The 60,948-nt window shown below is 37.2% G+C and overlaps 4 protein-coding genes across 5 annotated transcripts; 2 read left to right on the top strand and 2 right to left on the bottom strand.

The window, feature by feature from the left end:
- Window positions 1-380: 380 nt before the first annotated feature.
- LOC116265147 (receptor protein-tyrosine kinase CEPR2) lies at window positions 381-4,943 on the bottom strand. The gene is made up of 2 exons (XM_031645675.2): window positions 1,326-4,943; window positions 381-933 (listed from the first exon to the last, which is right to left on the bottom strand). Exons 1-2 carry the CDS (start codon window positions 3,880-3,882, stop codon window positions 626-628), a joined length of 2,865 nt encoding a protein of 954 aa, XP_031501535.1. The 5' UTR covers window positions 3,883-4,943; the 3' UTR covers window positions 381-625.
- A 19,112-nt stretch (window positions 4,944-24,055) lies between these two features.
- Window positions 24,056-28,903, top strand: LOC116259198 (leucine-rich repeat receptor-like serine/threonine-protein kinase BAM1). Its single transcript, XM_031636888.2, has 2 exons — window positions 24,056-27,090; window positions 28,353-28,903. The coding sequence occupies exons 1-2, from the start codon at window positions 24,510-24,512 to the stop codon at window positions 28,679-28,681; spliced, it is 2,910 nt and encodes a 969-aa protein (XP_031492748.1). The 5' UTR covers window positions 24,056-24,509; the 3' UTR covers window positions 28,682-28,903.
- Window positions 28,904-31,558: 2,655 nt separating this feature from the next.
- LOC116259205 (60S ribosomal protein L3) lies at window positions 31,559-37,442 on the top strand. The gene is made up of 5 exons (XM_031636901.2): window positions 31,559-31,720; window positions 33,886-33,996; window positions 35,904-36,208; window positions 36,356-36,765; window positions 36,924-37,442. The coding sequence occupies exons 1-5, from the start codon at window positions 31,636-31,638 to the stop codon at window positions 37,180-37,182; spliced, it is 1,170 nt and encodes a 389-aa protein (XP_031492761.1). The 5' UTR covers window positions 31,559-31,635; the 3' UTR covers window positions 37,183-37,442.
- A 1,342-nt stretch (window positions 37,443-38,784) lies between these two features.
- LOC116263634 (kinase-interacting protein 1-like) lies at window positions 38,785-43,516 on the bottom strand. 2 transcript variants are annotated; one of them, XM_031643377.2, is made up of 3 exons: window positions 43,084-43,516; window positions 39,037-42,331; window positions 38,785-38,939 (listed from the first exon to the last, which is right to left on the bottom strand). In XM_031643377.2, exons 1-2 carry the CDS (start codon window positions 43,175-43,177, stop codon window positions 39,048-39,050), a joined length of 3,378 nt encoding a protein of 1,125 aa, XP_031499237.1. In that variant the 5' UTR covers window positions 43,178-43,516; the 3' UTR covers window positions 38,785-38,939; window positions 39,037-39,047. The 2 variants fall into 2 exon arrangements, with proteins under 2 accessions (XP_031499237.1, XP_031499230.1); XM_031643370.2 differs by having other exon boundaries at window positions 38,785-42,331; window positions 43,084-43,515.
- Window positions 43,517-60,948: the final 17,432 nt, after the last annotated feature.

The raw sequence follows: 60,948 nt of genomic DNA, 5'->3' as shown, positions 1-60,948 counted from the left end.
TAAAAAAACATACAAAATCAGATTCTATTTTTTATTTGGACTGGTCTATTTCGAGTAATATGTCTCCATTTACTCGAATCTCATACGCATTAGACATTCATAATTTAAAAAACCCAAACGTTTTAGCTGTTTTTCTTTAGGCCACTCTTTCGTTCCATGCTCGCCTTAGCTGACTTCAGTTTCTATAGTTGGGACCTCCAGACAGGCCGTCATCATGGTGTTTGCTTTGCCAACATACTACTCATGGGATTTCTAGTCCTGGACAAGGATGCGTGAATATAAAATACCGATGTGGGTAAAAGATTCCTATAGTGATATTCTGTTTGAGGGATCAAACATCCCATGATGGTGGAAACAGAAATTTCAAATCAAGATCGCCATACAAAAGGAAAGGTAATTCTCTATATACGTTAAAGCGTACTAATTTCCTCCATAAAAAGAGATATATACAACAGATACGATTTATGGATTAGCAAGCAAAAGAGATGGGCTGCAAACAGTATTCACTGAACAATATCAGGAAGACAATCTGGAGATAACCTAAATATGCTGCTAAGGTTAATTCTTACGGAAAAGACTGTGATAGGTGCCATTACCAGAATGCTTCGACTCGGTAACCAAAAGATTAAGGGTGAAGGAGCATTTTCATCACTTCCTTGATGGTTGGACGCAGAGAGGGAAGCGTGGTGGTGCATAGCAGAGCTATCCCGAGCATCTTCATCATGCTGTGTTCCGCAGATGCGGAAATCCTCGGGTCCAGAACCTTCAAAACTTCTTCTCTACAAGCAATGTGAGAAGAAACCCAGTAGACGATGTCATTACCTTCTCCAAATTCTGGCTCAACTGGATGCCGGCCAGTTACCAGCTCCAGCAAGACGACTCCAAAGCTGTAGATGTCAATCTTCTCTGTCGCTTTCGTGGTATAAGCTAATTCTGGATAATCAACGAAACAAATAAAATCGTGAGTTCCTCGCTAAATATTCAGTTGGCAACATCAAAACAAAATTTATGAATGATTTAGTAAAGGTTGTTCTAATTATGGGCATAAGCGGCAGCAAACGTTTGGTGCCGGTTGTACAGACAATGAATAAGACCGTTGGTTTGCACCACCCAAAGAATCATCTGTTTCTAGCAGATCAGTTATCACGCCCGCTGCATTATTATTCATGCAGTGCTAAGCACTAGCAGGGAGATGCAGGGCTGTCATCAAACACAGGCAATTTTATTGTTTATAATTGGCAGCCTGGATGGACCTAAGACAGAGGGTCGCATCCTTTAGATCGCGTTTTCAGTTAGTTGCAGGAAAGAATGTGAAGGAACAATACCAGGAGCCATGTAACCGTGTGTGCCGACAAAATCTGAACCTTTGGAATCATTCTCCTCGGCTAAACTTCCAATGGTTGTGGCGGTGCCGAAATCTGCAATCTTAGGTTCATAAGTGCCATCCAACAAAATGTTGGTCGATTTGATGTCCCCGTGAATAATGGCAGGCACACAATCGTTGTGCAAGTATGCAATTGCTCGAGCTACTCCAGTAGCCACTTTGTATCGCAGGCGCCAATCTAGTCCCTGCCTTCCCTTCTTTCTTTCATGGCTTAGTGCATCCCGTAGATTGCCGTTCTCCATGAACTCAAAAACAAGCAGGTTCAGTCCCCCTCCATAAACGCAAGCATAAAGCTGAATAATGTTCTTGTGTCTGATTCTCCCCAGCACCTCTAGTTCTGTTTCTGAAGCTTCCGCCGACACGGGGCTTCTCCAGAACTGCTTTACTGCAACGCTTCCCCTGTTCTTCAAATCCAGGCGGTAAACTTTGCCACTTGCACCACTGCCGATCAAATTCTTCTCCTGCAGATTGCAGACCTCTTTAGCAATGAAGTTGGTCTGCCGAAAACATTTCATCTCCCACATAAGCTCATTGGCCAGTTTGTCACCATCAAACTCTGATTCTGCCAGGGACATGAGGTAAAATTTCTTATAGCGCAATATTAACAACGCTACAGAGACAAGTAGAAATATAACTCCCACAACCCAGACAACAAGCAATTTTTTTTCAGCAAGGTGCTTGTGGTAAAAGCTTGGGCTACAAACGTGCAGATGGTACTCGTTTTGACCTTGACTATCAACGCAGAGACAAGGATTGTTGGCAAAGGCCTCGCCTGTAAGTGCGGTCAAGAGAAGCGTGGAAGGAATTTTCCCACATAAATAGTTATACGAGAAATCAAATGAGCTCAGTTTTAGCGACTGTAAGCTATCAGGAATAAACCCGGAGAGCATGTTTCTAGATAAATTCAGTGAGTTCAGAGACACCAACTCTGAGAAGCTAAGTGGAATTTGTCCTGTTAAGGAGTTATTTGCTAAGTTGAGGACGGAAAGCTTGCTACACTTCGAGAGTTGAGGGGGTATTGGTCCAGTCAAAGAATTCTGCTGCAAATGCAGTGAAGTCAAGTTCTGAAGGCCCCCAATCTGAGATGGCACTGCACCACTAAAGCCGTTGTTATTGGCGATGAGTTTTTGTAGTTGCAGCAGCTGGCCGATCTCAGGTGGCAATCTACCAGAAAATCCATTCTGGTCAATTAGAAGCTCTGTCAAACAGACTGACAGTCCTATCTCTGGACTCATTTCCCCCACAAAATTGTTCCGAGATAGATCGATAATGACGGCAGAAGGTAAGCCCCATAGTCCATCAGGAATTCTTCCACTCAGCAAATTGTCACTAACCCTGAACCTCGTCAAAGATTTGCAGTAAGCATACTCCTCCGGTAGTGTGCCAGTGAACTTATTTTTAAGGGCCGGTAGGAACTGCAACTTGGAATTCTGGCAGAGGTATCTCGGAAATTTGCCAGTGAAATCATTCTCCGAGATGTCAATGCTAGTTAATGGTGAATATCGCCCAAGATCTGGAGGAAACTCACCGGAAAATCCGTTCCGGTAAACAGAGAACCCGACCAGATGACGGAATTGGCCGAAGCGGACTGGGATCCCGCCAGTTAAGTAATTGTTATGTACCTGAAAGACGGTGATATTTGAAAGTTGGCCCATTGCTTCAGGTAGTTCTCCCGTGAGCATGTTGTTGGAGACATCAAATTCCTTGAGAAGAGTGAGGTTTCCCAGCTCCGGTGGTAGTCGCCCATTGATATGATTCATGTAGAGCTCGATCTTATACAGTTTCCGCAAGTTGGAGACGTCGCTTGATATTTGTCCACTGAGAGCATTGTTGGAGAGATCGAGGGACTCCAGATTCTTCAGCTGGTAGATAAATCTCGGCAAATCGCCGGTGAAATTGCACCAGGCCAAGTAGAGATCCGAAAGATTACCTAGTGACTTCAAGCTCTCCGGGATGGGTCCAGCACTGAAGCGGTTCTTTCCTAAACTCAGAGATGTCAAGCTAATCAAATTCCCGACCCACGCGGGGAACTCGCCGGAGAAAGAGTTGCCCTCGAGATGAAGAAAACGAAGGTCTCTGAGGGAAGACAAGTCCGGCAACGTCCCCTCGAGGGCATTGTTGGACAGGTTGAGAGTTTGGAGAGACGAGCAGTTGGCGGCATGTGCCGGGACCCGGCCAGAGATCGAGTTGGACCCCAAATTCAGGACGGTGAGGCTCGGAAGCCGGAAGATTGAAGGAGAGAGACTTCCGGAGAGAGACCTGTTCTCAAGCGAGATTCCGATGACGCGGCCGGAAATCCGGTCGCATGAAATTCCGGTGAAATTGCAGGGGGATCCGGAAGGGCCGTCGATCCAACTGGACATGGAACGGGTCGGGTCCACCAGCTGTTGCTTGAATTGGAGCAGAGCCAAAATCTCTGGGTTCCCGGCGGCGGCAAGAGTCAAAGAGAAGAGAAAAAACGGGACGAGAAGACGAAGAAAGCTGCGGTATCCAGCCATTGGAATTTGAAAAACAAAAGTCAAAGTATTTTCTGCACTTCGAAATTCTTCTATTTCTGGAAAATTCAATGTTCTGATCCTTTCTCCTCTTTCTAAAATTCAAAAGCACATGAACGACGTTCTCATTGAGGCGACGCGCTTTCTGAATTTGAAGGACAGCAGGAAAGGAAGAAACTGGAAATTTTTCAATCCTAAAACTCACCTCCAAAACTGCTGCAAAGTAGGTAATTAACTTGAAATCATCTCGAGAAAAGAACAAAAACAGAATCTCCAAAAAGAAGCAGAATTATTTTTGTTTTTTTTGTTTTTGTATCTAGTTCGAGTTCCAAAGGTTTATTATTATAGCGAAAGTAGGAAATTTCTGCCGGCCAAAGGAACTGCTTCTAAGAGAAAAATTGCGTAAGAACCTCTTCAAAACCCTAGCTTCCATATCAACCGAAAAATCCAGAACAAGAAGTTGCAAAAATTTCGTAATGCATGTCAAAAGTAGCATCTCTTTTGTTCTGAAATTCCTAGCGAAGAAAGACGTGTGGAAAGAGAAACTCCCTTCCTTTTTCGTCTCCAATTCACCAAAAATTGCTCAAAAGCCTGTTCTCAAAACCGTCTTTTCAACGAACAGCAGCTACCGCCTCCCAGATCTCCGGAGACGTCGGGATTTCCCCGATGAAGCTCGTACCTCAAATTCTTCCATTCCTTCCATGAAATACTCTTCAATTCCTCGCAGGGGAATGCAGGAAGCGAGTCCTGGATTCCATGGAATCAGCAAATCGCAAGCAATTCGCTCGCTTTCGTTTTTTCCGTCTTCTCCTGTCGGAGGGAACACGGAAGAGGATGCGCTTCCTCCGCTCGTTTCTTGATGCGCTAATAAAGCTAAGACGATCAAAGAAAACTGTTGCAGGAAAGGTCGTGGACCGCCTCATCATCATCATCACGCTGACGTGAAGACTGAAGTCTTCCGACAAATTCTTCACCATCACGATACAAACAGCCATTTGCTCTTGGAAAACGACGGCCATTTCCTCTCGCACTGTTCCTTCTCCTTTGTCCGCACTACAGTGGGAGAAATTCCCCGTGAAAGTGAGAGACCGAGAGAGAGAGAGAGAGGGGAAACTGAGGTAGAGAGAATCCGTTCCAACATGGAAAACAACAAAACTAGAAGCCAAGGAAGATGAAAGTAACGGCGATCCCAGGAGGGTCAAAATGACGAAAATATCCTTAAGTGATAAAAGAGAAATACCTTTTCATAAGGATAAAGTTGAAGAAATATCTTTTCAACTTCTCCCCATTTTCTTACAAACCCCTCAATTTCATTTTCAGGAATTCCATATCACGGTTTTGTTTGGCAGCACAAACACTGTTTTTCCTGTTTTTTTTTTTATTATCAAACTATAATTTTAAAATTTTAATAAAAAACTGAAATGTAATTTTTAAAATTTTTTTGAATGTATTTGAAACTAAAATTTTTAAATTTTACATGTAAAATTTTAAATTTTAAAAAATATAAAAGAAGGCAATGACAGGAGCTCCCTGCCTATAGAGGTGCACGAACGAGTCGAGCTACTCGAGCTCGACTCGTAAGTTTAAACTAGCTGCTTCATTAGTTAAACGAGTCGAGCTTGTGTAGAGCCGAGTTCGAGTTGACCGAGCTCGGGCTCGACTCGACTCGTGTTCAGCCCTACCTGCCTCCGCCCCTAACCCTAACGCGACCTATGAGTCATAGTCGTCAACCAGTGAAGTGAACTCGGTGTTGGACTATCTAACACACGCACAGCTAGACCACAACCTTCCTTTGATATTTTTTTTACAAAAACATTTTAAGTTGTTATTTGGTTCTTGTAAAAAAAAAAATTAAAAATATACTTTAATATCTAAAAAAAATCTGGCTCTGCCCCGATCTAACACCCATAAAATTGTTGGGCCACGTGATCCCTAACAGTCACATTAACACAATGAAAACCTTAAATTAAATTAGTTTTTGATTAGTTTTTAAATAAAAAATTTAAAAAAAGTTGGTATGGGCTTCCTAAGGGTTTATATCAATATGTATAATAATGTAGTGTCGGTATATGTAATCACCTTTTTTGGTTCGGTTGAACTCAAATAACTAATAGTGGATTGCACTTGCATGACGTAAACCATTTAGAAAGATAATTTTCGAGCTCTAGCTCGGCTCGACTAATGAAACCTCGAGGTCGATAATAGCTCGATAGAAGCAGTTCGATTTATGTGTTGTGCTTGAGCTCGACTGAACTCGAGATGCCTTGTTTGGAAGAAGTTACTTGAGCTCAACCGTCATTGCTTTTATACTTGCTTGAACTCATGAAGAGGTTCATGTCAATGAAAATCAAGCCATGTTTGAATATGTGGTATTCTACTGTAGAGGTGAAACTTTAATTCAAATTTTAGGAAAAGTTTGAACAAGAAACAATGTGTCGAGACCTTTTATCATGAGGTTATTAAATTTGAGTATTAGGAATAAAGTTCCACCTAAGCTCACGTAAAAATTTTTGACCATTGGCCGATTCGATCTAAAAAAAATCGGATGTGAAAAAAAATTAATATCCGAATAAGAAATCGGATCGGATTTTAGATTTAATAAGTGACATCTGATCAGATTAGGATTTAATAAATGGCATATGATCGGATTCAGATATACATAAATATCTGATATGATTTGGATACGGCTCGGTTCAGATTTATTTTTAGACAAATATCATGTATCTAATGCTATTAAATTTTGGAAATTGGCAAAACTTGGTTCAAAATTCGGATTTAGATATAAATATAAAAGTCGGATTCAGATTGTAAAATGAGATTTCAGATTCAGATTTGGATATGACTTTTCTTTATTTGAACTCGAATCCGAATATGCGAATATTCAAAAAGCAGATATGATTAAATATATATCCGATCCGTTGACATCCCTACCTAGAACTACAATTTCAAGTCCATCACACAATATGGTGTATATGAGACTTGAATTTTTTGTCGCACTTGAAAGCCACTCCGTATTAAATAACCAGCATTCTAATTGTTCTCTTGTGTTTGAGTCTTCTTTCCTTTTGTTTACGGAAAGGAATAAGCTTGTGACACTTAATACTCGAGTATTTAATACCATGTATTCGAATATTACCTTGCTTTTATAGGAAGAGAAAGATACTAGGCTTGTCTAGACCTTAGGCTGGAAGCTATGTGTAGAGACAATAACACATGTTATGCGATGGAATGTGGGAGTTGGCCATATCCACCAACACATCATATAATTGGTGCACAAAAAAGCAAAGGTTTCAAACGATGCTTCAAGTAGGGCGACTCAGCCTAGTGGGGACCTAATCATAGTCGTTGTTTTGTAGGGAGAAACCAGAACATAATCATGCATGATCATAATAAGTAATGAAATATAAGTAGGATTTGTAATCAACAAATTATTTAAATGATTCAAAGTTGCTTTACTTTTTTTTTTTATATATATAATCAACTAGATTTGAATCATTCAAATGAAACTCAAGCTAATTAAATCCGATCTTACTAACCTAACTGGGGTTGGACAAACTTATTAATAGGGATGTCAATATATCCGATTTGAATGGGACATCCGACCGAACGGATCTGAAAAAATCGGATATGGAAAAAAATTTACTATCCGATTAAAAGATCAGAAAAGATTCAAATTTAATAAATGACAACCGATTGGATTCAGATTTGGATATACATAAATATCCGATCGGATTAGTATTCGGATCAGATTCATTTTTAAACCAATATCCTGTATCTAATGCTCTTAAACTTTGAAAATGGGCAAAATCTGGTTCAAAATTCGGATTTAGATATAAATAACAAAAAACAGATTCATATTGTAAAATCGGATTTCGGATATGACTTTTCTTTATTCTAATTCAAATATGTGAATATCCAAAAAAGCCGATATGCTTTAGGATATATCTGATCTGAATCCGATCTGTTGACTACCCTACTTATTAAGAAGAACATCTTCGCGTCTTTTTGAGATAAAAAAAAAGAAAGCAAATACACAAGAATACAAAGATTTATGTGGTTCAAAGATACTCCGACATCCATGCATGCATCAAATCTCTATGATCTCGAACAAATATTGTTAACTCTAATAAAGTAGGAGAGTTTACGGCAACAATGCAAAAGTCGAAAACAAAAACAAGGAAAGCCTATTAAATTGGGATGAGGCTCCAAACTGCACCAAAATGCTTTCAGCATAATGCAATCTTATATCTTGAGTACTAAAAAATTTCATATTCCCACATTTCATGGCTATACAATCTATGAAACAGTCAATGATCATTCCCATTGTTCTTCCTTTTTTTATCATTCCCATTGTTCTTCCTTTTTTTTGAGGCTTTGATCTCTTTCTTAAGACCACTCCTAAATGCTTGATACGCGCCTAACTACACCGTTTTAGACAAAGTTTCCGGGATTAAAATGCCATTAAGCTTAGTGGTAGAGCTAGAAAATCCCGGTTAATGGACACTCTAAGTGTAAATTTCAAACTTTAAGGGGGCACCCATACGTAAAAAACTGAAAAAATTAATGAAGTTTGTATACATAATAAAATAAAGTAAATTTTGTGGGTTGGTGTGGGCAATTGCTTACACAAGCTATAACGTCCCTCGGCCACTAATTAAGCTTCAAATCCTGTTGGTGCCAAGTCAAGTCAAAAAGAGAAAGGGTTGGCATCAGTAGTGGATGATAAAAAAAAACCTTTAGTCACATCATATGAATAGTGATGAAATGCTCCACATAGTAGAATATGGTACAATTATTGTGGCGCCACCAAGATTAGTGCCCCATTGTGGCAGTTGCACCACAAAATCTTCACAAATTCCCTGTTGCTTTGCCAAGTGAAGATGAATTTAAGATTCCAATTTCCAAACATGGTCCCTTTGATGAAACAGCAGTAAACAGCCAAGATCTTCTTAGCTTTTCTTTGGGACATTGGTCCTAGAAGCATGGCTTTGTAGATTCTACCATTGATTTTGTTTGGAAATCGTCCCTTTCATGAGAAATTTGTAAGGATTGTAGAAGATTTGTATTCGGTGTTTCAAACTTAAACATGTTTGAATTCAGATACAGGTTCATAAGGAATATGAATTTGCATTTTAAAATCGAATTTGGATCTGACTAGCATAAGATCTGACGTTCATATGATCTCAACCAGATGTTTTACTTGAATTCATATTTTGTAAAGTTGGAAACCGACTGAATTATATATATATATATATATATATATATATATATATCATGAAAATAAAATAAACTTTTTTTCATAATTTGTGATTTCATGAGCCAAGTTGAGTCCGAGTTCAGTCAGCTTGAGCTCGCTCGACTAATATATATATATATATATATATCATGAAATTGAAATAAATTTTTTTCATAATTTGTAGTGAACACGAGCCAAGTTGAGCATGAGTTTAGTCAGCTCGAGCTCACTCGACTAATGAAACGTCGAGCTCAACTCGGCTCGAGCTCGAGAATAGCTCGACGGAAGCAGCTCGAGCTTGACTCGGCAATTACGTGTTGAGCTCGAGCTCGACTCGATTAATGCTCGACAAACTTGTTTGAATAGAATTGATATTTATCGTTTTGTGTTGAGTTCGAGCTCAACTTGATTAAGGCTCGAGAAACTTATAAACTTGTTTGAATATATTGACTTGATTAAGGCTCGACAAACTCGATTAAGGCTCAAGCTTGACTCGGTAGTTACGTGTTGAGCTCGAACTCAACTCAATTATTTGAACGAGTTGACTCATGAACTCGAGTTCGACTTGTTAAGCAAATGACTCGGCCCAAACTCATTCATGAGCTGAGCACGACTCGTTGTTCACCCCTAATAAAAATTATCGTAAATGGTGTAGTCATAGCTAAAAACTAAGGGTGGGCATCTGGTCGGTGAGCCTGACCCGGGTCTCGGCCCGGCCTCGGCCCAGCCTGTGAAATTAAAAATTAAAATTTTTAATTATAAAATAATTTTTTAAAATATAAAATGTATTTAATAATACTAAATATATATTTTTAAAACAAAAAAAATTAAAATAAATAAATTTTTAATATAAACGGGTTAGGCCGACCTATCGGGCCCGGCCCAAGCTTGGCTAATGGTTTACTTTTTGTTTGGTCTAAATAAATATCGGAGTTGAATTGTTTGGTCAACTTGGCTAATGGTTTACTTTTTCAACTTTATGCTTGATCACGTGATAATCATCAATGAAATGGAGAACATGACTTACGGGATAGGATCAATTCACATATCTTACGAACCTGATAGACATACAAAGGACAAGTGAATTATGAAAAGGTGTCTATCAAATGTCTCTTGACATTTATCATAGGTAGATTGTGATGAAAAGGTGTCTCTTTCCCTCTCTATCTCCAGGTGGCCGGACCACTTACCTCACTGAAGTGGTGCTGTTGCTTTTAATTTCCACATAATGCAGGCACTACGTTTGTCATGGTCTTAGAAAAATGATGCTTTTAAGTGTCGATTGGCGACAATAGCATGTTACTGTCTCATGAATCTACCTTAAAAGTAAGCCAAATTCATAGAACACTAAAAAAATGGAGCGAACTCAATTTGCCCTATTTTTGAGGTGCAGTTTTACGGGACAAAAACAAAGTGTTGTTGTTGCCAAAAGGCGTACACATTCAAAAGGAGAGTAGTTTCACAGCACAACCTTATTCTTTCAGCTCTCACATACCAGTCACGTATATAGCCATTTGAGCAATCTAATTTTTTGATAATTTTATGAGATGTATTTATATATATTTTTTCTTGAGCTTAACGGAGTTTAACCGAGCCTAGCCCACTTAACTTGAGCTTGACTCAATTAGGTTGTCGAATTCATTTCTTAACTCAAACCCGACTCGTTTAATAAACGAGTCGAATTCAAGTCAAGTTTGTCGAGCGAATTCGAGTCGAGCTCGACTTGTTGAACGGCCCTAGATATGCGGGGGAGTAACAATGTGTTGTTCTCATAAAAAGCCTCTTATTGTCCTCTTAAAAGGAATTACTTTCTACACATTCAAAAAGAGAGTAATTTCCCAACACAAGCTTATTATTTCAGCTCAAGACCCAGGAGGGGTACCATTTTCTCCCCATTTTCTAAGTTGGACTTTAATTTTCATAATGGCAGACAATTAGGGTTCATAATCTTGTTTTATGGCTTCATCATGAATAAATGGAGCTGCACATGAGGAGAGTTCGAACTCGAGCGCGGCTTGAACTTGAGTTCATGAGCTCGAGCTTTGCTAGCAGAACTCAACTAAGCCTGAACTTAATTAACTTGGCTGGTCAAGCTTGAGCCGAGCTAATCTCACCACATATACCACATATATGTAGTCTTTAGTGTTTTAAGAAGTAAATTGGCAACGATAACAATGAGCTTGGAACAGAGACCTCGTTGTATGATACTTATGAGCAGTGGCGTAGCCACATTGTGATTGGTGTGTGCAGTTGCCCACACCAGCCTCTTATATATATATATATATATATATATATATATATATATATATATATATATATATATATATATATATATATATATATATATATATATATATATATATAATTTAAGTATTTATATATATATATATATATATATATATATAATTTAAGTATTTTTAAACAAGTGTCCCTCCAGTGAATTTTTCTGGCTCCGCTAGGGATTATGTGTGTTCTTTACAAGTTTAGTTATTAGATTATAGAAATTGAACTTTCAAGACTCGAACCCGAGTTGCTTTATGCCATTGAGATCAACCATTTGCTCAAACTCAACTGAATGGACAAGTAGAGAATGTACCAGACGATCTTGAGATTTGAATGGGTCAGATCCAGTTTTTGAGATCCAATTTAACTGAAATCCAATTAATAGAACTGGTTAACTTTGCGTTTGATTCGTTATCCAGTTATCTCAGTCTAATCAAAGTAAATTTGGGTTTTAACTCCAAATCTGAATTGGAGATCCAAATTCGCTTAAAGTTACCCGACGATTTCATTTAAAAAATAAATATCGAATTTGTACACTAAAACACTGATTTTCACTTTCTTAGTTGGAACCTTGAAGGTTCTGATTTGTGCATGCTTTTAACTTCGCAACAAGAAAAAAAATGGAAATATTCTTCCAAAAAGGAATGGAAGGTTCCAGGATAATCAAGATTTAACTGAATCGTATGGAATTAGCAAAAAAAAATCAGGGAAAAGATAAATGAAAAAAATAAATAAAAATGAAGTGAAAAAAGGAAGTTCTTAAAGTATTTAGAAAAAATATAACAATCGGCGTACGGTACTCTTAATATGGCTGGATGTCGATATATCTGTTTTGCTTTGGATATCAGACCAACCCATTTTGAAAAAAATCAGATATGAAAAAAAAAAAAAAATTTCATATCGGAATTGGGTTCGGGTTTAAGAAATGAAATCCAGTCATATTTAGATTCAAATATACATAAATATCTGATTAGATTTAAATTCAAAGTCAGATAGGATCGACTTTTCAATAAATATCCTACATCCAATGCCTTTACATTTTGAAAATTAGCAACTTTAGTACAAATTTCGGATTCACGTCAGATGTGAATGTAAAAATCATATACAGATCAGGTTCGGGGATTGTATTCTATTTGGATTCCGATATGACTTTTCTTCATTCATACTCGAATCTAAACATGTGAGTATAAAAAAAAAACAGATATGGTTAATAGCATATGTGATTCGCATCTGATTCATTGAAATCCCTAAAAACAGTTGCCCCATTGAATTAGTTTGCTATAATTTTGACTCAAATCAACCGATTCCGCTAACAGCATATGTATATAATTTGAGTCAAATCATGCAATAACCAATTTGAGATTCTATATGAAAACAGCCAGGGAATCAAGCTTCGGAAAATGACAATTCGGGCATGCGGTTGAGACCAGAGTCCACCAGATAGGCGACATATCATTGGTCTTTTATTTGTAAGCATATATATATATATATATATATTAGTGGGCCGGTCTGCGTCATGAATCCTTCAAGATAAGTTCTATCAATTCAGGGAGGTCATAATCCAAATAGATCTGTGGATCCCAAGCATATATAGAGAATATTTCCAATATCAAGATATTATAAAGACCTGTTGGGTACGTGTTTGGATTTTACTAAGCTGGTAATTCGGATTGTCAAAATCCATGTAACTTTGAAGTCCGCAGATTTAAGATTAGAGGCTTTACTCTTGGATTTTAAATCAAATCCTTTGATGGTAAAAAACAACAATCTGTAAAACCCAATAACAACCATCTCTATCTTGGGGTGGAGCATCGACAAACGACGCCACTGTCTTCACCTCCCTCCAATTGCCTCCCCATTTTCAGCCGCTTTTTTCTTCCTGAGCATCAAACATGGTTAAATTTACCATGTTAAATTTCACCTGATAATCAAACAGAGCTTCAGATTGGAAGAGGGAGAAATTTCATCCTTAAATTTTTCTAAAAAAATTTATCATGGTAAATTTACCACATTAAATTTCAACCAACAATCAAACGGACCCTAAGCATATAGTTAACAAATTTTCAACTGGTCATAGGGTAGTGACCCAGGTCTCCTGAAGTTGTTCTATCTAACTGCACCCAGATCCACCTCTACCTACGTGCCTGCTAGATGGGGCGTAGCACAATTAGTTGAGCTTGTGGGCTTATGAAAGACCAATCGTGCTGCTTATCTGGATTACAAATAGTGGATGTGTGATACTCTAGTTGATTGGTATGTCACTTCCTACTTAGATCCTGAATTAACGCTGAACTTCGAGGGCAAAAAGGAAGCAGAGGGGATTCCCTTGCCTCCAAACCCGATGCATACCTCGGGAGAAAGATGTTCGCGGAGCAAGGGAGGCTGCCCAGAAGAAAATCATTCTTTCTTTCTTTATCAGACTATTAGATTGGTTTCCCACTGGAGGAGAATGACCACACATGCTGAAGAAAAATACAAACAAGTCACCTCTTTGTCTGGGATGAGTTTGTCAAAAAGAAACATGACTTGCCATGAAAGGCACCAACATCTTCATACAAGGCCTCTGCTTTCTTGATCACTAAGGCAAGAATTAATTCAGTTTCTGACCGATTCAATTGGCATAAGCCGATTCAGGCCAACTCTGACTGTTGCTAGAAGGTGAACCAAGGGCAATTTTTTACTGCGGGGTGCTGTAAAATATTGAATGACTGAATCATCAACAATCAAATTTTTTTTTTTTTCACCATAGAAAAGTGGGATAAAAATCCCAATCGCGATGACGTTAAGAATCGTGACCAATGAAAAGACATGCAAGATATGGGATAAAAATAGACTGGTGATGATAAATTTCTGGCTGGAAATGGTCAAGATTTAGTGTGCAAATTTTGTCCTTTTCTCCTGTATTTATTTTGATCCCAATCCGGCCTCTAATGTGTTGCTGCATCCAATCCAGGGAGGTCATAATCCAAGTTGATCTCTGGATCCCAAGCACATATCCGGAATATTTCCAATTTCAAGATATTATAAATCCAATTTCCAGATATTATAAAGATTTGCTGGGTACGTGCTTGGATTTTACTTAGCTATGCAGGATTTAAAACTTGTAAATTCACTCTCCAATTTTTTTTTAAACGTTATAATGGGCAGTTCAAAACTTTGAAGTTTCATAGTTTACAACTGATGAGAGTCCAATATTCAGTTCAATCAATATTTGTATGGACAGCAAGCGGTGAATGTGCGACACTCTAAATTATGAGTATTTTACTTTGACTTAAATCTCAAAGTAGCTTGAACCTATAAAATTTGAAATTTCAATATTAAGAAAGAATAAAAAAAAAAAAATTTTGAAAATGATAAAAATAATTCTTTAAAAAGAAGAAAAAATCATCTAAAAAAAGGTGTCAGCTTTTCTTTCCCTTATTGTATCATAAACCCCAATGGATCATGGATTACTTATCCACTAAAATTCTTTTGGTGCATTAAATGCATGGTTGGCAAATCCGTGACTCAAACTCAGATCAGCAAATGACCGGGTCACTGGGTCAGCGAGTTGACTCGTCGACTCGGTCGAGTATTCAAATAACTATAATGTAAATTACTGCAGATGAATCAGGCGAGTCAAGTGTGAGTCTGGCCGAGTTAGGGGCCAGTCTGCCCAAACCTTGACTAGTGGCAGGATTTGTTGGTGATCGGAGTTGGCTCAGGCGAAAGATGTTTGTGGAGGAAGCGAGCCTGCGGTGGACAAAGTGTCCTATAGGAGAAGAAAGTTATTCTTCCTTTTATCTGATTGGAGGAGAATGACCAACAATTCTGAAGAAAGATACAAAGATGTCACCTCTATGTCTGTGGTGAGTTTGTCAAAAGAAACATGACTGGCCATGAAAGTCCCCAACATCTTCATTCACTCAAGGCCTAGAGTCTCTAGCGGTGACCTTTAATTGGGCAACTTAAGAAAGTGAGGTAGCATAACCATTTGAGAAAATGATATAATGGCATGCGGGGGCGAAGGCAGGTGCGGGAAATTGCCTACACAAACCGACAAAAATATTTATTTATTTATATTGACATCTTATTTTTATATTGGCACATCAGGCAAATTTTTTGTTTACATGTTGATATCTTTTAAAATTTTAAATTTATTACTAATGCCCCTTAGTCGGAAATCTGTAGATTTAGTATTCAAAGTGGTCAGGTTTTTCTTGTGTATAATACAACGAGCTTAAAAAAAGAAAAAAATAAAAAAAAATATGATAAATTTTTAAAAATTTTAAAAAAATAAGAAAAAATAAAATAACTGAGAAACTAATAACACAAACATCAAAAGATAAATAGATTTACAACAAATAAAAAATAAAAAAAAACTGTTTGGCATTAAAAAAACTGAAAAAAATGAAAAATGTGAAAAAAAGTTGTAATATTTTTTGTAGTTTTGAACGGCCATTTAATTTATCTCGTTTTTTTCATATATATTAAAAAAACGAGTTTCTATGACCAAGATCTAAAATGACTTGGAAGTTTTTTTTTTTTTTTTCATTTTCCCCTGTTTCATGATTAGGTAAAACTTTTAAAAGTTTTGCCAAGTAGTGGGTCTCACTCATTTTACTATGTTCTCTGAAATGACTCGGTATTTTTTTTTTCCCTCAAAGGCTGCTCTGATAATTAGGGTTGCCAAAAGTAGTGGCCCCTTCTATTTTTTCAAAAATAAAGCAAATGTTTTGCCACTGTATATATCTTTTTACTAGTTTCTTTGGACAAAATAATCAGAGATGAGAAAAGTTTTTGCCTTTTTCTTTGTTAGCTGAACACCATTAAGCTTTTGCAGTGCAAAGGTTTTCCCCAGAAAAAATTTGCCACAGGAAAAACTTTTGCCTTAAATCAAACATGCACTTAATGAAACAATAAAAGGTTTTCCCCTTAGAGGATTGGGAGAAAAATAACGCTGTTAAGAACTTCTGATTATTTTATGCATTTTCACTTTTTTTTAGAAAATGATTTTTTTTTTTTTTTGGGGTTTGTGGGGTGGCGGGTTGTGTTCCAAGGATAAATAAGACCCATCAAACAGTGATGTATATATGAACTAATAATTTACACAAAACAGTCTCATGTTTGTATATTTTACATGTAGCTGGTTGAAATTTAAGTCCATTTTCCGTCTCATCATTTTGCTAAAAGTTATCCATTTCTATACAATGAGTTCAGGTCTTACACTAATTCGAAACAATGCACTCCTTTTTTTTTTTTTTCAATTGGACCCCGAGCACCTGTAAAGTAGACTGCATTGGGTGTTCGAGGACGAACTAACACACTGTTTATGTTTTGGACTCATCATAAGCCACCACGTCACGACGTGGGGTATTTTAGTCATTATAAAAACTTGTTCAAATAAGATACACTTTTTAACCATATTTGTTTTTCATATGTTCACATGCTCGGACTTGAATTTAGATTCAAATGTGAATGAAAAAACATACATCCAAATATGAATCCAAAATTTAATTTCATAATTTGGATCTGATCTGTATCTGAATTTTATATTCATATTCAAATCAGAATTTAAATTTGACCAAATCTGTATAATTTTTCAAATGTAAGGACATTGGATGGAAGATATTTGTTCAAAACTCAATTTCTATTTAAACATCAAATAGATCATTCTGAGTACACAAAAACACACACACACACACACACACACACACACACACACACACACATATATATATATATATATATATATATATATATATATATATATATATATATATATATATATATATATATATATATATATATGAATAATTGCCATTGATCGCTCAACAAAGTGATGTGTTATATATATATATATATATATATGGTTATATATATATATATACGGTAGGATGGTTATATTTTATTTAAAATAATTGTTTAACAAAAAATTAAAGGGTTTGGTTTTTTTATCCTTGACCTAAGTATCTAGTTTTACTAATCTTTCTCTCTCTCTCTCTCTTTATATATATCATGTCAAATGTTTAAAAGATTAAAAACCAATCTTTACAAAAGGCACTAGTGATGATCTAGATGTAGTGACAGTTGATGGTGCCTTCAACAACTATGTATGATGTTTTGAATTATAAATTTAAATCAGTTGCTATAAAGGCATTATTGATGATTAATAGTGTAGTGATAGTATATGGTGCTTTTAACATCTCAATAACAAAGTTTAAATTTTTAGTCATCTATTATTTGACAGTTTAGAATTATATACATGTATATGTCGTTTTTGTTGTCCGATCTTGAAACAAATGTTGAATGTAATATGAATGCAAAGAATAAAAACCTATATTGTAAAATTTGATGTATAATGAGACTTCAGTGTCTTTTTTATCTTGCAGGTTTGGATAATTCGAGCATATTCTACTGGTTCATTCTGAAGTCGGGCTCTAAAAGCAGGAGAATAAATTGTGTGTCACTAAAAGCATCATAAACTATTGGACACAATAAACAGTCACTAATACCTTGTTGCTAAAGACTTTTAGCGACGACATTAAATTTTCTAGTCATCCATCGACTGTCCAAAATTCTAAAAGGAAAATCATAAAATTTCCTCCCTCTCTCTCTCTCTCTCTCTCTTTATATATATATATATATATATATATATATGGTTGTGAGGATATTCTGCCCATTCATTGGCTATTTTCACAAATGTAACCACGAAATGGAGTGCAAAATGTCTAAGATCATATGTTCGAAAAAAAACTTGTGAAAAAGTGAATATTGGAGAACATATTGTACAAGTAGTAACATTACTGATCTTAGCTTGTCGATTCATAAAGTTTGAGATCACTAACACAAAATCTAACCAAGTTAATGTAGGTTTTCTACCAAATCCTCTTAAAATTGCATCTACGCGGTTAGTTGCATAAAAAAAATTCTTTTTAATGGGTTTTAGGCGGTCCGATTTTGGTGTCAAGGCATGCATAATTTAAGGTAACTTAATAATTGCATCTCATTAACTCTGATTGAGTTAATAAGAACCTAATGTTCAATAGGCATAAAAGACTTTTTTTAATTAAAAGTGCAAAATTTTGGTGTGCTTCAACAATATTGAAAATTCAAGCGTGCCTTTTATTAAATTCAAATTTATGGGTGTGTCTTTTACTGTTGCCTAAATAGTGGTCATCGAGCACTCCTTCTTAGAGCGGGAGGAAAATATTGTTGGGTTTGTGTTAATGCCATCCTTTATAACCAACCTTCTTATAGGGCTCTTGTGGCGCTGGGCCGGGTCTTGTGGCGCTGGGCCGGGTCAGGCTGCCGGCGGATACCTTATACCTGGCTCAGTACGGGCCCGAGCGATGAGCCGACATGGATAAGCCTGACGTGAGCTTGATCCAGCCCGATAACTTTTTAAAAATATTTATTATTATTATTATTACTATTATTATTATTATTATTATATTTTAAATATATTTTATATTTTAAAAATATTTTTTATTACAACCAGAGCCTGAGCCCAAGTTTTGAACATCGTGTCGGGCCAGACCTGGTTCATACTAGGCTGTGCTGGCCCGATGCCCGTAGGCTCTTGTGGTGTTTATTTTTTCTTGGGTGATAAATAAAGAAATAAACAAGCAATTCAAATTTTAAAATCATTAATTTCATGGAGCTTCAAAAACTTTCATTTTTTAAAGGACACTAGTATAGATAAATAAGTAAATATTTAATGAAAATAAAGAAAAATTATGGGGTTGATGTGGGAGTTTCCCACACCAGCCAATATGTGGCTTCACCACTGCTTTAGTTATAATGATGGAACATAAACAATCCCCTTATAGTGGATGCGAATTGATCAAACTAAGTAAGATTGTCAAAACTCTGCACTTTTGGGTTGTGTTTGTTTCACTAAGGATCTAGATTTGTGAGAATTTGAAATATTAGGATTTTAGATCCATGGATTTAAAATCAAACCACCTCCCATCCGACCATAAATCCACAGCTTTTAACATGTATCATAGATTTAAAATCCATATTGTTTAAACTGGGAATCTCCTAAAACACACTTTTTTCATGCAGCCTTGAATCTAAGATTCGAAGCTATCAAACGCAACCTAAGGTTAACAAGCAATATATTATAATACGGCAAAGAAAGTTGATGATAGGAGATGCTGAGCAGTCTTGCCATGAGGGCACTTGCATAATGGGGCTATAACATGGAGTCTCATGTCTTGGACATTGAATCATCTATGACTGTGTTCCAAAGATTGGGTCATATTTATAAACAAATGTGTTTTAATATACTATAAATTATTGTCACATAAAACTCGTATTATTCGAAAAAAAACTCGTATAATAATCGAGAAATAAACCAGTCATATAAAATGACAATTTAGAAACGTCTTTTTTTTTAAAATGTTATAAAATAAAAAATGTGAAAAAACACGTATTACACATGTTTTTTCATATTTTTATTAATTTTATTTTGTATAATTTTCAGGATCTATCAAATATTTTAATTTTTAAAAAATTTGTCGGGATTTTCCCTAGATGTTATCGAGATATACAACTTTATTGTATTATACTCAAAAAATTCATCACCATATAATACCCGTACACGATATATGTGATAATGCTATAAATATGCCCAGTTGTGGAGCCAGCGTGGGGCTGACGTGGGCGGCCCAAGATAGATATATATAGATTCATATATATGTTTGAATTTCACTAGTTTTATTTTATGTTTGTTCAATTGTTCTAATTATTTTTTGCTCTTTATATGATTTTCTTTATATTCGTTTACGCATTACTTAGTCTATTTTTTTTTTCAATATGCTTTTGTTGTTCTCATGTCAAGCTTTAGATGCCTTAATCGTGCCTAATTTAATTTTCAAGATCTATTTCAAATTTTAGATTTACAATACAGGTTAACTAAGAAAACGTGAACACCATTTATGACAGTGAAGGAGCCAAACATTTAGTCCATTTACATATTCGAACAGTCACTTGATTTAGTTTGTTACATATTGGTGCCTCTCGAATCTCGATTAGAAGATCTTTAATTTCCACGATCTAAAATTTGAATCAGTATATATTAGTGCCCTACAACAAAAAATTTTCTGAGTTCGCCACTTATTTATTTATGAATCTACGATTACTTTCATAAAAGAAAAAGAAAAAGATCTCGACTCTGCATCTAAAAAGGCATGTCATGTTAATCTCTGTCTTCTGATGTGTTCTCTATGCTGACAGCACATGCTTTGCTTCTACTCTTTCATGAGGACGAGTTCGATAGAACCCGATACCTTCCACTTGGGTCGCGCCCCACCACTTTCCTCTGCCTCCAGCCCGCTTTCACTAAATTAATCTCTCTGTTTCGGCGCAGCTCTTCGCTTTCGTTTCCTCTGCCTTTGCTGCTCCTGCTATGCTTCTTTGTTTCTTTTCTTAACTATTTGTAGTAACTTAAGAGAAAGCGGTGAATCTGATAGCACTTAACGTATATGATTTTTCTAGTAGTGAATCTCAGTTTTCAAATTTGTCCAATTTATGAAGGATTTTTGTTTGGCGATCTGAATCGCGCTTGACGAATGAGGAGATCAAAGCTTCGCCAAACATCCCTTAATGTTTGTTTATTTTTACATTAGTATCTGCAAATATTTGCTTTGTCCTATATATGAGTGCCCCTTCGTATGTGAAAATCTATGAATGGGTGCCCCCTTCAGAAAACTTTTCTGAATATGCCCCAATATATTTGTGAGATCCTTGAGGATCATAGAACCTTGAGGATCAAAAAGTTCCATATTCATAGAAAAACAAATGCCTCAAAAGATAGATTCATGAAAAACTAACATAATGATCTTGCTACCAAAATACACCTGAAGACTATTTAGGTTTTTTTCTTTTTTTATTTTATTTTTTTTAATTTTTTGGTTTGTGGGAGGGGTTCGTCCTTGTTACCATTATGAAAAGATGCAAGGTTAACAAATTAATAGTCTAATCTCCTGCATTTCAAACAAATGATTCAAAAACCTTTGCTAGGAATCAAGGTTATGAAACCTTAAGATCTCATAATCATCTCAGATTTAAAATCTAAGCTATTAACCAAGCGCTCCTCTAAGCGATTCCTTCCATTTAGCATGCAAAACCAAAACAAACAAGAGATGCTGTTTCCTAAGTTGATCATCAGCACTATTCAAAATTAAAATCAAACACGACATTAAATTTGATGAGTTGATCATCAGATGAAGATTCACTAATGATTATGATGAGGGTTGCAATCAGGAGCACACACCTTTTTCCGGCGAGGAAACAGCGCCGGGTTCTTTTCAAAGTTTTGCCTTTTGCTTTTTCAGCAGACTATTCCTTGCATAAACCTTCACTCTCTCCAAAGGAACCCAAAGAAAAAAGAAAAGGGAAAAAGGAAGCAGAGGGTGTGTCTTCTCCTGTCCGCTGCTTTTACTTGTGTTCCTTTTTCTTATGGTCATCGCCAATTTCCGCCATGAGATTCTGAGTTGAAGTTTTGTCACTGTCCTGTCTCATTCACCGCAGAAGTGCAGAAAACGTTACCAGCAGGATCCATGGAGGTCTCTATCCAGAAATCCTTCTGTCTCTCACATGTGATCGGACGGTGTGGTGTCTTTAATTACACTTCGTCTGCCTAATGCAATTAAGGCCGGTAAATATGCAGAAATCGCTTCCTTTTTGCTGTCTATCATGAATTAATAACAGCATTCATTCTTCAAGAGAGTACCACTTGTTTTGAACTTTTTAGTTTTTGGAATTATATATATATATATATATATATATAGAGAGAGAGAGAGAGAGAAAGAGAGAGAGAGAGAAATTGGTAAAAACCTAACACTCACGTCATCGATAAAAACCAGACCCATTGATTTTTGTTAAAACTATTTTAAATAAAATATAAACATTTTAATATGTTTACAAAGGCTTTTTTGATATTAAACATTCTTTGATTCATGTTGTTTTAATGAAAAATGTTGATTTTTTTTTATTATCATTCTCATGGGAGCCATCCATTTTTTCTTATTATAAAAACACCATTGAAGTCTAACAAATGATCAACTTAGTATATGTTTTGCAATAAGGTTAGATTGCCAAAAAAAAAAAAATTTAAAAATCAAAATCAAAGGGTCTGGCTTATTCCTAACCTAAGTGCTAAGTGTATGTTTTTTACCAATTATATATATATATATATATATATATATATATATATATATATATATATATATATATATATATATATTCCTCAAGATGTTTGACACTATCAGGGCCTAATATTAACAAACTATTGCATTACTGGTAAAGTAACAATGCAGGTGTACTTAAGAATTACCAGAGCTAGCTTTATGGAGCTCGCTTTATGACACTCTTGTTATCTAAGAAATAGTTGTGTATAATCTTATGTTAATAAAACCCTTAGCAACATCTTCCTTGTCTGTTTTATGGAGCATAGCATAGCTGGTCGGTCTTAGTGTTGTGTTCCATCAGTTCAATTCTTATGTGAGACACTCGAGTTGAAAGGTATATGGTAGAACCACATAGTCTCAAAGCAACCTTTGAACTTAAGAACAGGGGAAACCGTGGCTTTGCAAACCGCCAACCTCTACCTTACCTATTAGATTTTTTTTTTTTTTAAAGTTTTTCTTATGGTCAAGTATATAGAGTTTATGTGTCTCTCGATCATCATTCAAACCATACAGAGAAAAGAATTTCATGAGCTGTTTTGAAGTAGCTTTTCCTTTCTAAGCAGGCACGAGAAAGATGAGTAACCGAACCGAATCGAGAAGACTGTCGATTCTGTGAATCGGTCGATTCAACAAATGAATTCATTTGAATCAACTATGAATAGGCAAACATATTATTATATTTACCTTTGAAAGAACAAACGAGATAATTTATAAGAAATAATTAAAAAAATTAAAACTTTAAAATATCTAAAACTGAAAAATGCAGGTCCCCTTTTATGGACCAGTGAATTGAATTGATTCAAAAACAACTTCAGTTTTTTATGAAAACTAAGAAAAAAACCTAATCCATCTCATTTGAATGGAACTCTGCCTTGTTAATTTTGATGTTTATAAATCGATGGACTTAAATAAAACACATGGATCTAGTAGAGCCGGTCCAGATCCAGAACACTTTCATTCTCATAAGTGAAGAGTGCCAACTGAATCAAATCCTGTCATTGCTTGATCCACTTTGTGATTACTCTTAGAAACCACTAAAATTCAAGAGACCATTGATATATCAAAATTAATCTTTGCAATTGGAGCCTACTTTTAGCTGCATTCTGAAAAACAAGGCTCATATTTCTGATTGTTCCATATTTCAAAAAAGGGGTATTTCTAGCCATACCCATAATCCCTAACTTTATTAGATTATTCATTTAAGATGAAGGAGACGCAGCTGTGCTTTTTTTCTATTTGTGGAAATGAAAAGAATCTTCTCAATTTAAAGTGACAATATTGAAAAGATGAACATGATCTAACCTGAGGAACCAGTAAGTTCTGCAAGAAAAGATAAGGCCCATACCAGCAACATCAAAACTGGGAAACCTGTTCTCAAAATTATGGTGAAAAGGTTGGAGATTGAACGAAAATTTCTATCAATTTATGCTTTTCATGTTCAAGGAATTGAATATTCCCTTTGTTCTTTTGAATAAGTAAAGGAGCAATTTTGGCGCTGAAAAAAGCCAAGAGCTGCTTTAACTTTCCTACTTGCGCTTTAAATTTCTGTTACTCAACGGCCTCTTTTTCCTTTTTCCCCCTTCAAAGCCTCCTGCTTTTCTTTCTTCAAGGTTCATTTTTCTTCAGTCATTAACCCACCCACAGCTGAGAAACACCATTCTTGTATATCATTTCAGAAAAGCAGGGAAGGGAAAGAAAAGGTGAAAGGGAGAAAGAAAAAGAGTAAAGCCCTTCATGGTTGTCTTCCTCCCATTCTCCAAATACACCGGTCTGTTATAAAGGCCACACTCTACTGCAACTCTGCAAGTTTACTTTCTTTGCTTCCTTATGTTTTTGTAAGTCTTTTCTTGATTCCTATCTATCTAGACCTCATTGCTCTGGATAATTCCTCACCAGTTCACCTGTTCCCATCTTCAAAGAGGAGGAAGAAGAGAATGTCTTCACTTTTTGCTCTAGCATTCATTCCCTTTCTTGTTACCCATGCTGTTGCTTCATCTTCATCCTGTTCAAGCGATGCTTCTGCTCTCTTGGCTCTGAAACATGGCTTTGTCAAACCTGACCCAGCATTGAGCAGCTGGGATGAATCCACATGTAGTTCAGTTTGTTCATGGGTGGGAATCCAGTGTGAATTCGGCCGGGTGGTCAGTCTTGACATATCAAATTTCAACCTTTCAGGTTCTGTGTCACCAGCAATATCTGGCTTAGTTCGAGTGATCAACATCTCCCTTGCTGGAAATGGTTTCTCCGGCTTGCTTCCTGCTGAAATCGGCTTGCTTATGGAGCTGCGGTTGCTGAACTTATCCAACAATGTATTCAGCGGGATTGTTCAGTGGGATTTCTCTCAAATGAAGAATTTGGAGGTTTTAGATGCTTATGACAACAACCTTACTGGTTTACTTCCATCGGGTATTTCTAATGCTTCAAGTTTGCGGTACCTCGACCTTGGTGGGAATTATTTTCATGGAAATATTCCTCCAATTTATGGTGGCTTTAGCCAATTGGCGTACCTATCACTAGCAGGCAATGATCTTCATGGAAGAATACCAGGTGAGCTAGGAAACTTGACAGGTCTCAAGCAACTGTATTTAGGTTACTACAATGAATTCGAGGGAGGCATACCTGAGGAGCTTGGTAATTTAGTCAATCTTTTTCACCTTGATCTTTCCAGTTGTGGCTTGGAAGGAGAGATCCCAGCTCAATTAGGAAATTTGCAATTGCTTGACACAGTTTTTCTTCAGACCAATTTTCTGTCTGGTCCAATTCCGAGTCAGCTAGGAAACTTAACCAGGTTGGTATCTCTGGACCTCTCAAACAATGCACTTAGTGGTGAGATCCCGAAAGAGTTTCATAAGCTCACAGAACTTAGTCTTCTTAATCTATTCATCAATAGATTGGGCGGATCGATACCCGGTTTCCTTGCTGAATTGCCCAACTTGGAAACTTTGGCCCTGTGGGAGAACAACTTCACAGGAGTGATTCCACAGAAATTAGGGCAGAAAGGGAAGATCCAAAGACTTGACCTCTCTAGTAACAAGCTTACTGGGTTGATACCCGATGGTCTCTGTTCTGATAACCATTTAAGAGTATTGATTCTGCTGAAAAACTTCCTATTTGGCCCAATACCAGAAAGTCTAGGGAGGTGTCTAAGCCTTAGCAGAGTAAGGATGGAAGAGAATTACTTGAATGGAAGTATTCCTCCTGGTTTTCTTTACTTGCCTGAGCTAACTTTGGTGGAGTTGCAGAACAATTATCTCACTGGAGCTCTTTCTGAGAACCACGACACCTTGACAGGGACCATGCCCACCAAATTGAGTCAACTGAATCTCTCCAACAACTGTCTTTCTGGTGGCCTGCCATCCTCCATTGCAAATTTTTCGTCTCTGCAGATGCTCATACTAAGAAACAACAAATTTTCAGGGGAAATTCCAGCAGAAATTGGCGAACTAAGTCACGTGCTAAAGATTGATCTCAGCAAAAACTTCTTTACAGGAATGATCCCACCTGAGATCGGCAATTGCTCCATGCTTAACTATCTAGACCTCAGCCAGAATCAGCTCATAGGCCAAATTCCACCAGATATTTGCAGAGTCACAGTCCTTAACTATCTAAATGTGTCACACAACCATCTTAGTCAATCCATACCCAGATTAATTGGATCAATGAGAAGCCTCACAGTTGCTGATTTTTCCTTCAACAATTTCTCCGGAAACATACCGGAGACAGGCCAGTTTGCATACTTCAATGTCACTTCCTTCGCAGGGAACCCCTTGTTATGTGGATCAGTCCTCAACCCTTGTAATTTAACATCAGTCTCAGTAAGGCCTAGCCATGTCGTCAGGGATTTCAAGTTGATGGTTGCACTTGGCCTGCTGATCATCTCATTTGTCTTCGCCATTGGTGCCATCATTGGAGCCAGAGCTCTTCGAAGAAGAAAAACTCTTAAATGGAAGTTAACGGCATTCCAGAAACTTGAATTCACTGTGGAGAACATACTCGAATGCCTAAACGACTCCAACATAATTGGGAGAGGAGGGTCAGGAGTTGTTTACTATGGTACAATGCCCAACGGTGAAGAGATAGCAGTGAAAAGGCTAATGAATATTGGTAGTCAAAATGATCATGGATTTACTGCTGAGATTAAAACCTTGGGTAACATCAGGCACAGAAACATAGTCAGATTGCTAGCATTCTGCTCTAACAAGGAGACCAATCTTCTAATATATGAGTACATGTCCAAAGGGAGTCTGGGTGAAGCCTTACATGGGAAAGGGGGGGCCTTCCTGGGTTGGCAACTGAGATATAAAATTGCTATGGAATCAGCTCAAGGCCTAAGCTATCTGCATCATGATTGTTCGCCCCTCATAATCCACAGAGATGTGAAGTCCAACAATATACTGTTGGACTCAAACTTTGAAGCCCATGTTGCGGACTTTGGGCTAGCCAAGTTCCTGCGTGATGGTGGAACGCTGGAGAGCATGTCTGCAGTTGTTGGTTCATATGGCTACATTGCTCCAGGTACTCTCTTTCTCTCTGATGAAGGGATAGAATAATTTCAGTTGGTCGCTTTTGACGTTGCCTTTATCGTCAGAGTATCATTAACATTCATAACTATACTTTCTAGTAGTGGCCATGGTGTTTCCTCTACAATCTTCTAGCTCTATCAGTCATGAGAAACTTCTCCCATGCTAAAAGAAAGAACAACAGAGGCAAACAGTTTGTGACGTTGATCACAACTTCAGTGATTGCAAGGAGCTGCTCTCTGTGTGTACCAAAGAAAATCTAATTCCATTAGGGATCTCAGTAATTAATCAAGTAAAAAGAGAAGTTAATAATCAAATAGTTGGGAGAACAGGAACTGCTGAAATTTTCTTCTGGTTTCAGCATTCTCCTTCTATGGTTAGTAAGATCAACGTGGTTGTCCTTATTCAAATGGAGTTTCCCACCCCCCACCTAGTAAACTCATCAAAACGAGGCAAACTCATCAAAACGAGGCCCTTGTCTTTGACAATATTAGTAAGATTAACGAGATTATTCCTCTTCATTGGAGACCTAGGTGCCACACAGGATTCAGGTCAGCAGAATACTGTGCTGCTGACACCGGAACCCTGTCAAAAGCAGGTCTATAAGAGACCGCGCTCACACCTTCAAATGATTTGGAAATTAGAGCCTGTTTCTGGGTTTTGGTGAAAGATCACTTTATGTCTCAAACATCAGATATGCGCTTCCCTCTTTAGACATCACGGTTTCCCAGGCACCTCCATTCTTTCTTTTAGTCATTGAGATTACTTTTCTTAAAGACTCCTTAATCTCTTTTGTTTCAGAAATCGTATAAGATGTGCAGATTTTTTCGATTACTTTGCAATATAACCATGACTTTTCTTTGTTGATTTCCACATGAGAATTATATCTGCATTAAATGGGGTGCCACCAAGTTCATGAACTCATTCGACATCAACTGTTCAACTGTCAGTTGTCGAGAGGACAGAGTATGGTAACTTCATTACCAATTTCATGAACTTGACGGCAGTAGTACTCCGTTTATTGACTGCCCTACTTAGTGTAGAATAGACCAAATTTCATGAACTCCCAATCTGAAATCTATCCGTCTAGCATCAGAAGATGAGGGCTGGCTGGATTTTATGAATTTGGCCATGACAATAATTTCCACTAATTGCAAGTGCATAAAAGGGCCCGGAGTTCAGGAATTTGCAGAAAAAATGGACTTTCAAGACCTTGGTATGGTTCACTTCCTTGATTGGTTTCGTTTGTTGATGCAGAGTATGCTTACACACTGAAGATCGACGAAAAGAGCGACGTGTACAGCTTTGGCGTCGTCCTCCTGGAGCTCATCACAGGGCGTCGGCCGGTGGGAGAGTTTGGAGATGGCGTGGACATCGTTCAGTGGGCCAAGATGGCAACAGACTGCAGCAAGGAACAGGTTATGAACATTGTCGATCAGAGGCTTGGTCAAGTGCCCGAGGAAGAGGCCAAGCATGTGTTCTTCATCGCCATGCTCTGCCTCCAAGAGCACAGTGTGGAGAGACCAACAATGAGAGAGGTCGTGCAGATGATCTCTGAGCGTCCCCCGAAGAGGATCCACCCTTAGCCTTTTTTTTTTTCCTTTTTCTCACACTTCCAGACAAAAAAAAAATCCGAGATTTTCTCCGTTTCTTATGCATGCTCCTGGCTTTTGTGCCCAATCAAACAAAGCAATTGTTTAGCATCAGCCAAGATTACTCGGGTTTGATACTTGAGTATGCACCAGCAAGTTGCCTGCATTGCTGCAGAACAAACTAGAAGCATTATATATATAAGATCATCTTGATAAGTTTGTGATGTTAATTTTTCATAGATTTGTTGGTAGAAAAAAATCTTCTTCCTTATCATATTCAGAATGAAAAATACTCAATTGAAATATGAAATTTAGCCTAATTTCTCATATAACTGAGTGAAAAGAGAAAAAATCCTAAAAAAAAAAGAAACTATCAACATTCTTTGAAAAGCTGAACGATTTGTGTGTGTCCGAGCACTACTGAATAGATTTTTTGCATATAATAAATGTAAACTCTATGAGATTCTAAGTGAGTGAGAGGATTATCTCACCAATTGGTAGGGTTGCACAAAAAAAATTATGCTCATGCTCGACTTGCCTATAAATGAGTTGAGTTCGAGCTTATAAATATACTCAAATGAGTCGAGTTTCAAGAACTCGACTTGCACCGGTACTCTATATAATATTGTCAAAACCGGTTCACAAGTTACACAAGTTAAACGAGTTACACGAGTTAAACTAGTTAATGCGTGCACGAGTTAACACCTAAATGAGTTAACCGAGTCTATTTCGAGCTCGATTTTGTGTAGTCAGTCCAACTTGAGCTTGTTACAAGGAGTTCGGCTGGAGTTAGCTTGAGCTCGAGGTCGACTCGGCTCGTGTGCAACCCTACCAATTGGGAGAGAACTAAAGCACCTCTATTTTCCATTGCTCCCAAAATTCAAAGTTATATTAGTACCAAGTAGCCAGATTTTTGTGTACTTCAAGTTGCATGTAGGACATGCTCTCCTTACTATATAAGACCATAGTTTACAACAGATTCGAACTAGAGACATACCTTCAACTTGTTCCAAGCACACTTATTTGACCTATGCTCAAAGTTTAAAGTAATGGTGGTACCAGGTAGCGAGATTCGCAGCATAAATTCTATGAGATTGACTTCATTTATTTTTTATTGTTATTGTTATGGGGTTGTAGCTTTATATGTTTTTAATTAACCTAAACCCATATATTTGACTTTTTATTTAATTTAAATAAAAAAAAAAGGTCATGCTGAACCTGACTAGTTCATATTTAAATTAACTTAAAGCTGAACAAAAAAGAACGCTTCATCCCATGGCAAAAAAATGAAGCTAAAGTAATGTGTTGGTCCGTACAACACTTTGTGAATCCATTTTTGTTTGTAGGTTAAATAATGAGAAAGTATGTTATTTTGGGCTTCTAGGATTTTCTTAGAAACGAAATTGTCTAAGGCCTACCAGTTGCTCATACACATTTACAATACGGATATCAGGATCCCAATTCTTTGACTTGATCCAATAATTAAACATATTTAACCTACAAGTTCACTATTTGCTTTTCATTTTTATCATAAAAAAACACAGTCCTTGGTCTTAGAGAAAAATGGATTATGTGACATAAAAACCTTGATTTATGTCCAATTTCAGTAGTTGGAAATCTAGTCTACAGCAATCAATCACACAGGTAGGAATTAGAAAAAAGATTATTAGTTAATTAGGTGGGAAGTGGGTGGAGTTAGAACTTTTTTTTTTTTCCGCAAAGGGCTGAACTATAGTTTCAAACCTTTAAACTAATTTTTTCATAATTCATAAGTAAAAGTTTCATTTTTTTTTTAAATTAGAGGGAGGACCATGGCCTTTGCCGCCCCTGCCTTGGCCGTTGTTGATTATAAGTACATGAGTCATTTTGGAAAAAAAAAAAATCCAAACCATGAAATGTGCACCGAGATCTATTGTGATCTTAAATCACTTAAATCACTAGAAAATGGTCTACACTAAGTCAACATAGCTTTTCATGTGCTACATTGAGGCCACAGTTTGACTCTCAAACTCACAAAAGCTTGATTATAGCTCAACATGTACAGTGATAGTGATATGCAAGTTGAAGTATAACATAGATGTCATCTCGAGACACCTACGATAGGCTTGATACCCTGAGAAGATGAAAGAAAGAGTAGGGGTTCCAATGCGCGTCTCAATGATAGAATACTCATCCTCATGCTTATTCCAAAAGTTTTCAATACCACACAAAATATTTGATAAAATAACTATAAATGGATAAACAACAAATCACTGCTCAGATTTTAAAAGTCACAAAATTATGCAATGCCATATTGTTTTTTTATCTTTAACAAAAGTATTTTTATCATTCTATATAAAGAACTAGTGTTTTATTTTAGTAGGTTGTCCTCTGAGTTTGTTTTTTAACAAGTTTTTTTTAGATACCTTTTTATAATTTTTCCAGGCAAGATTACGGAAATAAAAATTTATTATCTGGATCAGATTTTAAAAAGACCCGAGCTTATGATACTTGAACACATCGAATCAAACCGTGTGCACGCTCTTATCCGAACTTCTAACTCATTAAACCTTCATTTTCGGTCAGATCAGTTCGGATCAGGCATAATCGGCATATCGAATCCAAATAAAAAACAGCCACACTCCTTACAGAGGACTCGCTCAAACTTTTTTTTTTTTTTTTTACCAGATCTAGCATCACCACATATATCCGAGATCCAGATAGAACCCTAGAATATCTTTCCGGATCGTCTCAGTCATGGATCCAAATCTTGCGTGGCCCGTATCTTAGTCCAGATGCAACCCGGAGAAAAATAGTTATGTCAAGGGCATTTACGTAAGCGAGCAAAACCCTAAAGCCCAGAGAAGCTTAGGGTTTCATCCATTTCAGCCCTTATATCTGATAGAAGAAGAGCGGTCGAGCCCTTTTCTTCGAGAGAGTGAGAGGGAGAGAGAGCGAGAGAGGGTGGGATGTCTCACCGGAAGTTCGAGCACCCGAGGCACGGGTCCCTGGGTTTCCTCCCGAGGAAGAGGTCGACTCGCCACCGCGGCAAAGGTGATGAATTGGAAGAATCCTGATCAGTTCGTGTGTTCTTCTTTTCTGTATTGTTGCTGCCGTTATTTTTTCTGTTTTATTCTTGCATTCGTGATCTGTATATGCTGAATCGACGATCTGGTCACTGCAAAGCGCAAAATATGCGGTTCTGAATTCAATGCTTCTTTTTTGCGAATTTGTGTTTACTTTCGTGCTGTTTCTCATGGCCATGTGAAATGATTGATGTCGTGGTCCTTTGGGCTTGTCCTTGCACTTTGATGATTCATGGTTCGAATTCTTAGAAGCTTCCGGCGCCATTTTAGGGAGGCGGTAGGTTTGGTCTGCCGCGTGGTGCTGGAATCGTAGCTTAGGCTTGCTTTGGTCGACTCCAGTGGAGGATTGGATTTTGAGTTTCGTTTGTTGTCATGCGTATGCAAAGTAGAATAGGGTCGGTGATTCTTATGTTGGATTGTTTCATGTCGAACATTATGCGTCGTGAGGTGTAGATCGAGAATGGTGGGTGATCTGAGATTTTGGGATGAAGGGACCTGCCGAAGTTGATTATCTCTTGTTATCTTATTCATCTCGGATATGCTCTTGGTTCGTTCGGCTTCCTGAAGTTCTAGTTTCTCTTCCCATGTGGGGTAATGCAGTATAATCCAGCCTATGTTTAGTCTACGAACCTATGTTCGGCTATGCCAATTGTTTTAATCTACTGAGATGTTCTGTTAGACGCCCTCTCTATCTTCTCGTCCAATCCTTCCTCCTGCAGTGTAGAATGAACTTCTGTAGGCTTTAACCATATGGACGACGGTCATCATCATGTTAACACTCCAGATGCTTCTGTCTATTTAAAGTGGGCAATGCAGATGACTGGGGAATAGAAGTGAATGGCAACGAACTTCCTTTGAGGACACTTGGAAGATTCGGTGTCTTGCTACTGATATGTTGTCTAAATAGATCATCTGATGGCTTCCTGAGGTAGGTTTTGAAACGAGAAAGTATCACCATTATATTTTCCAGCAGCGCTACGTGTGTGTGACTGAATCTTCTTTAACAAAAACAGTCACTTTTGCACTTTGCTAACTTACTATGTTTATCTTGGCTGCTAGCCTACTACCTAAACAGCTAAACTAGATAGTAGATATTACACTTATAGTCAATAGCTATTTTTTTTGCGTGTGTAAAACTGGGTGGGGAGGTGGTGGATTCATGTCTTTAGATATCTTTTTGTCAGCACAGTCTCTTTTGGTGTAAATTGTTGTTTGTTTTCAAGTTTCAACTTCTTTCCTATTGTTCGACATCTTTGACTTTGATTAATTGCTGTACCGTCCTGTTATGTATTCAATTTGACTTCTGGTTTTCATAATCTATGTTAAATATCAGCTCCTGAAAATGCTTTTATTTCTTCCTCTTTTTTATTTTTATGCATTTTCATGAATATCTAAATGGTCAAATATCGTGACAATATTGTTGAAAACAAGCTAACTGACAAATTAGGAATTACTGAAAAATTTGTCGAAATGAAATTTAGAAGATATTTTTTCCAGCCATGATTAAGGTCATTTAAACTTTTTTTGGTTCCTTTGACATTTTAATGACAAGTTCGAATTTCTGTCAATGTTTTTGTAGGGAACTTTGCAGAAGGTTCACATTTGCATAGGTTTTATATTTTTTTCTGCATTTTATATTTTTGGTCCTGGGATTTTCTTGAGAATAACAGATTTTCTGAATCTCTGATTAATATTTAAGGAAAGCCTTGCCGAAAGCAATTTGTGACAATAGTTTTCTGTTTTAATGCCTGCAGTTTGTTTCCTCAGTTTTGGCTCCTGGACTATGCGTTATAGTTGTCATTGCAACCAAACTGTTTCTTGCTCTTATTGGACTACCTCCTTCCCCTCTCCTTTCGTCCTCTTTCCTGTAATGTGCATAATATCTCTTTAGTTATGGAGCAATTTGTTGATTATTATTTTTTTGGTTTGTAAGCTATTTGTCCTTTCTTGTTTTCCTTGATGCTTGATGCCAAAGTAGCTATAGTTCTTTATTCTTTGTTTATCTTCAATCAAATCTAATACTGGCTTCAAGGTGGACGTAACAGATTTCCTTGTTTATGTTTGTCTATATGTATTTATTTTGTCTGCAAAATTGGTCATTGATATTAGTCTCTGTATCATAATGTGCCTCAGTGAAGTCTTTCCCGAGAGATGATCCAAGCAAACCATGCCGCCTCACAGCCTTCCTTGGATACAAGGCTGGAATGACCCACATTGTCAGGGATGTCGACAAGCCTGGATCAAGTAAGCTGATTAATCATCAAGCATCTCACCTTATTCTTTCTGTTTTTAGCCGTTGAAATTTTTCCTGATGATAAAGCTCAATTTCCATGCTTCTTTGTTGGTACCTATCATGGTTTTGTCACCTTATTTTTTATGGAATTAAATTTCTTCTATGTTTTTGGTTTAATTATTGAGCTTTTTGACATTATCAAGATGTTCATGCTCTCAAGCTGGCCGACTATAAGATTGGTGGTCCTTGAAGGTGGTGTTAGTATGACCAATGTTATCCGTATCGTACGATACGAACGCGTATCGTACGATACGTATCGTATAGGTCAAGAAAACCTATACGATACGCTGTTTAAAGACGATATGCGTCTGTATCGTACACGTATCGCACGATACGTGCGATACGGGGGCCGTATCGTACGATACGGGCGATACACCCCCGTATCGTACGATACGGGTTAAAACACAAAATTTTTTATTTTTTAAAGTTTAAATACTCCTCCCTCTCTCTCTTCTTGTATTTAAAGACTCCAAGAGACGTAGGAGGGAGAGATTTTGCACATTTTCATCAAAAATAACCAAGGATTCATCGATTTGGAAAATATTATCGTTAAATCATGAAAGATGATAAGTTGATAACTATATGTTTTGAACTTATAAAATTGTGATGTAATATAAGTCCTAAAACTCAAAGTCCTAAGACTCAAAGTCTTAAGATTCTATAAAATTTTCAAGTTTAAAATTGTGATGGATGCTTATTATGTTATTTTGAATATCTAATTTCTAATTTATGAATGCGTTGTTGACACACATGAATGTTCCTTATGTATGATGATCTTTTTTATATTTGAATATATTTTTCTTGATTTCTGATTTTTTGTTTATTTTTTCAGATTTTTAATAATTTTTCTCTATTTTTCTGATTTTTAAATATTTTTTAAAATTAAAAAATTAATTTTACGATACGTTACGTTTACGATACGTTACGATACAGCGTATAGGTCAGCCCGACCGATACGCGATACGCTACGCCTTTTATAACTTTGAGTATGACAATTGAGGGCAACTGGGTGCTTAGTTGTTGCAGGTGTAGCCTTGGTGCCTAGAGAGGCCATTTTTGACCCAGACCAACTAAACCTTCAATTATATCTTCAATTATGCATCAAATCAGAAAATCATGATTAAATGGTTAGATAAAGAACTTTTTGACTTGGAATAATAGAGCTAATGACTAAAATCTTTACTTGGTTTGCTAATAAAGTATAAACAGTACAATATTTATTTTTCAGATTGGTAGAATTAGTGTTCCAATTAGATCATCTTGTCTAAGCAGTATATGAACTGTAGCATGAACTAAAATATTTCTTCTAGAACTGCGTTCAGATTGAGGTTCAGGTACATGATCTCATCAGCCAATTTTTTTTTTACATATGCTAGATTCATCTGACACATCTGACAAGTTTGCAAATATCCTAGCCAGTCACTTGCATCCTATCGCACAAAATTTTTCTCCTTGCTTTGCAATGTATGGATTCTGTACTCATTTTCTTTGTTTTTTCCAATCTGCTTTGTTCTTTTTTGCTGTTTAATCTGAGTTAGGAACTTGTTTTCTATTAAGTTCTGGCGTTCCTCTTGTGAAAATCCATTTTGAAGGTTTTGCCCAAAAAAAATCTTTGAAGGACAAAATGATTTGTGGATCCCTAGAAAATTTTTTTTCAAGGATTCAATTTGCAAGGATGGGTTGTGTCCACCAGCTTCCATCTATCTTCTGATTCCTGTTCCAATCTTTTTGTTGGCTGCCAGACCAGAGCCTGTCGAAAGATCCAGCTTATTTCTCTCATTTTTTATGTTTTATGCTGGCCCATGGGTTACAGAATCAAGCGGCTGTAATTTCTTATGAGACTTTGTTCTTGTGCCAGAGCTTCACAAGAAGGAAACATGCGAGGCTGTGACAGTCATTGAAACACCTCCAATGATTGTTGTTGGGGTTGTTGGTTACATCAAGACACCACGCGGGCTCCGGACTCTAAACACAGTTTGGGCTCAGCATTTGAGCGAAGAGGTGAGGAGGAGGTTCTATAAGAACTGGTACAAGTCCAAGAAGAAGGCATTCACAAAGTACTCCAAGAAATACGAGAATGATACAGGGAAAAAGGAAATCGAGGCTGAGCTAGAGAAAATGAAAAAGTATGCATCAGTTGTTCGTGTCCTAGCCCACACACAGGTGAAAACTTTGGCTTCCTCATATTTTATCTTTTGTTTGCTTTTAATGGATTTTATTCATTTCTACTCGTATCCATGTTAAACTAGGTAGCTGAGGTTATGAAATGGTCTAATTGGAAGTTATGTATCTTGTGTGGTGATCCTGCAGATAAGAAAAATGAAGGGTCTGAAGCAGAAGAAAGCTCACTTGATGGAGATTCAGGTGAACGGTGGAACAGTGGCAGAGAAGGTTGATTATGCCTACAAGTTCTTTGAGAAGCAAATCCCTGTGGATGCTGTCTTCCAAAAGGATGAGATGATTGACATAATTGGTGTGACCAAGGGTAAGGGGTATGAGGGTGTTGTCACTCGCTGGGGCGTCACCCGCCTGCCACGCAAGACCCACCGTGGGCTTCGTAAGGTAGCTTGTATTGGTGCTTGGCATCCAGCTAGGGTGTCCTTCACTGTTGCCAGGGCTGGACAAAATGGATATCACCATCGTACAGAATTGAACAAGAAGATCTACAAACTTGGGAAGAACGGGCAAGAATCACATTCTGGAGCAACAGAGTTTGATAGGTTAGTGATTTTTACATCTGTTGTACCTATAGTTCTCATTTTCTTTCTTAGTAGGTTTGGTGGGATTTTCTTTCTCATTTAAGATTAGAGTTGGATCTTGTGCTGCTGATAATTACCCGCGAACAATGTATGTCTCTGATTCTCTTCACTGTGGACAGGACTGAGAAAGACATCACCCCCATGGGAGGGTTCCCCCACTATGGTGTGGTGAAGGACGACTACATCCTCATCAAGGGATGCTGTGTTGGTCCTAAGAAGCGCGTTGTGACCCTCCGTCAATCTCTGCTGAAGCAAACCTCCCGGGTTGCCATGGAGGAAATCAAGCTGAAATTCATTGATACCTCATCCAAGTTCGGCCATGGTCGTTTCCAGACTACACAGGAGAAGGCCAGGTTCTATGGGCGGCTGAAAGCGTAAGGGACGCAAACATGGTAGTCCTTTTCGTTGAGGTTTCGGTTTTTTCAGTTGAGATATATATTCTCGTTTTCCATTGCAAGCAGGACATTCTTCGCTTGAAATTATGTTTTTTGGTAGCGACAGCAGATTTTGTTTTAGTTCTGAGATACATTTTTGTCTTCTATATGTTATTAGGCTGGACTTCTATGCATTGTGTTGCACCGAATGGTTTGGTCTTTAGTTTCCGATATATATATTCTTCTGGATTATGAATTTCATAAGCTCGCTTTGCTTTCTGTATCAAGAATGAGACTCCCACCGAAAGGAACTGGAAACACACACGCACACTCTCTCTCTCTCTCTCTCGCTCTCCCCCCTCCTCTCTCTTTTGAATCAGATTCGCGCCATTGAAGTGCTTGGGACGAAAGCTCTTAGAGTCTTGGAATTTAAAACGCTGTCATAACGACAAGGTTTGCAGATCCAAATTTCTTCTGTTTTCTTTCTGCCGTATAATGGTAAATTGTGTTTTTTGACTGATATTCCAAAGAAAGAAGGTATTGTCATCAATGGATCCGCTTTAAATCGGATATTTACTATGTCCGATTTTTCAACATCTTTGGATTAGAATAGGATTTGAATGCGGATAAACAAATTAATGCCATATTAGAATCCGACTCTAAACATGGAAACCGATCCGAAGTTTATTTTTAAAACATAGGGGATAAACATAAATGAAAGCGGACATTCGAATTGGAATTTATATATCTGAATCCGAATTTATCTTTAAAGTTCTTATAAATACCCAAATTCCCATGCATTACCTAAAATCAGAGTTTGAATAGCAAATTCACGGCTGTGTTTCTTAATCCCACTGGTCCAAGTTTGGTCCATGGCAGGGCCGTCCGAGTAAGAGGTGTTCCTCAAACTTCATAGACCAGCCCTTGTTCTTTTGTTTTTACGGATGCATTCTCCACTGTTTCTATATATGCTCAACATTTTATAGTTTACTCATTTGTTTTTACGGATGCATTCTCCACTGTTTCTATATATGCTCAACAATTTTATAGTTTAGTCATGTATGAAAAAAATGTGAAACCATGAGGGCTGGTGCATGGAAGAGCACTCTCATCTAAAACCGGCCTAGACTGGACTAGACTTGACTTGGACGGGACCTGGAGCTTACCTGGACCAGGATTATATTAAAAAAGACAGTGTTGAATGGGATATTCAAAATTACGATTTTAGATATGGCTTCAAATTTGGATGTTTAAATTCAGATTCAGATGTGTAGATCCAGATTTGGACATTTAAATTTGGATTCAGATATACACATTCTGTTCAGATATCCAATTTTTCTTTTTTTATATTTACTATCAAATCAGATATTTATTTAATACCAAATTCGAATTCCACATGCCATTTTTAAAGCAAAATCTGATCAGATTTCTTATTAGGATAACAAAAATTTTCATATTCGACTTAAAGTAATTCAGTTGGATATTTGAAGTGCATCATATCTATCGTTTCCAGTCCAAAAGAATAGTGTTCATCGAAATTGAAATAATGTAAACAAGTATTTGGGGTTTTGGTACTTTTGTGTATCCAGAATTCTGCAAAATCTGATTCCATTGTATATTAGATAATCGGAATCCAAACCGCTTTACATTCTTCCAGCCATCAATATCACACACGCCTTCCCTTTTTCTCCAGTCCAAACTGCCAAGCCATACAGCAACTCTGCAACTCTACAGGCTGAGAAAACTCAAGCTGCTGCATCACTAAGAGAGGGAGGGAGGGAGAGAGAGAGAGAGAGAGAGATCACCATGGTTTCACTCCAAATTCCGAAAGAGAAAAGCACCACAAACTACTACCTACCAAGTGGAGGACTACATTCCTGCTCGCAAGTCACTATATTGTTTCTGTAATGCAGGGCTGACACAAGAGAACAGAGATGCTTTTTTTGGCTTGCTGCCAAAGATGAACGACCGCAGAGGAATCCTTCTTCGGCCCAATGTGTTTCTCACATAATTAACATGATAGTGGTGATGGTGGTGGTGTTTGCTTTCTGACAATCCGAAGTTCTCTTTCAATTTCAGCATTGTTTTCTCGAGTTCTAGCTGGAGGCCTCTTACATGATCCAGACCAGCTTGCAGTTCATCTGCGACCTTGTTATTTTCTTGCTGCATGTTCAGAACTTCACCTTGAAATTTTGCTGCCTGATATTTTGTCAGGTCAACTCCGATCTTGGGGTTCTTCTTGGAGACCTGAGACAGTTCTTCTTGTATGTTGCAGAGAGACGAGAAACGATGCTTCAGTTCATCCTTGAGCAAAGCATTCTGTTCTATCCACATCAACAGCTCGCCCTGCAACTCTGTCAACTGCTTCTGGATTGCCTCCACGCTAGACCTCGTGCTCTGGTTATTACTGGGGCTAGAGGTGGAGCTTGCGGAGTGGTTACCGCCCTCTTCTTTATTCTTTTCCTTTTTCAACTTCAACAACTCCACTTGTGATTCTTGGATTGCTGTCTGAAATTTCTGTATCTGATGGAAGGAGGTACTGAATCTCAGCCAGAATTCTAGATTCTCTTCCAGTAAGCCATCAATATCTCTCCTGAATTTCTCTTCCATGACGGAAGGAGGTCCACTGTTTTCACTGAACACAATGTTGATCTCTTTTTCTGTTGGAGACGATTGCTCCAATCCACCATTTCCATTGCTTTGGTCTCCAGCGTATTCCACACTTCGATGATCCAAATCATCAATATTCGGCACTACATTTGAATCTTTCGAACTGTTGACGGTGCCCTCCAGGGAATCATCGCCTTGGACAAATTTGGTCTCAGGACGTTCAGAGCCCAGTTGCAGAGCGCTGAGCTTATGCTTTAGTGACTGGATTTCATCGTCTTTTTGAGCAGTTTCAATCTCCAATAGTCTGATCTTTGCCATTTTTTCAGCGACAACGTCTTGCTTTTGCTTCTCCAGTTCACCAAGTTTTCTCTTTGTTTCTTTGTGATTTCGAAGAACTGTTGTATACTCTGTCAGCAGTGTCTTTTCTCTGTCTTCCATCCCCTCTAAAAATCTTTGCCAAGTTTCTGTGTCAACTAATTCCAGGCTGAACTTCTGTAATTCACTACAAGTACTAGCATTTTCGATATCTGTTTCAGGTTCCCCTTTGTTTTCAACTTCAGTATCAAATTCGGGAGAGGTTTCTTGCGTGGATTTAGCTTCCGCACCAAATTCAGAGCCGGATACTTCAACGACCTTTTGCAGCCCGTCCTTGATATCCCTTTCTTCGATTTCAGTTCCATTCTTGACAACTTTCCCATTATGACTTTCTGTGGTTGGAACTTCCTTGGAATCTTTATTCAATTTGCTTTCTGCATCAAATCCAGAACCAGGTTCTTCAACCACATCATGCGATGTATTCCTGGTATTGCTTTGATCAGTTTCAATTCTATTTTTCACATCTTTCTCCTCTTCACTTGCTGTGGTTCCAATTTCCTTGAACTCTTGGCTCAGGATAGCTTCCGTGTCAAGTTCAGAACTAGATTCCTCAACTGCATCTTGTAGTCCACCATTGTTATTGCTTTGTTCATCTTGTATTCTATTTATAACACCATTTTCTTCTTGGTGTTCAGTGCTTAGGATTTGCTTGCTATCTTCAATTGACTTGGCTTCTGCGTGAAATACGGAATGAGGTTCTTCAGGTACCTCCTGCAATTTACCTCTGGAATTGCTTTCTTTTCTGACTTCTCTTTCCTGCGCATTATTGGCATCTCTTGTCACTTGACACTCCGTGGCTGGGTTTCCATTTGCATGTTCTTCCTCTTGGAGTTCGACAGCAGGCTTTCCACTTCCTGATTCAAATAGATCAATGTTTTCACCTTCGTTCTGATGCAGCTGGACTTTCATTTTCTCTGTAAGATCACCAAGCTTGCAGCGTACTTCTGTAAGGTTGGCCTCAAGCTGCGCTTTCTGTTCCTCAATGTGAAGATTGAGACATTGAACCTCCTGCAACTCTTCTTCAAGGCCTTTTATTCTGTTGATCATGGCCTTGGAGTCATCCATAAGTGACGTCTTGTCTTCTTGCAGGCCCTGCAAGTGCTCTTGCAGCTGATCTGTTTCTGATTTAAGTCTTGAAATCTGTGCATTCTGGGATGAAACCTCTGCTTCCAGAGTGACAACTTTGCTTGCAAGCTCATCAATTAGTTGACTCACCTCAGGAACACTCAGATCATTGTCATCTACCTCCAAATGTTTCACTATTTTCTGGCAAGCAACTTGATAATCAGCCTTCTCTTTCTTAAGATTGCAAAGTTCCTCTTCCATTGTTTTCATGGTTGGATGTGCAACTATTTTTGGATCCTCATCGTCAAGTTGACAGATCTCTGGATGGCGTTTAATGAAATCATCCTTCAACAGCTTCAAACTCTCTTCCATTATCTTTATTCTTTCAGATTCAGTCTGCACTTCTAGTAATGATTTCTGCTGCTCTTCCTGCAAATTTCCAAGCATTTGCTCGCAGGATCTCAGAGCTGTAACAGCCATTAAGGCTTGCTCTTTTTCAACCTCTATGCTACTCCCAAGCCCATATTCTTCTTGTAGAAGGCACAGCGTGGCTTGCACCTCCAAAATTTGGCCTTCCAAATCCCAGTATTTTGCTAGGCCAGCCTCGTATGAGCTCTTGACTAACTCTTTTTCTACCTGCAACATCAGCGCCTCCTTCTGAAGCTTATCAATCTCTTTCTGGGCAACTGCTTTATCAACTGCTGGATCTGAATTTGTCGAATTGCTCATTTTGCTCTTCAAATTATTTGGGTCCAACCTTTTAGCTAATGATGGTGGTGGTGGTGGTGGTGGTTTTTTGGACAAACCATCGCTCGATTCACCACGAGCAGTCGAAAGGGTGCCTTTCTCTTTGGAAGACTCCTCGTGAGGAATCGCGAAAGGGACTTGCTCTGGAAAGGCAGTAGCAATGGTACTGCGGGCATTGTGCAATTCGCCAGAGATGTGATCATATCGTTCTGCTAATGACCTGTAATTTCTGTAAAACTCTTCAACGAAGTGGATTAACTCTGGCCTCTTTTTGTAATACATCTCTGCGCGTTTGGCGAAGGAATCTCCATCCTCTTCAATGAGTTTTAGCACAGACTGCACCTTCACCTCCATGTCTGCATATGGAACAAACTGGTTCATTGTAATTGCCGTTCAATAATTTTTTATGGCTATTGAAAGCTCGCTTCATTCTGTTCTTGTCCCCATGAACAAGTGAATCACTTTATAGTGACTTCATACGTACATTTTCTTTTGTTCCATAAAAAGAGAAAGAAACAAAGAAAAAGAAAAGCAGAACTATTTCATTGTTAATTCATAATCTGCGCAAACGTAGAAAAACTGTCCGGTTTACACATGGATGATGCTTCTGAACCATTACACATACACGAGCTTATTACATGAGAGTAGTCTGCTCTAAACCCGAAGGTTTCGCAAGTTCACATAAGGATTCTGCTCAGTTCCAGAGTCTGACATGCCTATATGTAGATCTAAGGATATCAGTGATCTATTCAAAGATCTACAGATTTACATATCTGCTCATATTGATGTATATGTAAGACATCAGTAATCTGCTCCAATATCTTAAGAAAAAATTCACGACGCTTCTGCTCATATTAATCTATATAACTAAGACATTTTAAATTCATCTTAAAGCATGCTTTGTTTGTATTCCAACAAGGGAAAAAAGGAAGGAAGAAACAGAATCAGGTCCTGTAAAAACTACTGCACTTGTATTGATAGGATCAAGAGAGGTGCCGCAGAATCCATTGGTCCAATTTTGGTAAGCTGGTATGGATGATATTCTCGTGGAGGCAACCTACAAACTGAGACGTGATTAAGATATACGACTTATGAGTAACAGGATCACCTTGAAGGTTCTGTTCCAGCCAATTGGATTGCTTGGTCCTGATATGACTTGCCCACCACCATGAATAAGCGTTGCTCGCCGCCCTCTGCAACATCTTGACACACAGTCTCTCTCTCTCCCTTCTCTAGGTCTATAGGCTCAAGATGCAGTCCAACAATTTACAGGTCTAGAACATGGGTTTCATGGCGTGAACGACCACCATCCTCCTCTGTCTCTGCATCTCAAGCACTGATGGCAAATGGGCAGGGGATGGGGGTGAGTGGGGAGGAATGTGGTGATGACCAAAAATGGAGGGTTTGAACAGGTAAGAGGAGGGTGGTGGGCATTGCCCTCTCTAGTAAAAAAGATGTGGAAACCCAACAAAAGTGGAGGAGGAAGAAGAAGAGGAGGCCCTCCTCTCTCCCCACCTCCCCTGCTTTTTGCTTTGGCCGAAAGGAAGTGGCTTTCCATGTCCCCCCACGTTGCATCCACCCTGCAAAAAAAATTTATGAATCCCCTCTTTTAGCATGGCTTTGCTTGGCTTTGGGCCACCCCTCAAAAAAGCCTGACCCGATATATTTTTCTTTCTTTCTTTTTTAAGTAATGACTTAAAACTTTTATACATGTATAAGTTGTAAGGACGCAATTCTATATATGAGAAAGCAAAATACTTTCACATCTGAATGACACGCAGAAACTATACTGCAAAGGATTTAAAATCAAGTTTTAGTGTCACAAAGCTTGTCTTGATGTTGGTTGTTAATATGACTGTGTCTCTGTATCAACAAGGTTGCTGAAACAGATAAAAACCTTGTTTAAAATCAATATATGGAGATGAGAGAGAGAGAGAGAGAGAGAAGAAAACGTCATATTTAATGGGGACATAAGCTTTTGAATCTTTTATACATGGTATATCCAAGCTGTAAAGATGCATGTAAGATTATTATTTGATCAACACGTCAGAAAGCTTAGTCCTATTCTAGTACATCTAGCAATTGCTTCTTTGTAGGAGCTGAAAATCAGCAATTTAGATGACTCTCTTTCATTCTATCCCCGAGATTGGTTGCTTCAGATCCAGGTGATTTGAGGTTTTGAAATCTTAGGCTCAAAGATTTTAGATAGTTAACTTATAACAATATTATTCCGGATCAAATAAAAATGCATCATGAATGTGCAATACTAGCAATCATTGGACCTTTCTTTGGCTTGAAACAGAACTTGGAAGCGTATTGGAGATCTCAAATCCATGATTCTTAAAGGTCACTGCCTTATCAGACGTTCGGCTTTGGGTTAGTAGGAGGTTAACAACTCACCATCGGAAGAAGCGGGCTTCCCCTGCCTCTGGGGTTGTTAAGTTACATTCAGATCTGAGTGGGGTACGACATACCCACATACCCATCAACTACAATATTGCGATTTACTTTTTACGATCCATGAAAATAAGACCCACGGAATTTGCGATTTACTTTTTACGATCCATGAAAATAAGACCCACAGAATTTGAATGGTACGCACCCGCCTGCCTGACCAGTTATGTTATACCCCTTAACTTGGTTGTGAAATTAAGAGTCTCTCTCGGATTGGAACAGGTGATACCTCTTTGGGTACATCCAGAATATAAGAAAAAACATCAGGAGAGAGAAAGTTTAGGGATGCAAATGTTCCATTATAATCTAGTGTTCCATTTGAGTTTGTGATCAACTAGTCGAATTCAACAAGAAAATGCCACATCAGCTACTAATAAATGCTTTTATATATATATATACATATATACATATATATATATATAAGCATTTATAAGGGAGTGAGATGGTTGATATTAAGTTGAAAAAAATAAAAGCAAGCTATATTTTCAAGAAACAGAAATATCCGTTCTAGAAGGAAACAAATTATTTTTGTCCCTTTTAAATACAGCATGGTTTTTGTTTTCTGAACTTCATCTCAACTGTCTAATCTCCTTAAACAGATGATATAATTTGCATCCAATCTTATATTATGGTTGCTACCTCTTTTCCCCCCTCCTCTCTCTCTCTCTCTCTCTCTCTCTCTCTCTCTCTCTCTCTCTATATATATATATATATATATATATATATATATATATATATATATATATATATATATATAGAGAGAGAGAGAGAGAAAGAGAGAGAGAGAGAGAATGTTGTGGGAGTAACAACTACCATCAAACATCTCCTCATCATAAACCATCGCTAATACCAATATAGTGATTATTTTTTAACTACAAATTTTTAAATTTTCGTCATGCAACATCTGACAAGATTAAGTTATTATATATATATATATATATATATATATATATATATGTTGTAGCTAAAGAAATGGACTGAGTCTTACCCTTTCGACGATAGGGACCCTACTTAAATTAAATTGACCTCATATTTAAAGGGTGCTTGATTGGAAGAACGTGGTGATCAAGGAATCGCGTTTCCTAAAAACATTACGTTTTTGTTTCAATAAATATGGTGTGAAGACAATAAAAGTAATTATACCATGCTTTTGAAAGCAATAACTTGGACCATAATGATGTTCTTGAAACACTTATTGAAGAAGACAATGTTTCTCTTTATAAAAACACCTTCTGCTATTGCGCTTGAGTTGCTTGTGTTGTACACAAGACCATTGATCTCTTTCTTTATCTCAATTTCAAATCAAGTTGTTCTTTTCGAAGCTTTTGACCAAATTGGTTGCTTTTATTCCAAGCATTCGATAAGAAGGAACCAAGTAAAGATCAGTTTGAAAAATTTAGCTTACAATCAGGCGACGGATCCATCGTTTTAGAACTATCTCCCATTCTCAGCCCCTGAATCTGAATCAAATGGCGAGACACTTATCAATACCAGCTAAGTTTTGTGTATGACATATATATTTTCAGGTGAGTAGGAAGATTGATCCCATCAATCGAGCGAAAGCCAAACCCTCTCTCTTTCCTCTTGCTTCTAGGGTCTAGAGTTGTGTCCAGGGTTGCACATGACACAAGCTAAAAAAACTCAAGCTCGAGCTCTTATAGCAAGCCGGAGCTCGACTCGACTACACAAAATCGAATCCGAACTCGACTCATTCAACCCATTTAACTTGTTTAGGCGTTAATTCATATAAGCATTAACTCGTTCAATTCATGTAAGTGTTAACCCGTGTAAGTTGTGAAACCGGTTTTGGCAATATTATAAAGAGTATCGGTTTGCGAGTCGAGTCGGGTTGAGTATAAACAAGTCGAGTTTCTAAAACTCGAACTCAACTCGTTTATTAATTGTGAGTATTTTTGTAAGCTCAAACTCAGCTTGAGTCGAGCACGAGCTGAATTTTTTTGAGCAAGTTTGAGTCAAGCCCAAATAGGGTTATGACACATGAATTTACAAACGATAAGCTCAAATGTGAAAAAAGTTTGATAATTTCATTTAATTTTGGTGGTATTATTTTGATAACTTAGTATCTTCTAGAACCATAACGACGAGTGAACCCCAACCATCAAGCCATGAAAAAACTCACCGAGACGATTAGTCTTAACTTAGCGCTTGAACTTATGATCTAACTTTTTTAGCTCCAAGGCTTTACCAAACCATCTCATGGAATCAGGGGAGGAGCCACAATTTTGTTTCATGGTGCGCCAAATAGTTCAATCTCGGATGTGGATAGATCTAAACCGAACCCAAATAAAAAAAATATATTGCACAACTAACATTTTTTTATTTTTCTAATGTATTTTTTTTTAAGTTAGTTAGGGTGGGGCCATGGCCTAGGATGAAATGCTTCTTCATGATTTTTTTTTTAAAAAAAGGTTTTTGAGAATGCATCAATTTTTTATTTATTTTGGAGACTAGATTTTACTTATAACTCCTAATAAAATCATTTTTTTTGTGATTTTTTAAAATAAGCACTGCATTTCCGTTAACTATAATAACTAAAAGGCTCTTATATATATATACATAGTAATTGACATTATATTTTAATAAAGGAAGGAGGCCCAACCCCAGCAAAAGCTGTTTCCTGCAAGTTGCATGTCCATTCTATTGGAGGAGAGGTAGGTTTTCACGTCCACCCTTCTTCAGAAATTTTTTGTGAAGGAGGACAAAATAAAGTTTCTTAATTGTGACAGAATCCAAAATATTATTTTTCAAAATTTTTATATATGACAAGTGATTTTTTTTTAAAACTTGCATGTAAATTAAAAAAAAAAAATTAAAGTGGGACTAAGGCCCATGCAATCCCCCTTGGCTCCGCCCCATGCTTGTAACCATAACGGCCAAATGGCCTTATTTGAGTTAGGTTTAGATATTCTGCCATATCAATACTCATCTAGGTATTGAACTCTTGACCTTCAATCAGTTATTTTCAGTTACTTGCAAGCTAAAATATCTTTTTTATTTTTATTTTTATTTTTTGACTTCTCCCCCTTTTTCGTGATTAAAACAGCACAAGTTCACGTGAGTTAACTCATTGAGGGCAAAAGTTGTTTTGCAATTTGTGGTTATTTAAAATCTGCAGTTGTGGTGGTGAATAACTTGTCATGACTCTTTTGAAAGGAAGAGAAAAAGAAAAGTCATGTGCTTTTGAAATGCAAGTTGCCAAGATGTGATAAATAAGCCCGCGATTCTTTATCTCATGATTTTTAGTCACAGTGCCCACGTGAACAATGATCAGGTTTTGCCTTTTCTAGGGAAAAATCCCATTCTTTATAAAGCTGGCGTGATTTTGACACTCTTTTTTAGTACATTTTTTTTTTAAAAAAATCAAAAGCTATAATTAGGTGAACCATAGATAATAAGTTTGAATCAAGGAGATGCATTTTGATGATCCAACTTTCTTTCTTGACTTCAAGTCGGTTGGTGCAATTGATGTTTGGTAGACGGCTAAGTTTTGGTTTTAAATTCTCTAGACATCAACTTTCTCTAATGTAAAAAAGAATATCAATATGTAAATTGAAAGTTAAAAAACACGTTTTTTTTTCAAAAAAACGCAAAAAATTGACTTGTTGTTTTAAACTTTAAAAAACATATTAAAAAAACATTAAAAACGAAAAAAACACGTTTTTAACTCATTTTTTTATGTTTTTTCATTTTCTCTATTTTTTTTCATTTTTGTTTTCAGTTTTTTTAATGTCAAACAGTTTTTTTTATTTTTTATTTGTTGCAATCTACTTATCTTTTAATGTTTGTGCTATTAGTTTCTAACTCATTTTTATTTTCCACCCATTTTTACTTTTTAAAAATTTATCAGGTTTTTTCATTTTCCCATTTTTACTTTTTAAAAATTTATCAGGTTTTTTCATTTTTTCATTTTTTCCAAACTTGTTCTATTATATCCGAAAAAAACCTCACCATTTAAAGATAAAAACGTCATTCCAAGACACTTAGTTTTCTTTTTGTTGGACAATATGAACAAATGTATGTAAATGTTGTGTTATTTAACAAAATGAGTTTATGTCCTATGTCATTCTTTTAACTCATTTATTTATTTTGTAAGAAATATTTTGTGACAACTTTAACCGGCAAATTTGCCTCTTGAATTTGGATTCCAAGACAAATGTGGATTTATCATGAGCGACGCATTTGAGAAAAAAACTTTATAATAGATAAGAAGTCTTCTGCTTCTGATTTTTCATTAACATGAAACACATGTAGTTTCCACTTTAAATTAATATAAAAGTAAAGGTATAGTGACAAGAGATGCCACCGAATTTTGTAGATGCATTTGACCGAACCTAAAGTTTAATATTTAAGGTAACCATGGATTTCTCTATCTCTTTATATATAAAAAAATATGCTGACAAATGCAGTGATACCACCCAAAATAAATCACTGTTATATATATATATATATATATAGTAACATATTAACAGTAAAAAACTAGAGTCGTTAAAATGAATTATAAAGATGTTTTCTTCACAATCTGACCTTATAGATATAATATTCAGAGTGATTTGGTCAAACATATATATTAAGTTAGTCATTTTTTATTTACTTTAGTGATATTTTTAATAATAAAAAAAGTAAACCGCTCTTGTGGCATAAAACTTATGATGGTAGAAAGATCAAAACTTTTTTCAGGATAAACTGAATTAAAACAGGATTTATATTAAATTGGTGTTTATAAATACATTGGAAGGTTTATTTTTTGTTTAAAACATTTTCTAATTTAAATTTAAGAGATCTAGTTTTTGCCCCTTACCTACCTAGTGGTATGGTATTTACCAATACCTAGTGGTATGGTATAGTTTTCTCTTTTTTTATTTATTTAAAATTTAATAAACAAGTATTAATTTTCTTTTTTATGTAAAATGACAAAAATGCTTCTCGCATAAAATCAATCCTTCGATATATTTTCTCTTTAAGTATTTTTGTCATTTTACTACAAAACTAATATTTTTTTGTCTTTTAGACGGGTTCTTGAAACAATTTATAGAAAATTGAATGTTTATTTTAAACTTTCAAAAGTGGAGCCGTGATTTATGTTAACCCTTTTTCCTTATATTTCTCCACTAACATTAAATATCTATTCTTTATATATGCGCCGATAAGAAACAATATTTACAATATTGCCCTATCTATTTGAAATTATGAAGTATGCTTGGACATGTTTGCTGGCACGATGTGAGAGTTTGAGCTTCATGTTTGGGTGCTTTCAATCGTCAGCGGATGAAATGTCAGAATAGAAGCGTGGGCCGTGGAATTGACCTGATCCAGTCTGAGACCCGAACCGTTGAACCCTTTGCTATATAAGCAAGCCACCGCGAAGCTTCTCGCCTGGAACGTAACCAGGAGAACGGTTTGTCTCCAACGCGGAATCTCCTTCCGGCGCAAATTTCGGCCGATCGACGAGACCTTCTGCGACAGGAAAGTGAGAGATCGGACTTTCTGCCTCTAGAATCCGGCTGTGTTTTTTTCCCGGGGAATGGCTCGTAGTTCCCTCCGGGCGGTGGGGTCGGGAGCCACCACGATTATCCTTGAAGAAAATCCTAGCCCTAGCACCCTTCCTCAGCAGCCGCAGACGCTCGTACTCCGCCTCAACCGGCGGCCCAAGAAGGTCTCGTGGAAGGAAGGTACGGTCGACAATGAGTTCCTTCAGAGGAAGAGCTCGAAGAAGTGCTGCATCTTCCACAAACAGAAGCCCTTCGATGAGGACACGAGCGACGAGGAGGAGGAGAACCGGAGTGGCGATCGAGAGGGGAGGCACCACGAGGGATGCTGTAGCTCGTCCCATTGATCACTCCTGAGTCCTGACACACCTGTGAGTTTCCGGGAAATGTCTTCTGGGCTTTCTCATTTTCTGTTGTTTTCTTTTATCTTGTTCGTGGCACGTATCTGGCTTTGTTGCTTTAGGAGATTCAGGGGAAAAATGTTAATTTTAAACGCCTTAGTTTCATCCGTGAAGGGTTCGCCTTCGGAGTACTTTATGCTTTCGAAATCTCAATGCTATTCAAATTCTTGTTATTCTGAAGGATTAGGTATTGGCTAAATTTAAGGTGTTCAGGAGTTTCGGTGTTTTGAAGCTTTTTGACCTTATCGTCCTTTTTTGAAGTCATTGTTCGTTTTCTGATATTCATTCTATTGTGCTTGCTTTTTATTTTTGAATTGCTGGTACGCAAGTTTGGGGACTTTTGTGCTTTTATAGTGGTTTCTTTATCCTGTCCTCAAATGCGAATTGGCAAACCTAAACTGAACGTTTTGGCCACTGGGTTGCTTCGCTAGGATTTAGTGCCAAAATGGATGAATACATACTTGATATAAAACTTTGTATTTGCTAATTCTTCTTTTTTAATATGCGTAAAGTCCGTGAAAATTAGAAGAATTTTCACCGAATTGCCATAATAGGTGTCTTTGAAAAAGCACCCAAAAAGAAAAAAAAAAAGAAAGGAAGATGGTTATGTGATACACCGTAGCCTCCCTATGAGAAAAAAAAATCTCATAAGTTCCTGTACTAACTGTAGTGTCCATCTGTTTCATATCAACACATAAATCCGTCGTATTACACCGTTACTAAATTACTCTACGTTGTTTAGATCTTGTTGGGCATGACGATGTTTACTGCATGCACTATAACCAAAGTTTTTGAACCAGAAGTTGTCCGAGGGATGATGTGAACTTTAGGAACTTCCACTCTCCAAGTATAATTTATTCCCCTTGAAATGTTATTTGGCAATCATCCTTAAATAAAAACCAGTATCAGACTTCCTGTGATTGTCGGATGAATATGAACTCATTAGCATGTCCCTTTTCCCTCTATTCTATCTTCATATTTATTTATGTCATCTCTGATGTTGATATGGTAAATTTTATTACTCTAAGTTGTTCTCTTCCGTCGAACTTCTAGTTGTAGGATTGTGCGTTCTAGTAATGTCAGACGGTCGGTTGGATTGTCTATTCGCCTGAAGCAACTTTCTCTTTAGGCTTAAGTGGAACGGATTTTGGATGTCTTCATTGATGAGAATTGGGGCAGGTAGCATCCGATCATTTGGTATACGCTGTACACGTGCACAATTATAAACGGCACTGCTACAATCCTCTCAATTCTGATCCTGATAAAATTATTTAACGTTCTTGAAATTCCTCAAGTATCTTGATCTTTTTTTCTGACATTTGCTTTTAAGAAAGCACCTTTCAAAGAGCTTCCTAGGAAAGTCCGCCAGAAATTGTTCAGCATAAGAATAAGATTTACGGCTATGATCAAAGCAGAAAAAGTTGTGCTATATGTGCACACGTTTCTTTATGTACTAGCATATGGAAGCATCTAATGCCATCAGCCAGAGGTATGAGTGTATGTTGCTCTGGTGAAGATTCTGTAACTCTGTTTATGTTTAGCTCTCTGCATAGAGGTGTTATTGACCACATCAATTTCATTAGTGGTCCTAATTATGGTTCTTCTTCTTCCTTTCTTTTTTTTGGTTTTTAAAATTTTATTAGAGGCTGTATTGTGAGCTTTCCCTTGGTGTTGTCCTCTTAAGGCTTGATGATTGGGGCTTACCTTTAATGACAAATGAAAAGGAAAAAAAAATGCAAGCTTGGTAAGCTAAGTGTCGATGTTATCATGCAAAAAGGTGTATTCTTGAAATCAAACTTTTGATGGCATTCAACTTAATGATCTTAGGTCCGAACTTCAGGCCGAGTGGGTGGAGCTCTTGTGCACAATGGATGCTAGTAGGCCCTCACAGAGAATGTTATAACTTGTATTTTCCCATTTTCTGCTTGATATAACCTGCTAAAAGAGTCATGCTCCCAATGAATTATTCTAGAAAAAAAAACTTCACATAATTTTATCGTTGGTACTTAGTTTTTTTTTTTTTTTCTTTGGGTGTGTTTGGTGGTGGCCGGTGGGGTTGGTGCATTGGTTCAAACTTCTAACTGACAAAGATTGGGTTTTTTCCATGCTCACTAGGATGGCCTATTATTTTGGTTCATTTTAGCGGTGGTTTCTTCATTATTGAATGCTGAGAACAGCAAAGAATCCCCTTACCATGTGTTCCATTTTAGAAAAAGGGGATGCAAGAGCACCGGCTGGAAGTTACGGAGGCTTTTTTAAACTGGTAGAAGTTTAACTGATAGTAGTATTCCCCGGACCTTTTTTGTGCAGATGGGCACTTTTCCCTACATTTTCTAATCTTTCAGTACTGGAAGGATGAATCTCTCTCTCTCTCTAATTTCCTAGCCTTTTTGTATTCTCAGGATTGTTGAGTTATCTTCCGTATACTTTGCAGGTATACTTTCCAGAGATTGGGTGTTGAAGAACAACAGAAATGAGCTGATTGTATCAATCCTGGATACGTTGCTGCATTCTTGAACATATTGTCTTGTGAATTGTGCCAACTACATCTACTGTCTGAACGATACCTTGTTATTTTGTTTTCTTTTTCCTTTCATTTTCTTGATGACATTTTTGCATTCCAAGCGATAGCAGAATTGTGGTTGAAGAACTGACAATTACTGGAACTCATTGCACTTCCAATGCAATGTAATTTTGGTGCATATAATGGTAGATAAACTTGTTATGTTAAACAGGTTTTATAGGCTGCTCCCCATTGTTGACATTATGGTCACCATATGGAACTAGTTCTCTTTTGAGGATGATTTGGGGGTCATTCACGTCTGCAAACCATCATTCCCATGCCATTTTTCGAATCATATATGTTCAAATTAAGTTTGACAAATATAATTGTTGACGAAAATATTTTGCAGAGTTACAATAAGATTCTTACAATCCAATAGAAACTTAATAAGAACAACTTATTTTCAGAAGAAGCAATATTTGAACTTCAGTTTATTTTGATGTTAAATGTGATGAAAAGAAAAGGGAGATTGAGCTTGTGAAGCAAGGCAAAACCAAATGAGGCGTAGCGAAACGTAAGTTTTTTGACCAAATTGTCAAGCAAGTTTACTAAAAAATAATGTCAAAACTGAGAACTGCTAAAATAACAAGTATGCAATTTAAAACAATGTGAAAGAAATAGTTACTCGTGTTAATCATTATTTGTAGCTTCATAAATATATCAGTATCTCACGTGCATATTCGTTTCCAGAATGTTGAATCACAAAATGATTTGTCAACATCAAGACAATGAAAATTTTAGAAGGTTTAGCAACAATAGAATCTTATATACACAACAAAGGTACATATACAAGATTTAGGCCTTCCATGGAGCAGCATGACGGGTATCAACCTTTGAAACAAGCTCACATATGATCAAATTTGAACTTTTTTGAGGGTGGTAAACAATCTCAACATACCTGGAATTTTGAAATAAGATCTAAGCAAGCCCCCATTAACTTAATTTCCTCAGCAGCCTCCCCGTGATCAAGAAGTCTTTGACCGCCTCTACAACGACTGGGCTGACCAGATCCCAAATCTTTGCATGTAAGTAATGGATTCCGATCTCTATGGAACTTGGATATCCATCAGATTTGGGAAGAAAAAACTTCTCATCTGATGTACTTTTTTATTGAATCCAACCACTTGAGTTCCGATTTAAAATCAATATATACCGGTAAAATGAAAAACATAGGAATTTATGATATCAAATCTGACGACCAAGATATGAGGCACATGAAGGTTTCAATGGTAAGTACCACAAAATATTTGTATTTGTGAATCCATAAAGTTGAAAATATTAGTGGTTGATGATATCAAATCCCACAGTAGTATGCCTTAAGGGTTGAATCTTTGGAAAATCAATGTTATTTGAATGGGGATGATTTGAGCCGAGTGGGTGGCAAATTTATTTGCCACAATGGCTGACTCTCACTTATCATTTTGATTCTTTCTCCATAAAAAAAGCAGTTGACAGACCAATGACCACATCAATGACACGCTGCCCAATGGAACTTCATGACAAACCTTTCTATCAAAGTCCAGGAGGCGCTCCCAAGCCCAGAGAGAACACTGCTCTTCTATAATAGGAGGGCGCGGATATCTCCAGTCTCGACCCTACTATCATTATGCTTTTGCAATGTTACGTGGTTCAACTCCATTTTGTGACCTTTTCATACGTGAGACTCTATCTTAGATACTCTTTCAAAAAAGTACACTCTCTCAAAGCGAAGCCATGCCACGAGCAAAAAACCATATTGCACAAAGCACTCTCAAAGTGTAGGGCTTTGCTCGTGACGTGATTGAACAAAACACTCGCTTTCAAAGTGACGTTGGGCCGAAAGAAAGAAAATCCCCAACCTCACCCGCCCGCCCGCCCGAGTGTAGGGCTTTGCTCGTGACGTGATTGAACAAAACACTCGCTTTCAAAGTGACGTTGGGCCGAAAGAAAGAAAATCCCCAACCTCACCCGCCCGCCCGCCCGCCCAACCCAGTACTTACCGAATTGCTTTTCCTTCAAAAGTACTAATGGCATTGGCCAACTGCTAGCGGTGATATGATAGTCACCAGCAGAAACTACACCCAAGCATGGCTTGTATTCCGACACCGGAATAAACTCCGGGCACGAGTCAAGTTGGAAGTTCATACATCAGCCTTGATTCTGAGCCCTTGTTGGGCAAGATGCTGCAAGTTTTCGATGAGATCTTTGGGCCTGCCTGCCGGTTCTTCATTTTGGAATCTACAAATTATCAATCATACTCTGCATGTCACGAGTATTTCTTTTTAGAAAAAAAATTTGAATCACTTAATTGCCTGATTCTATTTGAAAACCGATCTTTGACATTGTCAACTAATTTTGCAGCCATGCCAAATTCGTATTTTTTTTTTTTTATAAATAAAAGCCATAGATATTCCCAAGTGAGGTCGGGACACGAACTTATTAAGACAGGCGCCATGGGCGCCTTTTTAAGACAATGGTACCCGATTCATGATCTGATCCAGTTCAGCATCTATATCAAATATTCCCAATCGCATAACTGGGTCGATCCAATATATAGGATCCAAATACCATATATACAAGGACAGAGGCCAATTGTGAGCAAATATTCATGGCTCGATGCTGAACCGGACTGGAGCATGGACTTATGCTCCGACCCAAACATGACAACTTTTATTTAAAAAATAATGAAAATTAAGAAAAAAAATAGTAGCAGAAGCCACGATAGATGCCAACTTAATGAAATATCATTTATTTCCTAAAAAGGAAAGCTTTTACATGGAAGTTAATCCAAAAAATAAACTCTCCAAATAATATAAATAGCAGCACCGAGGTACCAGAAGCACCGCAGTGATCAATTAGAATGATCTTTCTCTCTCTCTCTCTTTATATATATATATATATAAAATTAATGTTTATGAAAATTACTTTACTTGTCTTTTTCATGAAATCCTTTCACATATATATATATATATATATATATATATATATATATATATATATATATATAATTAATGTTTATGAAAATTACTTGTCTTTTTCATGAAATCCTTTCCCTTCCTAAATACCGCAAGATTTTACAATGCACGCAACCGCCATTTCCTTTGTTCTACAATGTCCAATATTTACCTTATGGGAATCAATCAAGAAATAAGAGCCTAACAAGAAAGAAATGGGTCCAATTGAATAAGGAGTAAGCACGGTAAATTCTTTCCTGGTTTTGGAGGTAGAGCTGGAGTGCTATCTGAATCACCTTCTTAACACTGAAGAAAACCCTTTTACTCTCATTTTCCCAGTATCACCCTCTCTTCCCCTCCCATTGGAGGCTTCTTGACCTCCATCTCCTCCGCCACCTCTCACGGCAGCTCTCTAGCCCTTCCATTCAGTAGCGAAGCCACATTATGGCTGTTGCAGGTGCTTGCCTGCACCAACCCACAAAATTTACTATCTTAGGGAAGCAAGAGTAAAAGGGTTTTCTTCAGTACTGTGGAGGTGATTAAAATAGCACCGCCGCTCCACCTCCCAAACCGGAAAAATATTTTCCCTACTTACTAATTTACCTGGGCTGTTGTTGTTTGTTTCTTGATTGATTCTTAAAAGACACTGGACATTGACGATAACGAGCAAAGTAAGTGGCAGTTGTATGCACTATAAAATTCTACTGCATATAGAAAAACAGGTTTTCACGAAAAAGACAGACCAAGTGGTTTTCATAGTGTATCATGCAATGCAAACATGAGATCTTCTAGATTTGTGGATTCAAGATTTGGCCCGACCTTTTATCAATATAAAAAAGTAAAATAAGGATCTTAAGTGTAAATCTTAGGTTAGACCTAAGATCCTTAGTTCGATGAACCATGGATTTATCATCAACACTTTAAATATTTATCATGAAAGCATGAAGGAATAGAAAACATATGTAAAAGGAACAAAGTGCAAACCTTTTGTTGTATCATTGCATGGTCAATGTTGGTGTGGAGCTAGAATTTTTTTTCCGAAGTACTAAATATTTAATTAACAATTTTTTAATTGACCTTGAAGCTGTAACTCGGGTTTTATGGGCTGACCCATATAACTGGACCAAAGTCAGTCCATCCGAATCCAAGCACTGAAAATGGGGTTTTAGAGTGCGCTCCATAGAGCATATGCCCCACATAAACCCCACTCATCTCCGCCTATGTCACCAAGATGCGGTGCGGGTACGGGTGCGGATGCGGTGCGGACGCGGGTGCGTCACCAGAGTTGCCGCACCCTGGTGACAGATCTCCACCCCTAAATGCATGATGAGATTCTTCCAACAGCGTGAAGATCACAGTTTCCAGCTTGTTAGGTAGGAGCTTTGCAACCAGTTTACTGAGCAAATCAAGCAGTGAGAGAGAGAGAGAGAGAGAGAGAAACTCGTCCTTCTAGCCGTGAAAGATTAGAAAATGTAGAGAAATGCGCATATCTATCCAAAAATGGATCCAGAGAATACTATTATAAGCTGAACTTCTACCTAGGGTTCTTCTACTTTAGAAATGCGCATATCTGCCCCAAAATAGCAGCTGTATGCATTGTAAAATTCTGTAGTGTATGAACAGGGAAATTGGTTTTCATAGTGTATAATTTAAACACTCACTAGAGACATTTTCCTTGACTCATTGTGAAAGTAGGAAACGGAAGGTAACTAATGACAATGCAGTACATAGGGGCGGAGCCAAAGGCAGGGGCCCCGGCCCTCCACCCTCCCTCAAATTTTTTTTTTGAAAAGATTTACATGTAAATTAAAAAAAATTAATTATCTGATATAAAAATTATGAAAACTTATATTCTTTGAAAACTATAATTCGCCCCCGTCAACGACATGCAAAATTCTTGCTTTTGTTCCTGGAGGGTTGAAATATAATATTTCAAATTTCTTTTTTATATAAATTAAACTATTTTTTTAGAATTTACTTGTACATTTTTTATTTTAAAAAATGTGAGGAGGGGCCATGGACCCTGCAGCTAACCCCTCATTTGTGGTAAAAAAAAAAAAAAAAGAAAAACAATATCTATCTTTTTGTTTTGTCATTACATTGAAAAGTAAGCCTATATATGCATGCATCTACATTGTTAGTGTTATTGGCTTATATGTAAACTTGATTTTCTGTTTTTTGGAAACATTTAATAAACAATTTGCTTGTCAAACACAATCATCAACCAGTATGCTTTGACTTGGCTACCAAACACGACTTACGAGAGAAAAGCGTATGAATTAATCGGCCGATTTAGTGATTAATCAATTGACTTTATTATCACAAAAAATTAAAATCAATAATAAATATAAAATGAATATTTTTATATCATTGGCACTCTTTAGTTAATCAGATTAATTTGCAAGCGATTCAATTCCTTTAAGTCAATTCAGGTTCATTTTCACAACATTGGCAACTAATAAAAAAAAAAAATCATTTGGCAAAATTTTGATCAAAGAGCTTCATTATAATTATTCTAAAGACAACATCTAAGAAAGAAAGTTTGCACATTAATTCGGAAAGCCAAAGTGAGGCCTACCCTGTATTTACCTATTGTTTCAGGTTATGTTTGTTCTTCAGCCTTCTACACTATGGTTATTGGAGAGCAGAATATGAACAATGGCTGCTCGTCTACAGCCAAATGAAAATCCAGTTCTTTTTGTGGTTCATATTAGGCCTGGTTCGATGCCCAAATCCAAGTCTGGGCGTGGCCTGGCCTGATGTCCGAAACCTGATCCCGAGCCCGACTTGGCCCTGTCTGGTTAAAATAATTTTTCAAAATATGAAATATATTTTTAATAATAAATTATATATAATTATCACATAAAAAGAATATAAGAAATAAATCAGGCCGACCTGAGCCCGATTGGATCAGGCACCGCGTACCCGAGCCCGATGCTGAAGCTTAGTTCATATTCAACTCACCACCATGCAAAAGGTAGGGCGTGTCTGATAAAGTAAACCTGAAAGAAAAATTAAGTACAAAAAATACACGACCAAAACCATTGGTACGTCTTTCTCACAAAAACTTTCCCTTTCCATATACTGCAGAATTTTACACTGCGTACAACTACCAATTTCGTTTCATCTTCATTAGCAATATCCACCGCATCCCTTTTGAGAATCAATCAAGAAATCAACAACTGCAAGTAATAATCAACGTTAGCCCACGGATAGGATTCGAATTAGGTATACCCTTAACTGCATCTGATTTTTGATATTCACATGTCTAGCTTTGAGTTCGTGTTTGAATATGAAGAAAGAAAAGTTATAACTGAATCTCAATCCAAAATCTGATTTCACAGTCTGAATCCGAATTTTGAACTAGATGAGGCCGATTTTTTTAATGTAGGAACATTAGATGTAGGATGTTTGTTTAAAAATAAATCCAATCCGTTCATATATACATCCGATCATATATTTATGTATATCCAAATTCAAATATACATTTGATCCGATGTCATTTCTTAAATCCAAATTCGATCCGATTTTTTAATCGGATACTAAATCTTTTGTTTTTAATATCCAATTTTTCAGAACAGTTCAATTGGATGTCCGACCCAAATTGAATATATTAACAAGAACCTTTACTAAAACTAAGAAAGAAATGGACCCAAGCCAATAAGGAGTAGGGCTTTCTCCTTTGTTTTTTTTTTTTGAAGATTTATTTTAAAAAGGAAAAAAACATTAATGATGTGATGATTATGACTTTAAGATGCCTATGAGTGAAATGGCTTGCATATGAGTGTCTGAAGAGTTTAGTTGTCATAATACTCTAACTTCTCATAATTATTTGAAAGCAAATGTCACTAAACTAGAAAACATGTTACATATTAGGCCCCTAACATGAGACTCTGTGTTAGGGCTAAAATAGCAAAAAATTACATGGTAAACTAAAAAAATTGCTCCCAATAAAGGAAAAAATTAAATGAAAAAAAAACGATCCTAGTAAAAAGCAAAATACCCATATGGTGAAACAGTGGCAAAGAGTAGGGCTCGAGTTCCGCCAGCTCGAGCTCGACTCATGTTTAGTCAGCTCGAGCTTGAGGACTTTAACTCCAACTCGACTAGAGAAACTGTCTCCACGCTCAAGCTCGACTCGAGTGGCTCGAGTAAACTCATTTATTTCTTTCTCACACGCGCAGTTCCTTGTGGTGGAAGAGTAATGATGAGGTTGAGGTTTAATAATGAGAAAAAGAGGAAGCGTGAAAAAGGAGGGAAAATTAAAAAATGCAAAACAAAAGAAAGAGGAAAAACATAAAAGAAAAATTAAAGTCGGGCCGAGTCGAGTTCAATCGAGTCGAGTTTGATTAACTCGAACTCGGCTTGTTAACATAATCGAGTTTATATTTAAGCTCGAGCTTGACTCGTATAACAAACAAGCCGAGCTCGAGTCGAATTTACTCAAGCGAGTTCGAGTCGAGCCCGAGTTGTTGTGCAGCCCTAGCAAAGAGGTTCTCTGTTGGCCGCACATTGTAACCGGCCTCATTAAATTAGGATGACAATTCAAAATGCAAATGTCCCTGAGGTTGCTTTCACCGCCTTAGTAATATGGTGAAGAAGCTTATACCCTTTTGGTAAACTTTTGGTTTACGTAGCTCAGAAGCTACGCGGTGCTTGTCGAGCGAACTCGACTCAATAAATAAACGAGCTGAACCAGCAACTCGTTCTCTCGATTCATTGAGTAGAAAAGCTGGCTCGAACTCGAGTTCGAGCCGAGTTTTAACGAGCGGAGTTCCAGTTACTCGGCTGGTTGTTCAACCCTAGCTTCTACGCTACATAAACCAAAAGTTTACCAAAAGGGTATAAGCTTCTTCGCCATATTACTAAGGTGGGACTTATGATTGTAAATAATGAAAGCAACCTCACGACATTTGCATTTTGAATTATCATCCTAATTTAATGAGGCCATGCGGCCAACAGAGAACCTCTTTGCCACTGTTTCACCAGAGGAGTCATTTTTTTTTCATTTAATTTTTATTTTTATTGGGAGGAATTTTACTTAGTTTACATTGTAATTTTTTGCTATTTTAGCCCTACCACAGAGTCTCATGTTAGGGGCCTAATTGTAAACAT

Source organism: Nymphaea colorata, chromosome 1, assembly GCF_008831285.2.
Source record: "Nymphaea colorata isolate Beijing-Zhang1983 chromosome 1, ASM883128v2, whole genome shotgun sequence".
NCBI lineage: Eukaryota > Viridiplantae > Streptophyta > Magnoliopsida > Nymphaeales > Nymphaeaceae > Nymphaea > Nymphaea colorata.
Note: the sequence above shows the minus strand (reverse complement) of the source record. Positions and strands in the feature narration are given on the sequence as shown.

Bases quoted from the DNA above. Each gene is read 5' to 3' on its own strand.
- LOC116265147 (XM_031645675.2), bottom strand. From the start codon at position 3,882: ATGGCTGGATACCGCAGCTTTCTTCGTCTTCTCGTCCCGTTTTTTCTC. The intron at 934-1,325 runs GTATTGTTCCTT...TTGATTATCCAG, and splicing joins ACACGGTTACATGGCTCCTG to AATTAGCTTATACCACGAAA.
- LOC116259198 (XM_031636888.2), top strand. From the start codon at position 24,510: ATGTCTTCACTTTTTGCTCTAGCATTCATTCCCTTTCTTGTTACCCAT. The intron at 27,091-28,352 runs GTACTCTCTTTC...TTGTTGATGCAG, and splicing joins ATATGGCTACATTGCTCCAG to AGTATGCTTACACACTGAAG.
- LOC116259205 (XM_031636901.2), top strand. From the start codon at position 31,636: ATGTCTCACCGGAAGTTCGAGCACCCGAGGCACGGGTCCCTGGGTTTC. The intron at 31,721-33,885 runs GTGATGAATTGG...AATGTGCCTCAG, and splicing joins GACTCGCCACCGCGGCAAAG to TGAAGTCTTTCCCGAGAGAT. The intron at 33,997-35,903 runs GTAAGCTGATTA...TTCTTGTGCCAG, and splicing joins TGTCGACAAGCCTGGATCAA to AGCTTCACAAGAAGGAAACA.
- LOC116263634 (XM_031643377.2), bottom strand. From the start codon at position 43,177: ATGTTGCAGAGGGCGGCGAGCAACGCTTATTCATGGTGGTGGGCAAGT. The intron at 42,332-43,083 runs GTGATCCTGTTA...TTCCATATGCAG, and splicing joins GCTGGAACAGAACCTTCAAG to ACATGGAGGTGAAGGTGCAG.